The sequence below is a fragment of the Aegilops tauschii genome, chromosome 2, assembly GCF_002575655.3.
Source record: "Aegilops tauschii subsp. strangulata cultivar AL8/78 chromosome 2, Aet v6.0, whole genome shotgun sequence".
NCBI classification, from domain to species: domain Eukaryota; kingdom Viridiplantae; phylum Streptophyta; class Magnoliopsida; order Poales; family Poaceae; genus Aegilops; species Aegilops tauschii.
This window is the reverse complement of record NC_053036.3, coordinates 538,113,109-538,185,197: the sequence shown is the minus strand read 5'-3', so window position 1 is coordinate 538,185,197 and position 72,089 is coordinate 538,113,109. Positions and strand designations below refer to the sequence as shown.

Below are 72,089 nucleotides of genomic sequence, written 5' to 3'. Positions count from 1 at the left end.
ACTGCAGTTGCCTTACTAACTGCTCGTGTTTGGGTGCTCTGTGGTGGAGACGGTGTTGTGTCAACGGGAACTGGGTGTCTATCTGCTGTGGTTGGGGTTAGAAGGGGTGTAGCTTGTTCTCTGTCCAACTGGGTAGGGGTACAATCTGCATGAGTGTGGGTTATGTGTGGTGGGGCTGGTTCTTGGGCAAGTACAACCGTGGTTCTATCTGCATCGTGTTTTTACTGAAGACCGTGTTTTTACTCCCACAGATACTGCCATCACTCCCTCCAATTGAAATGGCTGATAAACAAGAAAAGTAATTGAATGTACAGACATTGTAAGATAGACAGGTGCAATGGATAGTAGGGAAGAAAACAGGGTATGAAATAATTCACATTTATGTTGTCTAAGCAAACAGAATAGCAGGACATAATTTCACATATATGATGGCTAATTAAACAGGATAGCATGACACAATTTCACATGTATGATGGCTAACTAAACAGGATAGAATGACATACTTCAAAATATGATGACTATGTAAATAGGATGACATGATATAACTATACGATGTGTCTATTAAAGTGGTTGGCATGCCATAAATCACAAACATGTCCTCGATGGAAACATGATGGCATGATATAATTCACGGATAGAATGACATAATTTAAAATATGATGACTATGTAAACAGGATGAGATGATATAACTATATTATGTCTTTAGAAAATGGGTTGGCATGCCATAATTCAGATACATGCTGTCTATGTAAACATCATGGCATGACATAATTCAAATATATGATTTATATACTAAGGAAGTGAGGAGAGGGCAATCGCATATATGATGTGTCAACTAAGGAGATGGCATTCAATATTGTGTATATGATGTAAAAACTAGGCATTGCAATACAACATATGCATTATATGAGTAATATAACCCTGCCAAGTTTGAGCATACACCTCAGGGGGATAATAGGACTGGTCATCTGCCTCTGAATCCTCCTCTGAAGAGCTATCTGTAACCAGCAAGATATCTGCTTCAGCAGGTAGCATTGTCTGCTCTGAAGACCTTGTTTTCACTCCAAATTTCTCCATCACCAATTCAAATGGCTGATGCACAGGAAGAGCAGTTGAATATACAAACATTGTCGACAAAAGCAATGAGAAATACAAAAAAAAGGACGGCATGATATAATTCACATATATGACGCTTTCCTAAACAGCACGGCATTGCATAATTCACATACATAATGCCTTGCAACAAGATAACATTGCATAATTCACATATATAATGTCTTGCAACAAGATGGCATTGCATAATTCACATATATGGTAATTAGACACTAAACAGGTGGCATTCACACAAAGCATGTCTAAACTAAGCAAATGGCATAGCAATGCAAGATACCATACGCACGATATGAGCAACATAACCCTGCCAAGTTAGGGCATGCACCTCGGGGGGGGGGGGGAATATGACTGGTCATCTGTCTCTGAATCCTCCTCTGAGGAGCTATCGGTAACCAGCAAGACATGCGCTTCGTCAGATAGCATTGTCTGCTCTGAAGACCTTGTTTCCACTCCAGATTTTTCCATGACCGTGCCGAATGGCTGATGCACAGGAAGAGTAATTGAATGTACTAAAAATATTGACAAATTTAACACGTAATAAAAAATGATGGCATTATATAATTCACATATAAGATGACTGGCTAACCAGGGTGGCATTGCAAAATTCACATATATGATGCCTGGCTAGACAAGATGGCATTGCATGATTCACATATACGATAAAGAAACTAAACAGATGGCATTGACACAAAGCATGTCTAAACTAAGCAGATGACATCTTTAATGTATACAGTTAGCAATGCAAGGCACCATATGCATGATATTACCAACATCAGCATGCCAAGTTAGAGCGAAGACCTCATGGGGTAAATAGGAGTGGTCTTCTCCTTCTGAATCCCCCTCAGAACAGTTATCTTCCTCTTGATTACGATCCGAAATGGGTGGAGGGGGGGTTGCCTTTGCGCCCACCATGGAACGACGTCTGCATGAAATTTTATTGCCACGCAAGGCTCGTCTCTTTTGCTCTACATGATCAGTTCCATTGTGTACAATAACTGGCATGCATAGGAATAAAACATAGTGAGATTATGTAAGGAGTGCATGCACAAATCCAGAGTGATGGTAGCAAACTGTGGATAGAGCCAAAACCAATGATAGCAGGCAGATAATAGCTTTAGTTAAAAATACAGATAATGGCTCCTTTAATGTTTGTTTGCACCCAACATGAAACTCATAGTAGACACCGGAGATTAACCAGATAGTAGACAGATAGTACTGATTGCTGCCCCAATATGTACCCCACAACCATTTAAAAACTCAAGTTTCAGCATTAGTTTGGACCTGACTCGGAGTCTAATAGGTGAACACGACGATAATGTAGCATGTCATCGTATTAAGCGACGCATAACGTAAGCAGACACGGAAGAGTGCGACCTCTCTTGCGGACCCGTGTAGTCCTCAAGGTCATCTGCTCAGTTGATGATGGTAATGCAGTTGCCATGGCTGCCGGCGGCGGGGAAGAAGATCTGAGGCGGCGAAAGACAGTCTGGAGAGCGGATCCCTGCTGTGGTGAACCCTTCCGCCGTTGGAGCAGCTGAGCTGGGGTGGAACACAGCGCCGCAGGAGCAGGACAAACCACACAAGGTTTTCTTTGACACATATCTGTAACAGAAGTAATTGAGTAAGGGCTTGTTTGAATTTGAGGATTCTAACAATGCAGGGATAGGAAATAGAAAGGAATAGGATAGGAATGCACGTGCAAAACAGAAAATTTAAAAACACAGGATTTCTGCCAATCTGGGTGTTTGATTCACAACAATTGGAAGATCACAGGATGCAAAAAAGCATGGTGAGATTAAGTCGAACCACAAGAAAATGTACGGTTATAATTCTATTATGCTACTATCTCTTACTCTTGTGCTTGATGAATAGGAATATGAAAAGGAGGAGAAGTGGAAATTAGAATTCCTACGGTTTTTCTTTCAAGGAGACAGTAAAGGAACAAATCCTACAGTTTTCCTTTGCTCCATTCCTTTGCACCAAATTCATGAAAAGTAGTACCATAGGAAACTTTCCAATTCCGATGTTTTTCATTCACTTTTACTTTCAAGCACTGGCGATTCTAGTAGGCAGGCTTGAGCAAGGAAAATCCTACACTAAAAAAATGTTTTTGTGCTACTTCTATTACTTTGGACCCAGGCCACTGCCATACTAGCTCAACTCCCAGGCCCATCGACAAATGCCCAGCTCAAACGTGCAGAGATAAATAATGATGGCGTTCAAGAGAGTCCATCACGGATAGCTAAGTTGCCTGGTACCTCACTGCTTGTCATATAGTAGGATAAAATAAACGTATTTCCCGTTACTACGAGTGCTCAGTGGACAATATATATAACATTTAGAGTAAAAAAGAGATGCAACAAGTGTACAACCTCTTTGGCAAAGCCATGTCGATCTCAGCGTGATTGGGTTGGCCGGTGAGGATGCTCCGGCTGACTTGGCTGTCGGAGGAGGGGAAGAAGATCTTAGGCATCTGGAGATGGAGCCCGAGGTACTGCTCCGCTGTGATGGAGGGTTTCGTCGTTGGAGCAGCTCCGGAGAGTTGTACGATGCAGAGGCTGAAGCAGGACAAGAGAGACAACGAACAACGTTAACCTGAGTGGAATTCTAATAGCATCTCCAATACATGACGTAAAATACATAACCACAAAGTGCTAGATATAAAATACATCAGCCGCTCATCTCTGAACTTAACTGTCGAAACTGAATTTAACTGTCGAAACTGAACTTAACTGTCAAAACTGAACTTAACTGTCGAAACTGAATTTTGCTGTCGAAACTGAATTTTTCTGTCGAAACTGAACGCACTAGCAAGGTGAGGCTACACGTCGGTCGACTGACTTTTTCATCTCTGGTCAGTCTATTTTGCAGCCGTTGGATACGAAATCAAGGGCCTGCGGTTCATCTTCAACCTCCACCCCCTGAGCCGCCAGCCACCACCGGCTAAATAGCAGCCCCCGCCGCCCGTGGCCGGCGGTGCGCTGCCCCGCCCGCCCCGAAAACACACCCCACCGCCGGTCCGCCGCCATCCCGGCCATCCCTCTAGGCCCCCCCCCCCCCGTGCCGAGCTTTTTCTCCGGCGATCCCCACGCCACCGCCCCGCCACCGCCGGCGACCACCGCCCCCATCCTGAACCCTAAGATAGATAGTGGGGTACCTCTCCGGCGAGCCCCCCTCCCCGCTACGGCTGGTTCTTCCTTCACCCCGGCGAGCCCCCCCCCCCTGAAAATCGACTGACCCAAAAGTCGATTCAGTCGACTGAAGTGTAGCTAAATCGGAGCAGCATCGCAAGCAAGAGCAAGAGCGAGAGCAGCAGCGCGAGCAAGAGCAGACCAGGCAGGGGACCGAGAGCAAGAGCAGAGCAGCAGCGCGAGCGAGAGCTAAAGCAGCAGCAGCTCCTACTGATGTGGACGTCGCCGCCGAGGGAGCGACGCCGTGGAGGAAGTGGCCAGCGGCGCCGCCGTGGATGGAGCCGCGCCGTGTCGGCTCGCGACCGAGCATCGGCAGCACCGTGAGATCGAATCAAGAAGAAAATGCGGCGATTAGTGTACAACCTCTTTGGTGGCGCCGATTAGGCCGCAGCTTCATCCGAGGAAACGGTGATGATGATGCTCTTTCGGTGGTGCAGGTGAAGACGGCGGTGTGGGAATGGAGGTGGCGCGAAAGACGAGGGGAACGTCGGGGTAGCTCCTTGGAGGTGGAGGACGGGGTGGCTGAACCGGCGGGACGATGAGATCGACGACGGATCCTCATCCGGTACGGTGGATGAGGGACGTCGAGGTGTTGCTGTGGACGACGTCGTCGAGGAAGAGGCTCCGGCTGGGTGGCGGACGGACCAGGGTGTGGGGTTTCGTCGCGGGTTTTCGCGGCCTCGGTGTACGAATGGGTGGGCGGATGGGATGGCAGTGGGGAACCATGGCTTAGAGACGCGCTTGTCCGAAATGTGGGGTAAGTTACGAAAGTACCCCCACCGATTTGAGGCGGTTCTTTCGGTTCACGGGTACCACGGGCATTTCGCGTGTCGGGATTTCACAGGAGGTGGGAGTTTTCGCGCGCGTTGTAATTTCGGAATAGCAAGGCGCGGGTTGAGATGGAGGGAGTTGTCGGAGCACAACGAGACAAAGATATATCTTAAATATTTCGGGCTAACAAGGCGCGGGTTGAAGAGGCGGGAGTTTCGCAGCACGATCGACAGAGACGCTAGCTTGAATTTTCGGCATAACAAGGCGCGGCTTGAAATTTTGGAAGAACAAGCTTAACGTGTACCCAAAAAAAGACAGTTTGCACCTCAACACGCACAACACACACACAAACACCATTTAGACTAGAGTAAGGTACACGTGCATTGCACGCATGAGATTTGGCAACCAAATTATGAATAAATACCACATTATAGCATGCAAGCTTTGAGTCATATATTGATGATGTAGATGTTCGTTTAATTCTTATAGTTCATTTCATTCAAAATCATCTAGTTTTTATAAGAAAGCTAATCTATTTTAAGGTTCTTGGAATTGTGCGTCGTAAGACATAAAGTAAAAACAAATAATGGCAAATCATGTAGAAAAACATTTGGGCAATTCTGATACGGAAGATTCTAGAACAAATAAGAAGTGCTTGTGTTTTGATGTTTGTGCATTATGCTTAAGTTCAACCATGGAGTCTTCTAGATTATACGTGTGGCGAAATCTGGTGGAATCTAGATGATATCCAACGGCCAGTAGTGCTCAAATTTGCCATCTTTGGACCATCGGATTCGCCTCATCCAACGACCATCTTTCAAAGTTAAAGTTACCCACACACAATATAAAAAAATATAAAATATAATATATATAGGGGTATAGATATAGATATGTGATGCGAAAGCCGCCCATCATCTCCAATTAGAATAGTGTGTCTATGCACGGATGCGACGTGAACAAATGATGTCTGCCATCGGTATCTCAAATTCAAATCAGTCTGACCTTGTTCAATGTGTATACATTACAACATGCTCGTTTCCAAACCACACCGCACAGATCTCCTTTATATTCATGCATGCATGGGTTTCAAACATCAGGATCTCTTATTCAAATATTTGAATTCAACTTTACATTGATTATGACCTCACCTGTTCTTTTACACCCACACAGTAGTCTTCTCTTTATAATTGTACCACTAACTTTCTCTCGTGCATGCATGCACACACACTACTAGTCGGCATTATCCATCGCACGCATGCAATCTTTTTCTTCAGGTCGGTCTCCCATGAAGGCACACACCCACACACATCCCCCTCTCCATCATATCGGGCATTCTTTATCTCTCACGCGTGCATGCGCAACGATCGATGTTCCTCTATGTATGTGTGTATATAGCTAGGTCTTTCATAGTTTTCCACACAAACCGATCAATCGATATATCCAGTGAGGTCTCACCCTCTTTCCCACGTCCACATCGATCAATCTATACCTCTCTATATAGGATTAACATATATAGCTAATACACCCACATTAATTATATATCCAACGTCCGCCTCTCATCATCCATTCCTTCCGCTTCATCTCTCAGACGCGTGCACAATGGCGAAGACAGGGGGCAGTAAGGGCCCTGCCCCCCTCCCCCCCTAACATCACTATATATCGAGGCTAATATGAATGTGATCATTAGACAATTGCTGCTAAAAATGGTTTAAGTTCATGAATTGACCCTCCTCGTAAAGGATTAGCAATGCTTGGCCCCCTAGCTCATTTATTTTTTATGGCTCCGCCACTGCGCGCAACAGCGCACGTGTTCGCCCCCTCTCTCTAAATATCGATCTCGCACTTGTGCATTCCTTCATAGTCTCCCTCCACTCGGCCCCTCGCACCATCTTCTAGCCCCCCACCGGATTTTGCCACATGTACAATCTAGCAGACTCCATGGTTGAACTTAAGCATAATGCACAAACCTCAAAACAACAGTGGTTCTCTTTTGTTCTAGAATCTTCCGTATCATAACTGCCCAAACTTTTTTTCTAGTTGAATTACCATTATTTGTTTTTACTTTATGCTTTACAACACACAATTCCATGAATCATAAAATAGATTAAGGGCTTCTTTTATTCAAAGGATTCTCAAAGTAATTTTGGAGGATTCTAATCATTAGGAATTTTTCCTATCTTGGTTGTTTGATTCGTAGGATTGTAAACCATAGGAATTTTTCCATATGTTTCATTTGCACTAGATTTCATAGGAAACATCCCATCCACTCAAACCTCTTTCAAAGAATTCTGCATTTTTTCTATGCACAATCAAACACTCGTACAATCCTGTAGGATTCAAGACGACATTCCACTATAATCCCATGTTTTTCCTATTCCCGCGTTCTTAGCTTTTGTATAAAAACTAATTGATTTTGAATGAGATGAACTATAAGAATTAAACGAAGGGCTACATCAGGCATATATGACTCAGAGCTTACATGCTATAGTGTGGTATTTATTCATAATTTGGTTGCAAAATCTGATGCGTGCAATGCACATGTACCTTACTAGTACTTCGAGTATGTGCAAAACACGTAAATTAGAATACCAATGGCATGCTACACAGTGTCTCTCTTACAGTTCATGAAGCCACGTGGCACATGTGGAGGCGTTGTCGCGACCTCCTTGCGTGGATTGATCACAGTGACGTGCTGCTGGTTCCAGAAGAATGTACTCGTCCTCCCTGAGCCATACTGGCGGTACATGCACGAAGCGAAGATGTGCACGCACGCCACGCACGCACTCATTCCCTCGCACGCACATGCGGGTACACGGGCGGACGCAATTTTGTACCAAGATCCACCCCATGTGATAATTTGACATGTGTAAAGTCGTTCACTTCATTGATGGTCAATTAATATAGCGCATGCAAATTGAGTGGACGTGAGGGCGGAAGAAAGACATTATTACTCCACAGCGCGCATGCGAGTAGTTAAATCGTGGGTTGCTACTAGTACTTCCATTGGTCTCCTTCGTATTTTGTGCCAATTTTTGATAGTAACATAATATTTACGCATTTGAGCAGTGTAGTACTTGAAATTTATGTTCCGCTAAACTCATCGGGAGCCGTTTCGGGCCTCGAAACCAAAACCATCAATTAATCTTTACCTTGTTCCCATCACATTCGAAAGCCTGATCACACCTACTAGTACGTACCAAACCTGAATGTGTTCCCACTATGCAGGTATTAGTACTAGTGCTAGTACTTAGGTTATAAAAAGGGGAACTACCTAACCGAAAATTACTCTACCTTTCCTCCTCATAAGTGCTTCTTCTTCATCCGTCGTTGCCATGGCCGGTGAGCAGAGCTCTAGGTCGAGAACTACTCGTAACAAGGGAGCGGCAACCAAGGCTGCGGAAAAAAAAGAGAGGGCTCGCCGCCACGCAGAGACCTCGAAAGATCTCTCACGGGCAGGCGATGGCTCCCAGGAGCGCCCTAGCCGTGGAGGCGAACATGCTGAGCCGGCGGAGCTGGAGTCGTTATTCCTCGACGGCATGCCCGATCAGCTCAATAAGCAGAAGGAGTTCATCCAAGGCTTGATGGAGTTGCTGAAGGAGAGCCTCGACGACATGCCCGCTGAGCTCAATCAGCAGGGGGAGTTGACCGCCGGCTTGGTGATGCTGCTGAAGAAGAGCATTGCCTCGGAGAAGAAGGCGACCGGCGAAATCCTGCGACTTCAGGAGGACAAGGCGAAGCTCTGCCACGAGATCGACCTGTTGAAGGAGAAGAACGCCGGCTGGAAGAAGCTGCATGAGAATAGTAGTTCCTCAATGAAGATGCTGCAGGCCCTCGTCATGGAACAGAAGGAGGAGTTGGCGAATCTCCGCATCGAGCACCCGGCTGCTGTCAAGGTACGTAATGCGGCCGTGGAACAGATGATGAAGGCTCGCGTCGAGAAATCCCGCGTCATGGACAAAATGAAGAAGATGGCGGAGGAGACGCGCAAGGAGATGGAGGTCGTGGAGGCGATGAAGAAGCAGTTACGACTCCGCGGCGAATTAGATCATTTGGGGTGATAATCTTCCTTCTTCTTTTGCTCCTGTGTTTCATCTTTTTCTTCGGGTGTTTCGCCGCACGTGTCACGTTCTCTGCGAGGCATGAATAGAACAATGGTTTTTCTTGAGGGAATGAATAGAAAAATGCTAACAATGAAATGACTAGCAAATTAGATCATTTTTTATCGCCATATGGCACTGGGCTGCCGTGTTTCGTGCTCCTCCGTCGCAGTACTACTCCAGTGGAAAACTTGAGTATACCGCACGGCTCTTTGCTCCTCCTCGATCAGGTCGTCGGCGCATTTATATGAGCAGTCAAATCACAAGGCCCCGCCTTCCAGCAGTAATGAGCCGTCAAATCACAAAGGCCCTCGCCTCTCGTGAAACCGACCAAGCTAGACTGCCCCGCCCTCTAGCCTTTTAAAAAATGTATACTTTTGTACAGCAGTAGTATCGATGGATTGCGCCATGAAGCAAAACTTGAAATTAAAAAAAGGGTGGTACATATAGAGAGCGCTCGTCGCCAAATTATGCATATAGTACTATTAAAAAGGCTAGTCACAATAATGGTGTCCAGCACAACCCACCCCTCAAATAAAACTAAGAGGGTGCTTGGATACGTTTTAGTCCCATGACTAAAAGTAGTGGGACTAAAACATGCTAGCCTCACCCATGCTTGGATCCAAATACTAAAAAGGCTAAAATCAAGTTAATGAGCATTTATTATCCTCCAAACCCTCCAATCCAACACTCGCCTATGTTAAAGGAGAGGAGTTAAATGCGTAGAGAGAGGACTAATCCACATTTTAGTAGGGGTACCCCTGACTAAAAAAATTTAGTCTCAAGACTAGTTTTAGCCCTTCTTTAGTCAGGGGTGCTTGGAACTTTAGCCTCTTAAAGAGACTATTTTTAGTTAGACTAAAATAAGTCCCTTGGATCCAAGCACCCTCTAAGCATCCTGGAATTCTTTGACAAAACTAAGCACCCTGAAATTCTTTGACAACTAAACTGCTGGCTATATGATGTTGGCCATATATATTGTATGTATATAATGTGAAGAAATGAGTGGTAGTACTATACCAACTAAAAGATGAAATGTAAGAAATACTAGTATGTACGTACAGAAGAGTTAAAGTAATGAGAAGAAACATAACGTAGTTTTGCTGGGGGCTCAGCACAACACACCCCTCAAATTAAATTAAGCACACCTGAAATTAACCTTTGCAACTATTCCGGTAGACACTGCATTAGAACCGCCATGAGCAACGACACTGCCACCTTACTCGGAGTCCTCGTCCACGTCCTCGACTTCGTCCTTGTCCCTCTTCCTCTTGGCCGATACTTCTTTGCTTGGACCGCACACTTGGCTGTTGCTCTTCATCCAACCCTTGTAGATATTGAAGCAAAGGTAGCCATCCATTACAGCGTAGTGGATGTGGTCTATATCTAGTACATTCCGCTGCCATGCATGACGATGAAACGTGTATGGAGGTTTCTCCAGTTTACCGTACGAAGGATGAACCATGGCTCCTGCCAGGGTCAGCATTGAAGGCTGACGAGAGGACACCAGCCGATTCTTCTGGAGGTCGAAGGTCTTGCCTACAATGAGGCCTATCCGACGCAGGACTTCTTTGTTGTTACCAAAGTCTACAGTAACAAATTTGACTTGGTTGCTCTCGAGGAAGTCCTTAAAATCCTGGCACTCAACGTCGGCATGGCATATGTGGTAGACCAAGCATAAGTCATGCACGCAAACCTGGATCACGACAGGCTTCTTCCTCTCTTCGTCCTTTAGATCCTTATCTCGTCCCAGGACTGTGGTGTACTCAACATCTAGCCCAGCGACCCACTCATCATCTGAGTCTTCGAACATGCGTCTGAAGCGAGAAAGGCATCCTTTCACCGTCACGGAAGAACGGGTGTAGATGACGTCGAACTCATCGCCGGTGATGGTTCTAACCTTGTACTCACCGCCGATCGTGGAGATTTGGGACGCCATGGATTTGGGAGGAGGGTTAGGATTAGTGGAACTGCCGTAATGTGAATCGACGGGACGACTAGGAGCGAACCGCCGTAGTATTGAAGGACGTGCGGGGATGAGTAGGAGCGAACTGCCAGCGTGCGAACGGCAGGGTAGTGGCTTTCCATTCTCCCATGATACGGGCTTCCGAGAGCCCTTGGATCTGAGATCGAACGGTTGCATGGCGTGATTCTAGACCTATGGGTGAATATCCTATCCTGGAGGGTTATTCTGCAAATTTTCAGCAACTTAGCATGCGACTGTTTGATCTCAGATCCAAGGGCTGCCAGCAGCCCGTATCATGGTCGCGCCTACCACGACCGTCGCGCCGCTCGCGCCGTTGGAGATTTAACACGGTTCGTTAGGCTATTTGATGTTGGCATGTCATACATAGTCATCACTTAGTCACTCATACAACAACAAGGTTGGCTATAAGTGTATTTTGTTTTCTCCTCTCTATCTCTTTCTTCGTACTCCCTCTGTCCCATAATATAAGAACGTTTTTGACACTAGTGTAGTGCCAAAAACGTTCTTATATTATGGGACACAGGGAGTACTAGTATTTATTGCATTTGCCAAGGAGTGACCTCTTCCAATGAAATGGTGTTGCTAAGTTTGCTTCATTTAATTAGCTATAGACTCAAATCGTCTTTTCACCTAGGTACACGCGCTTAGCACCGTTTCTTCCTTGGGTCACCAAAGTAGTCTCTCTCTTCTTGATTAACTTGCCACATCAGACTTTATGCCTATGTGGCAAGCTTAAGCACCTGTAGGAGCAAGTAAAAGTAAGTACAATAGTGCGCTTTACATGGCATTTTTGCATATGTGGAGGAAAGAGAGGCAAGGATAAAGTGGAGAAGTGGGCTCTCATGCAAGAGCCAACCTCTACTACATGGTGGAGCATTGGGAGAGGCACCTGTATGGAGGTGGTCAGGAATCGGGAGACTCACGCCGGTCGTAGCGCCGCAGTTAAAATGATAATGGCAAGTCAAATCACGGGGCCCCATCTGTCCAGCAGTAACTCGCTGTCAAATCACACAGCCCTACGTTTGCAGCAGCCTACTCCCTCGTCTTCTCGCGTCTCTGTCGAACCGACTAGGCGGAACTGCCCCGCCGCCTACCGCGCAGGAAAAGCCCCGCCCTCGACTTTTAAATAGTATACAGTATACTAATTTTGTATCCATGGATTGCGCCCGCGCCATGGAGCAAAGCGTCTAGAAAACGGCGGTACACATGTACGGAGTATACAACACGCCCGTCGCGTTCGCGTCGCACCCCAGACGGTCGGTCGGTCTGGCACGCTGCTCTCTGAATGGAACGCGCGTCATATTGCGTTTGCACACACATGTGGGACGGCATTGTGAACCGACCATAGGCACACTCCCCGGCCCCGCAAGTCGGGTGACTTAATAGAAGAGGGAGACGAGCGATAGTACTAGAGAAGTGTTGTACTACGTTGGTGCCTGGACGATCCCTGCAAGACACGGAAGATCAGTTCGTCCATGCATGTGACCAGACTCCAGCAGACACGCCTGGATTGACTATCGTGTACATATCGTGCAGGCTATGTTGTACATGGCTGTAGTTTTGGTGAGAAATCTAAAAAAAGGTTTCTTGTCATCTCGCAAAATTAGGTGTCATGTGCTTCGGATCACTGCGAGGGTTAAACAGCGACAACTGAGTTGGGCTAGTCATTGGGGGCACATGCACGAACAGTGACTACTCGGCTGCCATCTAGGTCAAGCCGGCTATGTTAATTAGGACACCTATCGACAGACCCCTTTTCTACGAGTTTATCTTTAATTTGAGCTTTGTTCCTCGTCTAGTTTGTCCGTCGGGATTCATGTTGTCTCCTTTGGGCAGTGAGGTTATGATTTCTTGTCATGTGGCATTTTTTCGTGTTATATGTTATAATCCGGCGCTTCAGATCAAAATGACGACAACTGCGCCTCCGGGCCACGTGCATGAAGACTTCTCGACAGTCATTGACGAGGTCAAGCCGGCTCCGGTAGACAAAAGAAAACTAGTACTACTCCACTATATAGGCAGGAGCCTCCGCGCTTGCTTTCTAGTGTTGCTCTCTTCACACTGTCTCGGCCTCTCCAGATCTAAACACGACAGCGGTGGCCACTCTCTCTCTCTCTCTGCTCACCGCTGGTCACAGATCCAGCCGGATCCTCTCCGCCGGGGAAGGTGAGAAGGTGCAACGTTCACGCGGTCGTCCTTCGCGACGGCTCTTACCCACTTCTGGGCGCGTCCTGATCAGCCTGCCTTGCCGTTCTCTCCCAAGCACCGCTGGCGAGGGAGGGCCTCCGACCCCTTCTTCCTCGCTGCCGTAGTGTGGGCAGATCCGGCCTCCTGCCGCCCACCTAGCGACATCCCGGCGACCATCAGGTATAACTTTCTTTGAAACCGGCCTTGCTCTACTTCCCGAGCTCCTGACGTCGCTGCATTTGTATCTTTTACTATTTCTCAGGCCCCCTCGTAGATAGGATCGATCGGATGTTCGAAAACCACCTAATTTTTTTACGTTTAAGAGGTAAAACTAGTTCATGCACTCGAATCTAGTACTACTTGGTTCAAACAAGGAAGAAAGGGGGTGGGGTGGGGGAGGATTTGTTACCTAAATTTAGGACTTGGTCGAAAGAGGAAATAATGGGGGCGAAAAGTAGCAGAGACTGGCTATCCAACGGGTCTCTAGGTCTAATAGGGAAATAAAGGGAAACGCAGTACAAACTCAATATAAACCCAATCTATTGGTTGAAAAAGGAAAGAAAGTGGGGACTGGGGGACAAGTCAACAGAGTAAGTCCAGCACTAGATTTGCTAGCCTCACACAGTATAAGGTGGCTATACCGAACAAAAATGGGACCAACCCAGATATCCTGTTCTGATGTTTGTTGCCCCGAGCCACTCTTATGTAATGCCACTGGTAAAATGTAGCAGTCGCACTGTTAAAAGTAAGGACACGTTAAACCAATGTTGTTTTCAATGTAATGCCTCCAGTAATATGAATCAATGGCACTTCTTTACATGTCATGCTAAAATTTCCCATTAAGATAAGTTGGTTCTTTTCGTTAGAAATGCAACTGTCCTGGTCTGCCTACTCTCCCGTGCCCAAAGTAATGTCGTATTTAATGGTTGTCATAGTTAATCCTAATGCCCACACTAATATCTAGCAATGCCAGTGCTTTAGAAATTGGTACTGTCCTTGTAGGATTGCCATTCAGATAAGGAACATGCTTCTTTTCATTTGATGCATGTTTCATCACTTGTTAGTCACCCTCCTTTCCACCTTTTTTGTGCAAACAGAGATATACATTTCACGCTCGATCTTAGTTGAACTGCACAAATGATATCCAAATTATAGTTGAGCATTCCAGGAGCTTCACAACCAAACTTGATGTTGCTCAATTTTATTGCAACTAATGAAGAAGAAGCTCCGTGGGTTTCGTTTTCTGATGGAAATGGAACCGGGGCTGGAGCCCTTTTCTTAAAAAAATGAAGAAGAAGTTGCTAGCTCACGGGACATTGCTTCATTTTAGGTGAACTGCACCAAAAGGTCCCATGAATTGAATCATCCATGTTGGTGACTGAAAGAGCCAGCTTCAGCATCCCAGTCTAAGCACCCCCGGCCTCCATCCTTGCGACGCACGGTACACCTCGTTTGCCACCTGCTCGACCCTAGTGTCACTGATAAAATGAAGTAATAATACAGTTAAAATAGAGCGAGTGTCATCTCTATCATTTCATTTCCAATGTAGATAAAGAAAGTGCTTCTCTTTGTTAATGTATGTTTCATCAACTAGTCCCATTGTTAATGTTTAAGCGTTTCTGCAAACTGGGGTGCTTAATTTTAGTTGATATGTACAAAAATAGAGATTTGAATGTCTCAAGGCGCCTCCTTGTACTACCGCTGTACACTGATGTTCATCACTGGCAGAAGGTGTATCTGGGAGACTTGGGACGATGTCCAGTATGAGGCGTACCGTATGAGGCATCGCAGGGCCCATCTCGCCCTCGCAGCATGGCATACTATGATACTATCGCAATATTTTCTTCTATTTATTTTGTCTGTTTCATCAACTAGTGCCACTATAATGTAATCACGCTTTTCCATTATCTGTGCAAACAGGGTTATTCAGCTGCATTTTGGTGGAACTGCACAAATGTATGTATGGAACCGGCATATATGCAGAGTGCGAGGTGTGCCAAGTAAAAATTACCGACACCAACCATGCTGCATGCACGCATTGGCATCCACCACCACCAGTGGGATGTGTGGCGCTCTCTGTGGACGGATCTTTCTCGGCAGCAAATCATCTAACCAAATACTAGTAGCTTATATTGGCAGTTTTCTAGGGAGTACTCTTTTCTGAAAGAAGCACCAATCTATTTTTCTTTATTTGTACACTGTGTCACAACTTTGACCCAAAGGTCCAGAGCTATTTTAGGGTGATTGGCGTAGTACTCGAAGACTGATTGTAAGCATGATTTTCATTAGCTGTCACACTGATTGTAAGCATGAGCAGGTGGAAGATTAGGTTAGTGCGAATCTTACCTTAAACCCTACCGACGCCGTTGAAACGAGGCGAGCGTCGAGGGAACCGTGGAGAACGGCGGGGAAGCGACGTCGCGCCATCTGGCCTCCTCTTGCGGTGGGAGAACGAAACTCCTGTGGCTCCGGCTGGCTCTGCACCCTCACGAATGGCACACCATACTTGATCGATTCGTTATCCTCTGGGTGCTCGACCTTCGACCTGTACGCCCACCACCTCCGCCTGACTGTCGCCTCGGGTGAATCTGTCTGCTCCATCGCCCAGAGGAGATACTCGATGAACTCGGAGGACTGCGGCATGACTGCCGCCGAGGAGTACATGTACATCGCCGCCCTCATCGCCGCCGTCTCGCTCTCTCGCATACATTGCCACATGGCCCGCACCGTCCTCGAAATCTCCCACTCATTTTCAAACCAACTAAGGATCTCCTTCAACCTGGCTAACTTTGCCTGGTTGCCGCCGGCGATCTGCCTAATTCGCTGCTGCATCCTCTCCATAGATGTCCTTCTGAGTGGTCCGGTGCTAGCTTTGGAAGATGGGAGGAGAGACGATGGTCTTGCAATAGAGAAGAGGGAGAGGCGAGACGGTGGTTTTGGAATGGAGATGATGGAGAGGAGAGGAGGTGGTTTTGCAATGGAGAAGATCAGAAGAGGGAGAGGCAAGACGGTGGTTTTGGAATGGAGATGATGGAGAGGAGAGGAGGTGTTTTTGCAATGGAGAAGATCAGAAGAGGGAGAGGTGAGATGGTGGTTTTGGAATGGAGATGATGGAGAGGAGAGGAGGTGGTTTTGCAATGGAGAAGAGGGAGAGGAGCGTGCGGCAGCGATTTAGGATTGGACGAGAGGGCCGGCGCGCTGTGACTGGATCAAAATCAAAATCAATTTACCCTTCAATTAAGAAAGCGACCCCACGTTAACTAGTCTCCCTTTTATTCTGGGTCATAATTGACCATGATTTTCGCACATAAAATATATGTTATACGTTGCAAAAATAATATAATTTGAAAGTACATTCAGATACGAACCAAACGATACAATTTTTGGTGACATGCATTCACATTTTGCTTGCAAATACAGTACGTGGTCAAACTTTGACCCAAAATACGCAAAACAACAAAAAAATACTTCCAAGACCAGCGCCGCTCTTCTCCTCTTAAACCACCGCCGCTCCTCTCCTGTTCCAATCTAAATGCAGCGCCGCTCCTCTCCTCTTCCATTTCAAAACCACCACCCCTCCTCTCCTGTTCCAGTCCAAAACCAGCGTCGCTCCTCTCCCGTTCTAATCCAGAACCAGCGCTGCTCCTCTCCTCTTCCATTCAAAAACCACCGCCGGCGAGTGAAGGTGTTGTGGAGAAGTAGATCGATGGAGGAGTACAACCGATACATGAGGATCGCAGACGGCGACCCTGTGAAGCTAGCTAGGATGTTGGAGATACAGTCTTGGTTTGACAACAAGGACCAACTAGCGGCGACGGCGACATCCATGGCCAAATATCTGCAACAGAGCGAAAAGGCGGCGATACTCCCGGAGGGAGTCGCGCCGGAGTACATAAAGCTGCTCCTCTGGGGCATGGAGCAAACAGATTCACCGAATCCGATCGTGAGGGAGCGGTGGTGGGAGTATCGATCCCAGATGGAGCATCCACCAGAGATTGAAGGATCGAGCATCTACAGGGTGCCGTTTGTGAGGGTGTCCTGCCAGAGCGAGCCGGTGGAGTCTTCGTCGACCGAACCCAACTGCAAGAGGAGAAAAGCAGTTGGCCCGACGACGCTTCCCCGCCATCGTCTCCCTTGCCGTTCACATCGTCTCACGGGGCGGCTGTCTGCCGCCGAGGAATAGGAGGGGGCTGCCCCCCCCCCAGCCCAATAGTCGGGCAGGTTGTGAATTGTCAGGAGGAGCTTAGGGTTGTCAGTATTTGCAGGTTGTGAATTGTGTTTTGTGTTGTGTATTTTGAGAGTACTTTCATATATGAATGTCTTTTGAATTTCAGATTTGCAGTATTGAGCATATGAAGTATTTTATGAATTCTAGAGATCTATTTTTAGCACTTAAAAAAATGTAGTTTCATAGGAGTATAAAAGTGCAGACAATGTGATTCTCAGAGAAGAAACTGCAAGTTTCAGTTTCAGATAAGAAACTGCAAGTTCAGCTTCAGATAGGAAACTGCAATTTTCAGAGGCAGAGCATTTATATTAACACGACCTTTTCAAATAGGGTTAACATCATGTTGGAAGTTTTATTCATCATCGAAAATGGAACTACCAGCCAGTTAACATCATGCTGATCAACATTCATGCATAGCACATCTTCATATGATGCACAGTCAAAATGCCCACACAATGTCGAGTGTGCGAAACACAGAGAAAACGAGGGACGAAGTTTTGGCAAGTGTTGGACGTGGTTTTGGGCTGCCCCGTCTAGGCTTTCATTTTTAACATGCGCAGCCCATGACCTCGGATGGGAGGTCCATAGGCCTGTTTGTATTTTCGTAGGGCCGTCATGTATCGACCGGCCTATGGACCTCCCATCCGAGGTTTTATTTTTGGCAGCCCAATTTATGTATTTTTTTGAAGAAAACGTAGAGGACTGTTCTATTTTTCTATATAAGAATAGGAACGCCATGTCCAACTTATGTTACCCTTCTAACTATATTATATATATTTAAATTATTTTATATGTTATTATATATTATTTTTATTATCATCATATATTTAACAGATACTTACATATGTAAAAAAACAATATCCCACATCTTATTAACTTATAAAAATGATTTCTTAACAAATAAAATCCTGGATTGTTTTGGCACGAAAATCCTAGTGATTGTGTACAAAAGCTTGGTAAGATTTAAGGACGAATGTAATAATATCACTTACTATTTAAATATATTTATAACAAAATGCTCAGCCCCTTTTTATTTTTTGATAACATTGCTGGCCCAACCCAACATTATAATTAGAATCAGCCCAGCAAAATCGTGTATTTCGAGAAAGTGCAAATGGCCTGTAATTTTTTAGGAAATAAAATAAATGGGCCGCATGGACGCTACATTATTTGTTCGCCCAGCCCAACTAATGGCTGTAATTCAAAAAAAGATCAAATTGACTGTAAATTCTACCGTGCAAAAAAAAAGACTGTAAATTCTGAAAAAATGGGTTGAGTACGTGCCACATTTTTGAAGGCTGAAATGTGGGCCAATAGGTCGAAGCCAACGCAAGTCGTTGTCAATTTAGTCAACAAATGATTCTGACATGTTAGCCGTTGGATTTACATCCAACGACCGGCATCCATCTTCAATCTCTCGTCTTCTTCCTCCAGCGCCGCCGGGACCACCTCCCGCCTCCTGCTGCTAGCAGCTCTGCTTAGCACGCTTCGCTATGAAGCGCTACTCCACCGTTGGCCAGGCCATCCCTCCACCCCTCCACACCTTCTGTTCTTCTCCACCGACCGCCGAACCACACCGCACTAGAACCAGTTAGCCCTCATACACCTCTCCGTCTGCGACTCTACTCCCGCGTCTTCCCATCTCTGGCTCGTTGCTGTCCGGGGCCTCGCCGTCATCCACCACCTTGGATGCGCTCGGTGCGGCGTGGTCAACGAACGACACCATCGGAAGGAGACTGTGCGTGGAGAGGCTGACAGCTGGGTCCACGGCCGCACACAAGGAAATGCCTCCTTATTACGTGCAAAATAATGATTCCTCCACCTGACATCTGGGACCCACCGGAAGGGCCTCTGTATTTCGCGAAAATAACGTGCCCCCCGCTGACATCTCGGACCCACCAGCTATCTTCGCACGCAAGGAAGTGCCTCCTTATTACGCACAAAAAAATGAATACTCCCCCTGCCAGCTGGAACCCAGCATAGTGGGAGGCTGACTTGTGGGCCTACCAAGTTGACGGGGACGGAGGGCTTTGTCAACTTAGTCAATATGAACGATTCTAGCTCCTGTTACCGTACGATGTTCATCCAACGGCCGTAGTGCTTCTTCAACCTCTGGTCTTCTTGCTCCAGCCGCCCAAACCAACGCCGGTCGTGCCGCGTGCTCCTGCCTCCCGTGGCTGGCTGTGATGCCGCGGAGGCCTCACAGCCCCATACTACTCCCACCGCTGGCCAGGCCATCCCTCTACTCACCCACACCCCCTGTTATTCTGCGGCGACAGCAGCCTCACACCGCAGCCGAACCAGTGAACCCTCGTACTCCTCTTTGCGTGGGCATCCACTGCTGCGTCTTCCCCAGCTCCGAGTCATCCCCTTCCTAGTCCTCGCCGTCGTCCACCGCCGTGGTGCTCTCGGCGCGGCGTGGTCAACGTGGTCAAGGAACGACTTCCATCGGACGTGGACTGTACGTGGAGAGGCTGACAGCTGGGTCCAAGGCCGCAGCAAGGAAGTGCCTCCTTATTATGCGCAAAATAATGATTCCTCCACCTGACAGCGGGGACTCACCGGACGGGCCACCGTATTTCATGAAAAAAATGTTTCCCCCTGACTGCTGGGACCCACCAGCTACATCTTCGCATGCAAGGAAGTGCGTCCGGGCAAAAAAAAACGATTCGCCCCCCTGACTGCTGGGACCCACCAGCTACATCTTCGCACGCAAGGAAGTGCGTCCGGGCAAAAAAAATGATTCGCCCCCTTGACTGCTGGGACCCACCAGCTACATCTTCGCACGCAAGGAAGTGCCTGACAGTCGGGACCCACTTGGTCGAAGCGTACGTAGCGTTGTCATTCTGGTCGTGAACGTGTACATACATATATACTGGTGGATGTAGAGGCGCGCACGTGTCGTAGTAGAGGCACGTACGTGTCGTAGTAGAGGCGCACACGTAGCATGTACACGTACGTACAGCGGCCAGGATGCAAGAAAGAAAATACGGCCACGTATGTGTACATACGGGCTGGGTCTCGAACGCCTACTCGCACATACGTACGGCCAGGGCTCGTGTACATGGCTGGGTCAGAACGGAGAAACAGCGTCGTCGTCGTGTTCATGGGGAGGCAACGGAATGCGTCGTGTTCATGGGGAGGCAACGGAATGCGTCGTGTTCATGGGGAGGCAACGGAATGCGTCGTGTTCATCGGGAGGCAACGGAACGCGTGGGAGCCAACCGGCTGGGTCGGAACGGAATACGCGGTCGTGTTCATCGGGAGGGCTTGGACGGAATAGGCGATGGAAACGAGGCCTGGCGTACCACAAAACGGAGGAAACGGACCTCCTACGTTCGGAACGGGGTCCTGTTGATCGGGAGGGGTGTGGCGTACCGCAAAACGAAGGAAACGGACCTCGTACGGTCGAAACGGGGGTCGTGTTGATCGGGAGGGGTGTGGCGTACCACAAAACGGACGAAACGGACCTCCTACGATCGAAACGGGGGTCCTGTTGATCGGGAGGGGTGTGGTGTACCGCAAAACGGACGAAACGGACCTCTTACGGTCGAAATGGGGGTCCTGTTCATCGGGAGGGGTGTGGCGTATCGCAAAACGGGACTCCACGGGATACTGTTCATCTCCACCGTCGACCTCCTCCAGCCTCCACGGGCTCGTGTTCATCCAGCCTCCACCGCGCGCTACTCCACCGGCTACTGTTCAACCACCCCTCCACGGGCACCCCTCCACCGTCTACTGTTCATCCAGCCCTCCACACCACGGGGTCATGTTCAACCACCCCTCCACGGGCACCCCTCCACCGTCTACTGTTCATCCAGCCCTCCACACCACGGGGTCCTGTTCATCCAGAGGCAACGCCACCGCTCACTGTTCATCCAACCCCCCCCCCCCTCGCGACGCTCACTGTTCATCCAATCGATCGGCTTCAGTTAGCAGCAGTAGCGAAGGAATCGCTCGATCGGGTTCAGTTAACAGCCATCGATCGATCGCTCGGGTTCAGTAACGCGTAGCCTGCAGTGCAATCGCTCGGGTTCCGTTAGAGCCCAACGCCTCGCTCGGGTTCATTTAGAGCCAACGCCTCGCACACACGCGCGTACGTGTACGAGAGAAACGCGCATCGCTCGGCCCCCGACCTCCCACCGTAACCGGGAACTCCTCGAAATTTTCCTCCCCCTTGCTTCTACCATGATTTTTTCCGTCATGGACGGCCCAAAGAATGTCATGCAACTGCGTCTCCGGCCCGCCCAGGACGAAAAGCCCATTTTCTGTCATGATTTTTTGTCATAGAAGTAGGACCCACCACATCTATGATGATACCGGGTTTTGTCACAATTATCGTCATAGAAGTGTCATATGTATGACAGAAAAAAAATTCGTTCGGCCCAAAATGTCACGGATGTGTCTTTTTTTGTAGTGTAGGTATATATAGGAGGAAGAAGTACGTCAGTGGAGCAACGTGGGCCCCACGAGGGTGGAGGGCGCGCCTGGGGGGGGGGGGTAGGCGTGCCCCCCTGCCTCGTGCTCTCCTCGTTGCTTTCTTGACGTGGACTCCAAGTCCTCTGGATCACGTTTGTTCCGAAAATCACGTTCCCGAAGGTTTCATTCCGTTTGGACTCCGTTTGATATTCTTTTTCTGTGAAACACTGAAATAGGCAAAAAAACAGCAATTTGGGTGGGCCTCCGGTTAATAGGTTAGCCCCAAAAATAATATAAAAGTGTATAATAAAGCCTATTAAACATCCAAAACAGAATATAATATAGCATGGAACAATCAAAAATTATAGATACGTTGGAGACGTATCACCTGTCCGAATCTTCATCTTCTGACGGTGGCGGCGAGTCCCTGGGCGGCGGAGCGTCACCGAGCCTGGCCGGCGCCTCCTGAACTATCACCATTGGGTACCAAAGGGCGTCAGGGAGTGCATCCTCCATGCGAACTGCATGCCGGTCCGGCTCCTCGACCACCAGAATGCGGCTTGGGAGAATCTGCGTTGGGTCATCGGTCCTCAGCCAGACACGAAACGCTGACATGTCGTCGCGCCGCGTCGTGCGGTCTGCCACCCTAACGACGAGGCCAAGCCCCCAGAGTAGCGTTTCCGCCGCACGTCGAGTCCAGGCATTGGGCGGGACACTCCTGAGCGCCAAAGGCACAATGAAAGGTGTGGTGATAGCCGTAGACCGAGCTTGGCGCGTCCATGGCCGCAACGAGAGCGTGAACTGGCCCGTCGAGGCGCGGCCCCCGCGCACCAACCTGTTGCGTGTGTCCACGTCTCTGCACAGAACGAGGAAGTCCTCCCGGAAGAAGGGCCTGATGGACATATCCTTGCAGCCAACATCGAACTCCGCGTGGATCGCTGCCGCCGCATCCGCAAGGTCGACGACGGACCGCGGCTCGCAGATGGTCACCACCACAGCCCTGCCAAGCTCCGCATCCAGGGCGCGTGTGTCGTCCGGGGCCTCCAGGAAGCAGCAGTCCATGGGCTCGGGGCTCCCCAGGGGAGCCGGCGAGTGCGGCTCCACTGGGACAGAGAACTGAGGGCCAGCGGCACTAAGCACTGTCCCGGCACTCGCAACCTGGGACCACGACCGGCCGAAGCGGATGGTGCCCGCAGGTGGAGGACTGAGCGGCAGGGGTGGGGTTTCTTGTGGCGGTGGAGAGACGGACGGCCCCGGCCAGCGGCGGGCCCGGGGGAGGAGGCGGCAGCACCGCGGGGGGGGGGGGGGGGGGGCACCTGGCCCCGGCGGTCCTCATGGCGTGGATCCACAGGTGGCGGCGGGCGCGTCTCGCTCCCAGCGGGGCGAAGCGCGGGCGGCGGACGAGGCGGCTGCGACACCGGCGAAGCGCTGCCGGCCGCGTGCAGCCCCGCGAGGTGTGGTTTTCTCCACCGCAGCGGACGCATCTGGTCGGGTTCGTGCACTCCACCGAGATGTGGCCCTCCCTTCCGCAGTTGTAGCAGTCGGCCTCGCCCTGGTATCCCACGCAGCTCCATTATAAATCATGCGTAATTTTAGTAGTTATTACACCTGGATTCCATTGTAAATCGTGCGTAATTTTAACATCTCATTTTTCCATAAAGCAATGTAAAGCAAAAAAAAACTGAGTCGACCCGAAATACCTATCGGGCGAACGAGGCCATTGAATATTTTTTATATGGGTCGATCTATGGCTTCTTAAATTGGCCTTGAGACCACAGGGGCCGGGTCCAAGGCCAGGTCCGGATCGGCCCGTTCCCATCCTGAGATGATTACAACTCTCTCTCTCTCAAGCGGCCGTATGGACGCACGCCATGGATCCTTCGACTGTTAAGACTTAAGAGTAGAGACGCCGTGGTCAGTAGGTGCACGTGCGAGCGGCAACCGCACTGTTGCATCTGTCCAAACCAGCTTGCACGGCTTTGTATACTCCCGCTAAGTCTCATACGTAGACGTAGAGCAAATGGAGTACCAGAAAATTAGACTTGCACACTAATGGACAATGTGCCGGCCACACGGGAGTCGGAACAAATTTCATCTTTTAAGGATCTCCCCCGTAGGACATCGAATATACTATGTTCCACCCCAAACTTCTTCTCTGTGTCATGGTCGCTGACTGGTTCAGCTGGCTGTAACTAATTTTTTTGAAAAACGGCTGCAAAGTGCAACAGAAGATGGAAGCACGTGGTGCCATATATGGAAAGGGATACGTACGCAACCCTGTCTGTCACGATATCATAAGGCCGCTATGCATGGCACTATCGATGATTTTGCTCTAGTGGTACATCTGAGAACACCCACCTGTGTCCGCCTACTCGCATGGCGACATGCACTTCAAAACACAACACAAAAGGCTTTACTGCTTGTCTGCTGCATTACTACCTATAGCACGAATGCGAATAAATAGAAGCATCAACCGCTCCTTCGTCCACTGGCCACCACTCCCTCTCTCCGGTTCTATCGAACAATCACGCCCATGATACACAAACATCTACACTACTTGTTCGGGTGAGCGATCGGCAGATCCCGGCCGGGCGTTTCCATGTCGACCACCAAAGTAGGCAGGGCCTCTTCCGTGCTCCCGGCACATGGCGGGTTCAGGCCGGCTTCCGCGTTGGGGTCAAGGTCGTCTTGCTCGCACCACCATGGCCACCAACGTAACCCTCTTCGCCGCCTCAGCCTCGCCCGCGCCACCGACGACCATGTCCCCAGGCTCCTCGATGATTCCAGCTCTAGTAAAGCGCCCCGCCTCCGGCTCTTCTATTGTAGTCGTCGTCCTCTTCCCCCCTACCGGACTCGGACAATTTCTTCCTGTTTCGGTAAGGAGCGCCCTACCTTGCTTGCCCACTTGTGTTTTCAGAGCAGTTTTGGGTAAAAACTCTTTTATGTTTGCCCATGATGCACCCATGTAAAAAAACATAGCAAAACATTTCAAAAAATTCTGAAACTTTATGGAAATGATCATCAACAAATGCTATGGGCGCTTGCAAAATTTGATGGTCAAATAACATTCAAGTAGCTCTGTACAAAAAAGACAAAATCACTGAAAATTAGTCAAAATGTAAGTGCACTGTTTGAGCAGATTTTGTAATTTTGTCTTTTTGTACAAAGCTCGTCGAATGTTATTTGACCACCAAACCTTTGTTGATGATCATTCCCATAAAGTTTTAGAATTTTTTGAAATGTTTTGCTATGTTTTCTTGCATGGGTGCACCGAAGGTGGGTGCAGCCACTACTTTCCTTTTATATAATAAAGGATGTTCATATTGACTCGTAATGAAGTATCACAAAAATACACAACGAAATAAGTCTAGGACGTCTCCAGGAGTTTGGGGCCCCGGGACGAAATGAAAATATATACAACCCCAAATTCTGAAAAAATCATATAACTAAACCGCAAAAAAACTATATAACTTCAAATGTTTTTTTATTTGGTATCATATTATAAATAAATTAAATATGATGTTAAACGACTAAATTGATATCAAAGGTATAAAAATGCCCCATATTCTACCAAAAAGCATAACTTGTCTTCTAACACTACATGAGTTCTAAGCTCAGAGAGGTAGAAAAAAATAAAAATAAAAAAGAAACCTTGAAATTTGAATCAACAACTATCTTACAATGTTTTCATGTCGAAGCAACTATCTCTAGAAATTGTTCTATCAATCTATCCGAACTATAAACCATCATCCACCAAGCATAAAGCAATTTATTGATATTATGAATCTATATGAAATACAATGGCTAATGCTACAATTTACTAACTACCAACTATGTGACTGTTGTACTACTCAACACATATTCAAACGTTCGATATAACTTAAAAGCCTAAGTTTAGAAAACATTATACACCGAGGAGTACATAAATTTGATGAAGAACAGAGGAATAGGAGATTAGACAAACATAACTTTAACAAATCTTCTTACGGGACTGGGGTAGCCGGTAGACAATACGTTCTCGCCGGTGTTCAGCAGGGTCAACGATGGTCGATCCTCGTATGAAGGCGATCGTGGATCTCGTGCGTGCTTGCGTCTAGGACTATGCTCTATCGGCGCCTAGGGCCTAGGGCAACGCAAATAGGAAGCAACGATCGGGATTCGTAGAAGGGAAAAATAAGGTAAGCTGGCGCCTAGAGATCCGATGTAGATATAGTGGCTATTTTTGTTGAGCACCTCGGTTAATTTTCCTGGCTATTAATTTGGGCCCCCAAAAACTATGTGGTGGCCCACTCCTCCCCCCCCCCCCCCCCCCCCCCCCGCGCCCACACCCACTAACGAGCATGAATAAGTCCACACTCGACATTGCATAACTAGAATGCACAAAAATCTAAAGTAAGCAAATAGCGAAGTCGTAAAAGAATGAAGTTAGGCCTAGGAGAAGCGAGAAAAGAACAGAAGCAATTAAAATCATGATCGATGATATACAACAATGACCATCAACACTAACTATCTCCTGGCAACACAAGAACTACGAGAAAAGAGTTCTCCAAAAGCAACGCCTTCAGAAAAAGAATGATATGCAAGTAGACATTGCTAAATCCAACCATTGACGGTCAGATAATGGGTTCTCACCAGGTAGATCGTGTCCGAGCACTAGGTAACAACGCAAAATGTCGCATTTGTCAGGTATAACCAACTAGAGCTAGACTAAGATTTTCACCCTAAATCTCAAGATCAGGTGCTTTAGAAGCAAAACCCCTGGCATAGGGTTCTTTGGAGTGCAATCCACTAGAAAGTGACTGCCTGAAAGATTTAGTAGTATGTTATCATTTGACCCAAAAAGCCCACAATTTCAGCCTATGAAAACATCAATCCACGGTAAAATTTATTATTTTTATTCCATCAACCAATTACCGTGCCACTATACCGACTAAGCTGAAAATCGCCATTTTTTTTCGAGCAACCGGCGGGAGCTCTGCCTTTCCATTAAGCTTATCAGTGACATGTCCTACAATTCCAACCCAATCCTATATAAGTAAAACAGACATCAACCTTCACAAAGCCTGCTCGCGTGGAGCGACTCCGACATGAAGAACGACGGCAGCTACGGCGGACGTCGTCACCGAGGACCCACAGCACGAGTACGACGACCGGTGCGGCAGCCTCGTGGATGTCGTCACCGAGGACCCACAGCACGAGTACGACGACCAATGCCGCCACAGCGGAGTCCATGCAAGGCCAGCGTCCGGTCGCGCATAAATTTGTAGGTCTTCGGCCGTGACAGCTCGTCGGCGCCTGCATCGCCCAGAGCTCCTCCACCTCCGGCAAGTGCGTTTGCGTCATCCACCGGGAGCGCAGCATGGCGCGGGGCGGAGCTCGGCGTTGGCGCACGGCAACTGTTGGACGAAATGCCTGCTAGAAGAAGGTGAAGACGAGGAGAAAGAAGAAGGTGAGGTGCCACAGCTTCCTTCGTCATCGTCGTCCCTTTCTGTTTCTTGTGGAAGTAGGGCACGGTTGCCACGCCCTCGGACGCCAGCGTCGACGCATCCACAGCGCCCACGTCCCGAAGGGTGGCATCGCGCATGCGGCGTGCCACCTCGGGCTCCAGGCACGACTGCATGGCTCGCCGGACCGTCTACCACCGTCGCAGTACCGACAATCAAGCTCTAGACTAGCCTTTGGAAACCATAGTCAGCCTTCGTGTGCGTCTTGTGTTAGCCAGTTGGCTGCTGTATACGTGTGTGAGAGTTGTGCGTTTCTGGCTGGTGGTAAATCAGCCTTCTGTCCCGGTTCGAGCCACGAACCGGGACCAATGGTTGTGGGGCAGGAGCGAGGACCATTGGTCCCGGTTCGTGCCTAGAACCGGGACAAATGGGTCCATACGAACCGGGACCAATGCCCACGAGGCCCCGGCCGCCCCCCTGGGCTCACGAATCGGGACGAATGCCCCATGGGTCCCGGTTCGTGACTGAACCGGGACTAATGGGCTTGCCATGCCCGAACGAAAGCCCTGTTTTCTACTAGTGGCTTGGCTAGCTTCGCATAGGAGGATCGATCAAGTTGCTTGCTTCTCTAAACGTGCGCGTCTCGCTGTATCAATCGGAGCTAGCTACCATCGTCCAAGATTTTCATGAGCGAAGGAAGAGGAGGAGCATGGAGGCGAGGCCACGGCTACCGGAGGCGGCGGCCGGAGCAAACGCACGGGGCAAGGTGCTCCTGTGGGCAGAGAGAGGGGGGGGGGGAGAAGACGAAGATGAGATGGTGAGTTCAACGGTCAAAACCATGTCATGTCAGCACAAAACCACCCCAAGCAATCCAAGGGATGAAAAATTTCTGGTTTCAACAATTGAGGGATTAGATTTTGCTGGTTTTAGAGTTGAGGGACCATCTGTAGACTATCGAAGAAGTTGAGGGACGGAAACTATACTTTTCTCATCTCAAGTTAGATTTGCTAAAAATCCTATTCTCCATTAGCTGCACAAGGATGAATATACACTTCAAATGTTTGTATGTCTGAGAGTAGCATCCTCTGTAGTGTTTACATGAGCATGTCCCTAGGCTGAAAAAAAAGAACATGAGTGATGTCCCAATTTCCTCAAACATTCTTTCTTTATGAGATGTGCCAATTGATTTGTGAAATACATCTCCTATCTTGATTCTTGAATCAGCAAATGTGGAGGAGGCATCTGCCGAAGAAAATGCATGTCTGCAAAACATGGTATGTAGTATGTACATCACTACCAATCATTGTTGCGGTGCGGTTTGAGGGACTTATCACATAATTCTTGTTTCCACTAAATTAGGAGCGGAAGGCTAGAATAAGGAAGCAGCTCCTGGAACCTGAGTTTTTGCCATCTTTCTACGACACCGCGTGGGTGGCTATGGTGCCCTTGCCGGGCTCTCCTCAAGTTCCATGCTTCCCAAAGTGTGTTGAGTGGATCCTACAAAACCAGCAGAGCAATGGATCTTGGGATCTAGTCCAAATGGACTCCTCCGTCGACAAGGATGTCCTATCATCCACATTGGCTTGTGTGTTGGCACTTAAGAGATGGAATGTTGGTCGTGAGCATATCAAAAGAGGTATGAACAAAGATGAATTTGCGTACCCTTTATTGTTGCTTTACTGTCTTGTATTTTTCAAGTTTTACCAAATCAATGTGGCCTGATGCGATGAAAATGGTACTAACAGGACTACGTTTCATCGGAAGAAATTTCTCCATTGTTACAAATGAGCAGAGTGCTGCTCCTATAGGCTTTAATATCACATTTTCGGGTATGCTTAGCCTTGGGACGGAGATGGGTTTGGAATTTCCGGTTGGACAAAATGATCTTGATAGGATTCTTCACCTCCGGGAGGTGGAACTGAAAAGGTTTGTCTATGACAGTTCTGGCATGAAAATTGTGTTGTATTTCACTTCTGATCCTGTTTACACTTCAGGGATAGCTGGTTTTGAAAGCTGGGTTTTTGGGACTGGCTGCTTTTTTTTTCTTGTAGAAGATGAACATTTTTCAGTACGAAGTTCTATTTTTGAATGATTTTCTAAGAACCGTGACTTGAAGGGAAAAGGGGCCACATGTCATTCACATTTGTCTTTTCCTGCATATGTATTACCTGTGATTATTATTTCAAAAATATGGATCTTATAGATATGGACTTGATTCAGATTTGTTGGGGATAAATCTGATGGGAGAAAAGCATATATGGCTTATGTTGCTGAAGGGCTAGGAAACCTATTGGACTGGGATCAAGTTATGAAGTTCCAGAGGAAGAATGGGTCATTGTTCAACTCTCCTTCCACAACTGCTGCTGCACTAATCCATAATTTTGATGACAAAGCCCTACAGTACCTAAATTTGCTTGTCAGTAAATTTGGTGGTTCAGGTGAGTCTAGCTAGCTTTCTTTGTCAGGAATTTGTAAGGTCTTAGAATGTGGCTAAATACCTAACGATACTAGACTTTTGCAGTGCCAACAGTTTATCCAACAAATATATATTCTCGGCTTTCATTGGTGGATTCTCTTGAAAACGCCGGGATATCTCAACATTTTTCTAGTGAGATAAAGAGCATCCTGGACATGGCATACAGGTGTGGGTCATGAATAAAGTTCTGATATGTATCTTCCATATCTTGTAAAATTCATTGTATCCACTTTGCAGTTTCTGGTTGATATGTATCTTCCATATCTTGTAAAATTCATTGTATCCACTTTGCAGTTTCTGGTTACAGAGAGACGAGGAAATCATGCTAGATGTAGCAGCATGCGCAATGGCATTTCGTCTTTTGCGAATGAATGGCTATGATGTTTCCTCGGGTACTTCCTTTGGAAGGGAATTTCCTGTCTTACAAATGTTATCTTTTTGTTTTTTTGGTATATTTAATTTAACTCGCTAATTTCAATTAATGCAGATGATTTGTATCATGTTGATGAATCCACTTTCCATAATTCAATTCATGGATATTTAAATGATACAAAATCTATATTGGAATTGTACAAAGCTTCAAAAGTCAGTGTATCAGAAAACGAATTTATCCTAGATAACATAGGCTACTGGTCAGGCAGGTTATTGACAGAAAAGTTGTTCTCGGATCGGGTTCAAACAACACCAATCTTTCAAGAGGTCCTTGCATGAAATTTAAATCTCAGAAAGTGGACTAATTCTAGCTTTTATTGGGTGTTTACTGTTTCTATGTTTTTTGTAATTTCAGGTCGAGTATGCTCTTAAATTTCCCTTTTATGCCACAGTGGAACGTATAGGCCACAAGAGGAACATTGAACACTTTGATGTTTGTGGTTCTCAGATGCTAAAGACAGAACATCCGTAAGAGTCTCATTTTCTTGAAAAGAATAGTCTGTAAAATCATATAAATAAAGATGTCCGACACCAATTCTAGACATTTTGCTGAATCAGGCCATGTCGTCTCAACCAAGATTTCCTGGCTTTGGCTACCGAAGATTTCAATGTTTCTCAATCTATTTACCAGGATGAACTCCTGCATCTTGAAAGGTAATGTAACATCTATGCTCTCTTGCCATATTAACTTTATTTCTTAGTTAATTTCGAAATACTTGTGGCAGCAGTTGGGCGAAAGGGAATCGGCTGGACCAATTACAGTTTGCACGACAGAAGCTGACATATTGTTATTTTGCTGCTGCTGCTACTATATTTCCTCCTGAACTGTCTGATGCTCGCATGTCGTGGGCCAAAAATGGTGTGCTCACAACTGTTGTTGATGACTTCTTCGACGTTGGGGGATCAAAAGAAGAACATGAAAACCTCATAACATTAGTTGAGAAGTAACCCCCTTGGTCCTTCATTTTGTAAGTGGAGTTGGTGTGTCACGCATTTCTAACAAGTTTTGGTCCCTGATTTTCTAATGTTTATCTTAGGTGGGATGATCACCCCAAAGATGAGTTCTGCTCTGAGCAAGTGAAAATATTGTTTTATGCTATCTATACTACAGTCAATCAGCTTGGAGCAGTAGCTTCTGCAATACAAAACCGTGATGTTCGAAAGCACTTGATAGAATTAGTGAGTTTCCATTATGTTTGCCTGTTTCTCAAAAAAAATTGTTTAGCACTGACATGTTGTGTCCATCTGCAGTGGCTACAGCTGTTGAGGTCTATGATGTCTGAGGCAGAATGGCGAATGAGAAAATATGTGCCAACAGTTGAGCAATACATGTCAAATGCAGTTGTTTCCTTCACACTGGGGCCCATTGTGCTCACATCGTTGTACTTTATTGGGCCAAAGCTCTCGGAATGCGTTGTCCAAGATCAAGAATACAACGAGTTATTTAGGCTAACGAGCACTATTGGTCGTCTCCTCAATGATATCCAAGGCCTTGAGGTATTTGGGTTCCTTTTATCCTCAACTTCTTATCTACGCACGTCACATTTGCATATGTATTCTATATTTAGTATAGCTGCATAAACATATGTTATTTTCAAGTTATATATGCTTCACACACCACAACAGGGAAATTCCTTTCATCTTAATATAAACAAATATCCTGATGGTTGCCTGAACAAACTGTAAACAGATACGTCGTAAGATAGAGACACTATAGTAATCCTCGAGGACTACAAGTTCTAACAAAAATCAAAATTTGCAGTCATTCATGATCTTGTCAACAATTTATTCTTGTAAAACACACATCAAGTGCTTGTATGGTATTCTTAGGAGTTCCAGACGACGGTAGAAGACGGACTCATGTTTACAATAATAACGAAGAGAATAGTAGTAATTACTCATCACTGTTGTCTCATGTATTTTCGACCTGCATGCTGTAATTTGGTACCCTGACATCTTTTAATCTATTTATTACAGAGAGAGAGCAGGGAGGAAAACCTGGATTATGTCTCACTACTTGTTCTCCACAGTGGTGGTTCTATGTCAATTCAAACGGCTAAAGAGACGATACAGAAGGCCATAGCCTCATGTAGAAAAGGCTTGCTAAAGCTGGTTCTTAGGGAAAACACAGTTGTTCCTAGGCCGTGCAAGGAACTGTTCTGGAAGATGTGCAAGATAGTTCACTTGTTCTACTCTCAGACCGATGGATTTAGCTCGCCAAACGAGATGGTGAGCGCGGTTAATGCAGTTATCAACGAGCCGCTAAAACTCCAAATCAACAATCGACCTTTGCGCATGCAGTCAGAAAATTAAGGGTTCCGTGTATTTTGCCTTGTTGTAATGGATCAATTAATCAGGTGCTCTCTTGAGAAAAAAACTTATGGATCAGATAACAGCCAACAGTACGGATACACTGTGTATGTGGTACACCAGAAACAACTACTCCCTCCGTTCCGAATTACTTGTCGCAGGTATGGATGTATCTAGATGTATTTTAGTTCTAGGTACATCTATTTCTGCGACGAGTAATTTGGAACGGAGGGAGTACTATACTACATTTGTTATTCAACTTCGTATCTAAATATGTCACATTTGCATATGTATTATATATTTGGTATAGCTGCATAAACATATGTTATTTTTAAGTTATATGCTTCATGTAAATTCCTCGTATTCACTGCAAAGCTCTGTATCTGTTGTGTGGTGTTGATCTTTTCTTGTGTAAATCCCGTGCCGTTCTCGGCATTGTACTCGCTGGTACACTTTTATGTTGATGCAATATGTGCTGGTCGCATGTTGTATAAAAGATAGCAGGTCGGTCTGTACGAATGTTGCTTGTCCTGTGATGTTCGCAAGCTCTGCCATATCTTGTTCTCAGCTTTTTATTACAACAAGATGGATTTCCTGATTTTTGTCCTGTCAATATGGAGCGTGCTTTTTGATACTGCAAACTGTAACGGTGCAAATGATCATGCTATGCTGAAGGTTGAAATGAAGGTCTTATAAGTTCTCCAGAGCAGGAATTGATGGTGCCATGGGGGCGGCTTGGAGCTGTTCTACCGAGGTCTTGCATTTATATCCTTCACAATTTCAATCATCATAATTTTTATTCAGCTTGATGCTCTCCTTCTCAGCTGTTGGAATTGCTGAACAAACAGGCAGCATTGCCCCCTATTTTTTTTTTGGTGGAAGCGAAGGAATTTTACTGCTGCTAATTAATTAGTGCTACTGCTTGGGGTTAGCGTGAACACCAAGTTAGGCGCATATTTGGCTTAAACTAATTTGGTCAAGAAGTAAGAGGGTCACAATTAGGCATCTGCCTGACCAAAAAGGCAAAGAAGCTAGTATAATGCACATGCCAAGGAATCACGTTTGCACGATATCAGTCTTCCCATAATCAAAATCACACAACCACGAAACATCAGATACTTACAAAACCTGCAGTATTGTGTGGCCTAGAACAAATGGAACACATTATAACACCCACATACTATCAAAAAATTGGGGCTCATCGATCCCCACTTGGAGGAGGAGGCGGTTGTATAACTGAGGCTCAGACACCGGTGCCGTGGATCAGTCACACCCATCATATATCCCAAAGAAAGAAATGGGAAAGGTCGGCGGCAGAAAGAGTACAAAGGACAGATCAATCCGCGTAGGACGATGATGATACTTGTTGCCCTTTTAGTTCCCACTCTTCCCTTCACTCAGGAAAAAAAGGTTCCCTAAGTTTAAACAAGCTCTTTGATTATTATTTTTAAAACCTAAAATCTAAAAAGCGGCCGGCCACCAACTAACAGACACGGGCGGCTGATTCCTGGCCGTTCGATCGCGCCAGCGATCGCGCCCAGATCCGCCAGGTGCCACCTGGTCTGGATTGGCCCCGCACCGCGGTCGTGGGCGGTTGTCCATATCCGGACGTGGGCAGGCCCACCTGTAAGCGGTAGAGGAGGGGAGTAGTGGGGGTCGTGGGCGGCGGTTTTCGAAATGTGTGCCTGAAATCCCTCGCCGCAGCGTGCTCTCTCCCCATTCCGTCTTCGTCTTCCTCCTCGCAATCCTCTCCACCGAACGGGGCGTCGCGGCGGAGTGCTCAGATTGGCGGCGGCTTGCGGGTGGTTCTCCTCGCGGGGGAATCGCTGGTGCTCCTCGCCGTCGGAGGTATGCTCGCCCTCCACTTCTACATGCTTCTCCTCCCTCTCTCTATCTCGCGGAGCGCGGATGGTGCCGAAATGTGAGGGGAATGCTCTCTAGGGTTCGGGAACGGCGCGAACTACCCCCGCTTATCCTCGATTTTGGTCACGTTGAGTTCCCTTCTCCTATCTCGTAGCACGCGCCCAACGGTGGTCGGGATCTACAAGGAGGCGTAGTTCACGGCACAGGGGTGGCTGGCCAGGGTCAACGTGTAGTTGGCCAGGGTACGCGGTAGTCGTTAGGTAGAAGGGATGCATGTCCACGGCGCCCGTTGCGCGATTTTAGGGCGATTTGGCTGTTTAGTTCATGTTCCGTTCAATTTTGCAGAGGTTTGAGATCTGTTCATGATTCTTAGTCATTCTGCAAGTTGTATTAGATGTGCGCAATGTTGTGTGCAATGCAGTGGCTGATTTTGTAGTTGGTGTTCAGTAATTTAAGTGGTTAGTTGCACAAAATTCTCCTCAGTTGGCTGCATCCATATAATACTTGGCTGTCCATATGCTCTGCAGTTGCAGCAGTTGTTTTGGTCAGTTGGCTCATTGTTTGTACTAGTTGGTTGTCTATACGGTGTTCAGTTGCACAAGTTGCCTGCTCAGTTGGCTGCATCACTTTTTACTAGTTGTCTGTTCATATGTTATACACTTTGTGCTAGTTGCTGTACTTAGTTGGCTTTGCTGTTTCCCCCTCTGCTGTGTGCAACTAGGGACTCTTGTTTGTGCAATTTAGCACCAATGCTTGCCAGTTTTCCAATACAGTCTACCCAATCCACCAGCCTTGTGGTGGCTGTGGTGGTTCATGTGTTTTCTCTTGCTTTGTGCAACTAGGGCCCCTTGATTGTGCAAATTAGTACCAATGCTTGCCAATTTTCCAATTTAATTTTTCTCAATGTGCAAGTCTTTGTTGTGGATGTGGTTGTTTTCATGTGTTTCCCCTCATGTGCAACTAGGGACGCTTATTTTTGCAAATTAGCACTAATGGTTGCTAATTTTTCAATATAGTATACCCAATTGTTTTGCTGGATTTTTTGCTTTGCATTTTTTGCTTGTTCCAGTTTGCACAAGTTATCTTACTGAGCTTGTTGCCTTTAGTTAACTATTTTCTGCCTAGTTATTACTTGTCACAGTTGGCAAATAATACCTAGGCAGAAAATAGTTAGTTGGCTTATATGCTGTCCAGTTTGCACAAGGTTTACTGCCCAGTTGGCTGCATCATTGTAGTAGCTGGTTGTCCACATGTTTTTTGGTTTTTTGCATTTTGTGTCCTGCTTATGTGTAGATGTCTGCAGATCAAAGCAACCTTCTATGATTTCTCTAGTTTGTTTCCGCATCTTCTAACTATGTTTTCTTTTGTTGTATTTCCTCCCGCAGGGCAAAAATGGTTATAATAGGAGGAGATGCGGATGGCAATGAAAAAGATGTATTTTTTTCACTTTTTCTGTGTTTTTGAGTTGTTTTCAACTTATTCACGTATGCTAATGTCCTTTTTTCATATTTTCTTTTTGGGTTGCTTAATCAGCGTTCTGAAAGTCAGTCGCTTCGCCGGAACTCGAAGCGTCCTGCTAATCGCCAGCCACGACCTGCGCGGAGTGTTGAGCAGGGAGAGGATGTTGAGGTAAGTGGCATGCTGATGACACAAGCCCATTTTTCGGTTTTTGTTTGGGTCATATAACACTTTTTTATTTTTTCCCATGCTCATGTTTTTTTTATTTTTTCTTAGGATGCTGATCAGTTCCGTGTTGTAAAGCGGACTAGACGTGCAGCACTTGGAAAGGGAGTTGAGTCATCTTCTAGGGTAAGTAAATTCTCGAATATAAGTGTTTCTTGCTTTTTAGACGCTGATGAAATTATGCAGCAGTTCTCACCACTATTTTTGTTTTTAGTTTGTCAATAACAACCTTTGTAGTTGACATCTCTAGTCATCTTGATCTAAATACAGTTGACATTAGTTGGCATCTTGTAGTTGACAAGTTGGCTTCTTTATAGTTGACATCACTGGTCATTTTTTTGTGCAGGCAGCAGTTGCTGGAGGAGCTGTCGCATCTTCCGCAACAGATGCTGAGGTATGTGTTTTTTTTTGTGTTTATGAGCTATTGAACAGTTCCTTGCAAACCTTTTTTTAGTTGCTGTTATCTTGTTGCAATATCATTTCTTATTGTTGCACATCCGTTAGAACTTTTTGTAGTTGCCAGGTATCGTATATTTCTTTATTTGTTTGAAGGTTGCACATTGGCAGTCTTCAGTTGTCCTCATGATCTGTTGCACAAATACATCATATTAGTTGGCATGATCCATTTTATGAATATATAGCTTTTTCCAATACTGAATCCAAATGATGATTGCTAGATTTTTTTTCATTCTTGTTTTTTCTCTTGTTTTTAATGTTTCCTTAATGTTTTTATATTCTCATCAACAGGCCAGCGGTGAAGGAGTTGAGGTGGCTGCAGGGGAAGATGTGGAGCGACCATCACAAGCGGGCAGGATAAGGGCATCACCAGCGCGGTTTGCAAATTTCAACGCCTCTCTAACCCCACTACAGAAGTCAGAGCTAGTTTCGAGGTTGTTCGGGGGGCTATTGAACTTATCAGACACACTTCCAGTGGACCTCACTAAGTTCCTGGTGCAGTCCTACCAGCCACAGACCTCTGAAATGGTTTTCCCAGGAAGGGGAAGGATCCGTGTCGATGCTGACAGTGTTCAGAGGGTATTTGATCTCCCAAACAGGGGTCAAAAAGTCAGATATTTAGTTGACAAGGATGCCACTAGGAGATTCAGACAGGCTTTCAACATAACTGGAAATTCTCATCCCCAGATCACTACATGGCTCAAGATGATTCAGGATATGGCTGGAAGAACGGATGACACATTCTTTATGGCCTGGCTTGCGGTTGCCTTCAGCACTTTTCTAGCACCAACCACGGCCTTGAAGCTCAGCCCAAAGTGCTATGGACTTGTGCTAGATCATCAAATGCTCAAGAACACAAACATCTGCCTCTTTGTAGCAGAACACATTAATGAAGCTTTCAGGAACATGGACCAGGAGAAGCAAACTGTCTGCTGCTGCTTGTATCACTTGATGGTTAGTGAAAACGACCACTTCCATCTGTTCTTGTTCTTTTTGTGCAGTTATAGTTTGCTCAAATACTCATAATAATAACTGAACTTGGCTTTTCTTTTGTTGGGTCTGGTGAAGATACTATACCTTGATGCGCTTGTCCATGACATCCCAGTAAGCAACTGCGCGATACGATCGAATGCATGGGATAGTACTCTAATTGCCAAGGTGATCAAGAAGGATACCATCTCTACTGGTGTGTTTGGCAAATTACAAGTGAGTTCTATTTTTTTTTCCAACAGGTTCTTCTTTTTATGTTCTTTTGATGTCTGGTCACTTTTTTGGAAATTGCACAAAAAACTGTCATCAGTTGGCACAACAATGCATGTAGTTGCACAGCTTGTACCTTTAAGTTTGGCATCTGCACACATGTTCATTTTAAATTGGCACACCATCTTTTTTAAGTTGCACAGTTTTACTAATCTTGTTGCACAGATGTGTGGCATCAGTTGGTAGAAACTTTTTTTAGGTGCCATGTGGGTTGCACAGTTCTTGTGTCTTTGTTCAGTTGCATATATGTATAGTCGAATTGTCTACCCCAGTATCTTGTTGTAGTTGCACAGGTTATAATGTTTGGTTTCGTTCAACACACAAATCTGTTTTGATAACCTTGTTCTTTTCTTTTTCTCTTTTTTTACATCAGCTTAAAGAGGAGTATAGAGGCACGGAGCAGACACCACTGTTTGGTGGAATTTTGCAAGCTGAAGCATTCATGGCATCCAAGTTACCAATAACCTACAATCCGCAGGTTAGTGTTTTGCATACAGAAATTTGTACCACTTACCAACATTTTCTTTTGGCTGGGATGTATGTTCAGTTGGACATGTATAACTTTTGTTGCGAGAATACAGGATTCAGTTGGCTGTGATGTATGTTCAGTTGCACATATAAGCTTCTGTAGTTGCACATGTTCTTTTGGACAGTCAAAGTGTTTGTTTACAACCATTGACATCAACTTGGCAGAATGCATGTTTTTAGTTTGTGCCACAGTGCATGTGTAGTTGGCTAGAATCATGTTTTTAGTTGGCCAGAAAGTGTGTATTAGTCGGTTTTTGCTTATCACATCATGGTCAGTTACAGACATTTTACTTTTTAATTTTTTTTGTAACTGAATCAGTACTAAATCTTTTTTTTGTTGATGCAGAAAAAGGCAAAGATTGCGAAAGTGGTCAATGACCTGTGCAAGGCTGTAACTGAACAGGTTGGCACCTTCATTGAAGCAGTTGCCAAGATCGATGACGAGGAACCGGATATTGATCCTTACGTACAGCAGCCATCAATGCAAACCGGGGCGTCACGCCGTGCTCCAAAGAGAAAGAGACAGGGGTCAACTATACAAGAAGAAGAAGAGTTTGTTGAGGATGAGTCAGAAGAAGATGAGGAAATGGAAGCAGAGATAGATGTTGACGATGATGAGGACACAGATGCGGATGAACCAGAGGAGGAGGACAAGGATGAGGATGACAATGAAGAAGATGCAGAGGAGGAGGAGGAGGAAGAGGAAGAGGAGGAGGACAAACAAGAAGAGGACAAAGGAGAGGAGGAGGACAAGGAAGAAGATAGTGAGGCAGAGGAGGAGGAAGAAGAAGGTGAGGCCAAAGAGGGGGACGGGGACAAAGGTGCATCAGTTGATGGCAGTGAGAGGGGAGAAGACAAAGGCGCAGCAGTTGATGGCGGTGAGAGGGAAGAAGACGACGATGAAGAAGACGAGGATGGTTATGGTGATGATAAAGGGGGATCCAATGGAGGTAGCGACAGCAGCGATGATGATGATGATGATGACAACGCCCCTGGTTCTGGTGGTACAGGCGGCAACACATCCAGGAGGACTAGCACTTCTGCCACCCCTGCCAGCAGCAGCAATTCATTGAGTAGCAGGAGCACACTACATATGTTAATTGACAAAACATGCTGGAAAGACAAGGATTTGCCTAAGTCAAAGAAAAATGACGAAGCAAAGTCTCAGGGCAGCATTGATATGTTCAAGCTCTGCAACTTGAAGCCAGCTTTGCCAACCACCTTTCCTGTGCTAGATTTTAGCGACCAAGATATGTGTGGGAAGATCAACTTTGCCATTGACAAGAGCCTATTCTTATCAAGTGATGCTGAAAAGAATCAAATTGACATGGAGGAAGCAGGAAAGGGTCTTGACTGGGTTCATTCAAAGGAAAAATACAAGGAATATTTGAAGCAGCTTCCAGACCTAAGCTCCGGCAAGAGCAAGGCAGCATCCATGGCAAACCCTCACGTGGTCCAGAAGCGTAAAGCAGTTTCAATGAAGAAGAATCTGCAGTTGCCTCAAACCAAGGAGAAGATGGTGAGTGCAGATGCTGAAGTAAATATGGTCAAGGAAGCTGTGCTTCAAACTGATATGCCAACTGTAGTGAGCAGAGAGCCAACCACCATCACAGGAGTTCAACAGATCAAGGGGAAGACTCCCCTTTCAACAGTCCCACCAAAACCACCTAAGCAGCAAAAGATTGTCAAGTTTGCCAGGGGCACAAAGGGGGAACAAGCCACAAAAGGTTTGGAGTTCAGAGACGAGAGAGAACTGCGAGCCGCAGCCATTGATGCAGGGGTGCCAAGTACTGCTAGGTTGCTGCCAACTCAGACTGGAAAGATGCCAACTACAGATACCAGTGTGCCAACTGATGTGTCAGTTAGCAGCGTGGTCACAGTCAAAACCACCACAGCTGCTCAGGAAGGCACCACTGCAACTGCAAGCCCCAAGGTGCCTAATCATAGAGATGCTTCAATGCCAAACACAAAAGGAGGTGCTCCTACTACCAAATTGCCGTCCCCAAGAGCCAGCACACAGCAGTCAAGCAAGCCTGCATCACCAAGAGCTGACTTTCAGCAACCATTAACACAAGAGGAGGTGTTCAACATTATAAGTAGGTGCAAGCCTCCAAGGCCGCCAACTACAACACTATTGCGAACCAAGTCAGTGAACGATGCACCCGTGTTTGTGCCGCAAGGAGATGCCCTGGTCCTTGAACCCATACGAAGATCAAAGTCTTATCATGGTGACGGGTTCTGCGATGCACCATCTTTTGACCTCGGCATAGATGGTGATGCTCCAGCACCTGCTCCAGCAGCAGAAACAGCGGAAGCCGGTGTGATTTGTATTGATGAGTGTGAGTTGGACCCAGCAGCTGTGAATGAAGGATGCGTTGCTGCTGATGCTGGCAAGGCAATAGCTCAAGAGCTAGATGTTGGATCACCAGAGAATTGCCACACCCCGATATGCGCAGAACCAGAAGCTGGCACGAGCAGTTCTTTGTGACCACCTATTGCACAAAGACAGAGGAGGGTAATAAGGCCCGCAGCATCTCAAAGGTCTCCATTCATTGACTACAACAAGAAGAAGACTTTCAGCTCCAATGAGGCAGTGAACAAGCTTTACGATGCCCTCTTGTATTGGGCCAGGCATCACGAAGGAGCAAATGATGAAGCTACCAGGTAAACTAACTCCCCACAGCCTACATACATATCTTTTTCAGTTGCACAGGACCAGCCATTTAGTTGCACAGAAAGCATAGCTGTGACCCTTCGAGCTAACTTGTCTTTTTATTGCTTTCAAAAAAATTCAGCCCTGAGATAATCAGGTATGGTGCTTTCTACATTTCTTTAAAGGAGTTAGTTGATTCGATGAAGCCGGTTCAATGGCTGTCAAAAATTGTTATTGAGACTGGAATCTTACACATCATGGATAACTTACCAGATGGGTCAAAGAAGGTTGTTATGCCACTGAGGTTTTCTGTAAGTTTTTCCAAAACCTTCTTTACCCTCATCTTTGTTCTGTAGCACTTTTTTTGTTGGCCAATTGAGGTAGGCCTTTCATCTACTAAGGAGTTTGAGCCATGCTTTATAATCTCTGCAGATGAATTTACAGCAAGGGATCCACAACGTGAATGAGATAAACAAGAAGTTTGATTACAAGAACCGTCTCGACAAGAAAGACTTGGTGAGTGCTGTGCCCACATGGTCCATCTCTTTTAGTTGGCACCCACAGCATGTTCAGTTGCACATGACACATCTGTTAGTTGGCACATAATTGTTGCAACCTGTTTTTAACTTGACCAAGTCTTTTACTGTTTTTCTTAGCTACAGCCTGTATCTGTGTCTGAAATCGTTCACGCTTGCAGGTCATGCTGCCAGTGCTCGAGTGCGCTGATGTAACCGATAAGGAGGGAGGGAGGCATTATTGGGTCTTCAATGGCAACTTGAGGGACGGACGCTTCGAAGTTCTTGACTCAAACAGGACGCTGGACAACATTGACCTGATGACCACCGCCTCTACCATCGCGGGGGCAGTACGCCAGCTATGGAGGAAGCATTACCCAAAGTTCAGCATCGAGCACTTCCAGATTATTGACATTGACGTACCGAAGCAGCTTGGCAAGTAAGACAATAAGCATGGCATTCTTCTCAATTTCTTACCATCATTTTGTAGTTTTTAAATTTTTCTACATGTGCAATCTTTAGTTTTTTAAGACACAGTACTAGTATGCAATCTGTTTATCATTTTTATGAGTTTCTAATGGATTATCTAGCCAGTTGCAGAGTGGCACATAAGTAGTTGTACACTGGCACATAAGCAGTTGCACAGTGGCACATAAGCAGTTGCACAGTAGAACATAAACAGTTGCACAGTAGAACATAAGCAGTTGCACAGAGTGCATTATCTTTATTGGTTATAATTTTATGTGACAAATTTTCTTTCTTGTCCATCGCAGTAATGAGTGTGGGCTGTTCGCACTGCTTAACGCCACCGAGTGGAATGGTAGCCAACTGCCCAACTACGAACCCAAGGAAGTACTCAACATCAGGAAGAAGCTGGCATATGATTGGGTCACCAGCATGCACAACACCGCCCCATGGAGGAAGTTGCTGAGATACGACAAGGACTAGGTCAGTACTCTTTTTCTTTCTCTGCTCCATGGAGGAAGTTGCTGGTTTGCACAATTTTTAAGCAGATTTTGTAGTTGCACACTAGTAGTAATTCCGTTTGCAACTCAATATCATCACTTTTGTTGATACATTAGGAGCACTGGACATGCAATTGTTCAACAACTAAATATTTAACCAGTTGCCAACAAAGGCACAAATAGCAACCTTTTTTACATAGTGCATGAACTAATTTAAGGAGCATAATTAGATAAAGAGAAATCATAGATGCAGAATGTGTCCACTTGGTCCCAACATTGCTAAAAAAACATCATTCTTTTCCTTTTTGTCTCAAAGTTACAAACGATGAAACAGAATCACAGTAGCCTGAGTGGACACACACCAGCAGTGTGCTCTGTAGATTGGCACTGGCTGCATTTGTTTTTCTTCTTTGGGTGTAGCTCCAGCGCCGATTTGTACCGTCGACTCTTTGCCCTACCCTTTGTAGTAGACCTTGGAGGATCCCTGGGCACAAAATCATCAGAAGCTTGTGCAGGGGATGCAGCCTCCAACGGGGCAGTAGGACCATCACGATCACCTGTGTAATAATCATATAAAAAAATTAGTATTTTTTTTGTTGTGCAACCAGCACTGATGTTCTCTGCAACCACACAGCCCATGCTGTGCAACTAACTGGTTGCTGTGTGCAAGTTAAGTTGGAAAAAAACACCTGTAGTAGCACGGCCCGTCATGGTACTTGGATTGTAATCGCCTATGGGCAGAACAGGAAAAACAAGTTAGATTTTTAGCTTGATCCTCAAACTAACACAGCGCACGCAACTAGGCAGCATGTTCTGTGCAACTGGGCACTATGATATGTGCAACTGAAGTCACACACCCTAGTTTTGTTGGGAGTTGGGGAAGGTATTTTGCCTGGGTGATGAGCCCCCTGAGTCCTGCCGGTAGGTCCATTGGGAGTAGCACGCAGGGCACTGCTAGTTGGGCCAGGCGGGGGAGGAGGTCTTTGAGGGTTGGCATCACCTATAGCCAGAACAGGACAAACAAGTTAGTTGTGTTATCTTTGATGCTCGAACTAACACAGCGTGTGCAACTAGGTAGCCTGTTTTTGTGCAACTGAGCACCATGATGTGTGCAACTGGAGTTATAGACCTAGTTTGATGGGGAGTTGGGGCAGGTAATTACCTGGATGATGAGCCTCCTGAGTGCTGCATGTAGGGCCATTGGGAGGAGCACGCGGGGGAGGAGGTGGCACAGGATGCCGTGTACAGCCATGAGGTGGAGGAGGTCCTTGAGGGTTGACATCACCTATATCCAGAACACGAAAAACAAGTTAGTTGTGTTATCTTGATGCTTGAACTAACACAGCATCGCAACTAGGCAGCCTGTTCTGTGCAACTAGCCACCATGATGTGTGCAACTGGGCACAATGATGTGTGCAACTGAAGTTACACACCTAGTTAGATCTGGAGTTGGGGCAGGTAATTACCTGGATAATGAGCCCCCTGATTGCTGCCTGGAGGTGGAGGAGGTCCTCGAGGGTTGCCATCATCTGATGGCCCCGTGGCAGCAGTTGGTTTTTTCTTTTTCTTGGACTTGTTCAGGTGGCCGATCTCGGTACGTGCTGCGCGCATATGCTTGTATACAATAGCTTGTGCTGGATCAGAACCACTCGCAAACTTTGCTAGTTTCCGAAAATCGTATATCATGTTCCTCTCCCTTATCTGCTTCTTTGATTGAGGAGGCATTTCATCCGGTTGCTCATAACCAGTCCCTGGCGCACTAGGTACAGCAGTAGGTGTCCACCGTCTTAGCAGGTACCTTTCCGGTATGACATCAACTCCAATATGGGTGAACACCTTGAGGATGTGGCAACAGAGGATGCCGTCCTTGTCCATTTTACAGCACTCACACAAATAGGAACCCTCCTCCACCCTTGCCTGCACCAAGTAGTTTCGAGAACCATATTTGGCAACAAATTCCTGGTTCGGTCTGAGCTCAAATATATCAGCACCAACTTGGAATGCATTATAACGTCCAATCAGCTCAAACTCTTCTCTGAACTTGCGGTAAAGGTCCCTAGTATAGGTTTTCTAAGCTTGCTTCTCTATTAGGAAGTTGGACCACAGCTCAATCTCAAGGTGTTCTGTCCTGTAATCATTGCAGCCTTCCTTGGCAAGGATGTGGTTCTGGATTTTTTTCATATTGCTTGACGAAGTTCAGCATTGAGTTGTGTGGGTTCACATATCTTTTCAGGACGGCGTTGAACCCCTCACTACGCTGTGTAGACTGTAGGAACGGGAAGAACCTGTGTTTGAAGTAGCACGGCACCCAAGTTGACCTGTATTCGTACAACTTCTCAAAGTGCGTGTGTGTCATAGCCTCGTACTTCATCAATAACCTAGCCCAATTCTGCTCAAACTCGTCTATAGTGAAGCTGAAGTCAACACACTTGTTGAAATCATCAGAGAGTCCTGGATTCCGGCACAGCAGCCAACCAACTTTTCCTAAGCCTTTTTCATGATGTGCCATCGACAACAGCGGTGCACGGTGGTTGGAAAGATGCTCTGTATTGACTGCCTCATTGCACCATCCTGATCGGTGATGAAGTTGTCAGGAGATTTGCCATCCATAGCCTCTAGGAATGCTCCAAAGACCCAATCAAAGCTCGATGCCAACTCCTGCCTCACAAACGCGCAACCCAGCATGAAAGATTGGCCATGTCGGTTTATTCCTATGAAGGGCGCGAACGGCATATTGTACATGTTGGTCATGTAGGTGGTGTCAAACGATATGCAATCGTGGTACGCCTCCGCATAAGCTTTTCGAGCTAAGCCATCCACCCAAAATATGTTGACAACTCTGTCCTCTTCATCATATTTCACCTTATAGAAGAAGTCTGGATCGGTTTTTTGTATATCCTTGAAGTGCACAATTGTCTCAATCAGATCACCCTCCTTTGTGTCATCTCTACGGAAACTTGTACAAAGATTTGTTATTGCCTTTGGTCCGAATGGCACCATCATCTCAGATCCATAGAACTCTGCCATTACATGCATCATACGTCCTGCATAATACAAAAACAAACAGTATATCCTTTTTTTAGTTGCACGAATGCGCACATCCAGCTGCACAGTAATAGGACATGTGTTGGCACAGAAGATAATCGCAGGAAATGGACACCTAGCTGCACCTTTTTAAAAACACTTTTGCACTTTTTGCATACAGGACATTGTGTAGTTGCACAGTAAAGACAATCTAGTTGCACAACAAGCACCAAAAGTGATATACAAACAGCATGGGAAGTTGGACACCAGTTGCACAGTAGTACCATAACAGTTGCACACTGGACTGCCTAGAGGAAAACTTAATTCTTTAAGGGATATAGAAAAACACCACACCTGTAGTCAAGTTGCAGTTATACAAGATGCGTAGAAACTCCTTTTCATCAGGTGAGATGCCTTGGTGGGATCTCAAGTATTTGGACAATGAAGGTTTGTTCACGAGCGGATGATTGTGGTCACGAACAAAGTGCGTCACCTCCCATCGCCCATCTATCAGCTTCACCAACATTTTCGCTTTGCACTGAGTCTGCTTTATTGTCTCGCGTTTGCGCTTCTTCTTCTTCTTACTAGTACCAGCCTCCTCTTCAGCAAATATTGGAGGTTCTTCTTCCATCTCCTCATCACTGTAAACAGATTTTGGATCTAGAATAGGGTCCAGGATAGGAGGAGCCTCAGCTCCTCCATCATCAGCTTTGGGCTTCTTGAACTTGTTGCAGCAAAACTGTTGTTTTATCAATTCATTGGTGCGGGGTGTCCGTCTAGATGTGTTCATCTTGATAGAGAAACCCATCCGTAGTGTGTAGCTGTTGTAGTGATCCTTAGCAATTTGAAGGCTGTCAAACCTCATGCCAACATAGGGTTCCATAGGTTGAGAACCAGCCTCATCCTCTCCTTCTTCTCCTTGCACAGCTCCGTCAATAGCCCCAGCTCCTAGCTCAGTCTTGGTTGGACCAGGAACATTTGCCTCGGTTCCCGTGTCATCTAGAGTATGGCTCTCTGACTGCAAAGACACCACTACAGGAGCACCACGGTCTGATGACTGGCCTGCCACATTGTCATGGCCCATAGGGTTACCATCATGACTTGCCTGCGTGTAGCAAACAGATCGACCATTTTCTGTCCATTTTCCTTGTTGTATGTTGGGTTGCTACTGATCCGTATCATGAGGAAGCTCATTGAGATCAGGAGGCAACTCATTGAGATCAAGCATTTTTTTTCCTTTTTTTGGATGCTGCCACACACTCCCTGCACATATTAAAAAGTAGAAATTGATGTCATCTGTTAGTAACCACAGAAAAGAGTGTTTCAAACAACCTAAAAACTTAGTAAATAGGCAGTTGCACACCATTTTGTGACAATCTTAGTTCCAAAAGCAACATGACTGTAGCATAATCTTTATTATAATAGTTATGAATTTTTTTGTTTGCACAGAGTTGTTATGTTAGTTGCACAGTTTGCAGTAAATAGCTGGCAAGAGCATGACTTCTTTTTACTACAGAGTTTTCTGACTTTTTCCCTTTGTTTTGTTGCAATGATCTATAGGTTTTCTGTGTTGGCAAGGAGCTGTTTCAGATTTTTCTGCACATAATTTGATGTTACATTTGAGACGGAAAATCCAGGTGAAAGAAGAAAGAAGAATTGGAGGACAGATTGTAGTTATATATTTTCATCGCCGTTATGTTTTTAGTTCCGGTATATTGAACATATTTTTACACTATAGCTTTGCAATAGGTGTGGGACCAGAATATATGTGTGGGACAAGATTATATGCGTGAATATGTTAATATGGTTTGTGGCTTCATTAGCCATGGACAAAAGTTCTTGTGTTTTTGCTGTCACACTACAGATTTCTGGTTTCGCTAGAATAGACGTCTCAATTGCCAGGATGCATTTTTCCACTTGGCCAACATACATATTCAGTTGGACATTCAATGTTTTTAGTTGGCTAGAATAGATGTCTCAGTTGGCCAGGTTGCATTTATTTCAGTTTTTGGCCAACATGCATGTTCAGTTGGACAGTTAATGTATTCAGTTGGCTAGAATAGATGTCTCAGTTGGCCAGGATACATTTTCTCAGTTTTGGCCAACATGCATGTTTAGTTGGCCAGAAAACATGTTTTTATTTGCACATATACTACAGTTTTGGCTAGCATGCATGCCGAGTACACGTGGGGTACAATGCATGTTTTAGTTTTGGCTAGCATGCATGCCGAGTTGCCAAAATATAGGTTCAGTTGGCTGGGATGCATGTTCAGTTGCACATTTATGAATTTTTCATTGCACATATCTATTGGACAGTCAATTTGTTCATTTGCAAACAATAACTACAAGTTGGTAGAATGCATGTTTAGTTTTTGGCTACGATGCTTGTTGAGTTGGCTTTAATCATGTTTTAATTGGCCAGAGAACTGGTTTTTAGTTGGCTTGTTTAACACATCCAGATGGGAGAAACTTGTTTGGCATGCATCAAGTAGTTTTTGGCTTGTTTAACACATCCAACAGTAACATCAAGTAGGCTGGTATGATGTGCCAGATTCACCTCTTTTTTGAAGCAGCTTCTCCATGGATTTGTCCTAGATCCATGGAGAAGGGGGTTTACATATGCCTACATATATGCAGTAGAAGAAAGGGGGAAGTTGAGAGGGGCAGAGGGCTTACCTACTTGATGTTACTGCCTGGTATGGCTCTGACCACCCTGCCCTTAGATCTTCTTTTTTGAAGCAGCTCCTTCTCTACTTTGGGGCTCCCATGGCGGCTGTGTAGGAGGAGGAAGAAGGGTTGGGGGCGATTCTGTTGGATCTCCTTCTGGCGTGCAGAAGAAGAAGAAGGCAGCGCGGGAGGGGCTGAGGCGTGGGGGGCGAGCGGGCGTGGGTGCGAGCTGGGAACAGCTGGCCACGTGGGGCGGTTTGCGATTCTGTTGGTGGCCGCTCGATCGGTCTGTTTTGGTGGTCGGTCGATCGGCCGGGTTGGTGGCCCTTCCTTTTCTATTTCGCGGGGAACATGGGGTTTCCTTTTTCAGCCGGCCGCTCGGTTGCACTAGTGGGCAGCCGGCCGCCCACTAGACGCGTCCTTTTTAAAAAGAGGGATTCCTGGATTTAAATAAGTTGGTGCCGCTGAACTGGAGGCTCTCCGTGGGCCAGCGAGTTTTACTCACGGCGCATCGTTGGTGGATGTGACTATATGAGGAAGAAGATTTTAGCACCTTGAGGCCTCATTTGGTAGCAAGGGATCCTGGGGGGATCCCCGCCGTTTCCCTGAAACCACGATTGAATTGTGCCCCAGTTTTTCTGGAGGGCGATTTGGTGCCATCGGGCAGGGAATGTTTCATCCCCGATCCACTTCCTTTCCCTGGGCAGGAAATCACAGCCACTTGACCTCGGGAGAATTCACCTCGTCCCCGTTGCATCGGCTGCTCCACCTCGCCCCCTGCTCCCCCGCCTTCTTTCTGCACCAAACGACAACAGAAATTTCCCCTGTGCGTTGGAAGGGATCCCACTTGCCATGGAAATTTTCTCCGATGGGGCTTTGCTACCCTGGGTATGGTGCCTATGCAACCAAACGAGCCCTGAAAGATGGTGGGGTGGGGTGAGATGGGATGGGCAAATACGAATGAATCCTCCAAGTGTCCGAAGCTAACTTGGCTTAGAGCATCTCCAACAGCCGCCGAACGCGTCGCACGCTAAAAACTACTTTGTCGCGCGCCCATCGCCTGGTTTGGCGCGGCGGGCAGCGCTGGCTCCAGCAGCGGCGCTAAAATGCAGCGCGCGCGACTCTCGCACAAACAACATATGCATTCCAAACACAAGCAAAAAGATCAAACACAAACAAAATAAATCAACAATAAATAGTTCAATTTTGTTATTACAACTCAAACAAACAGTTTATCGTTCAATACAACAAATAGTGCAATAACACAACAAATAGTTCAACAATACAACATCGAACGCACAAATCATGATGCTCTTTGTCGTCCATTCCATGCCCACAACTCCTCAATGAGATCCTTCTGAAGGTCATCATGTGCTGCGGGACGTCGAATGGCATGATAGGAGGCAACAAAACGGGCCACCCTTTCAGCCCTTCATCGCACTCGCACGGGATGTCCCAAGAGATCATACTGAGAGTAGTCTACATCTTGGCCACGCTCATTCTCGATGATCATGTTGTGCATGATCACACAAGCGTGCATGATGTACCAAAGCATTTTTTGATCCCAAAATCTAGCCAGTCCTCTCACAATAGCAAATTGGGCTTGCAAAATCCCAAAAGCTCTCTCCACATCTTTTCTATCCGCCACTTGACCATTGTGGAAATCAAGATTTTTCTTACCTTTCGATTTTTTCAACGGCTTCACAAATGTTTGCCACTTTGGGTAGATGCCATCCGCAAGATAATAGCCATAGTTGTATGTACGGTCATTTGCTACAAACTGCACCGATGGCAAATCACCATTTGCAATCTTATTCATCAGTGGTGACCGGTTGACAACATTGATGTCATTCAAAGATCCAAGCATTCCAAAGAATGCATGCCAAATCCAAGTCTCTTGATTGGCCACCGCTTCAAGGATTATAGTGGAACCCTTTTTTGGCCATGGAATTGCCCATGTCATGCCTTTGGACAATCCTTCCAACTCCAGTGCATGCAATCTATTGAGCCAAGCATACCTGGGAAGCTGCAAGCTTTGTTCATCTCCAATAGCCTTGCGGCGTCTTCAGCATTGGGAGATCTCAAATACTGCTGGCCAAACACTTGGACAATTCTGACTGCGAAGCGCTTGACACACATGATGGCTTGGCTCTCACCCATAGCCAAGTGATCATCAACTAGATCAGCTGGGATACCGTATGCCAACATATGCAAAGCGGCTGTTACCTTCTGAAAGGTGCTATGCCCGAGCTCTCTGGCGGCATTCCTCCTTTGCTGAAAAACCGGTCATGGCTCACTAGTTTCTCTGCAATGCGCCTGAACAACTCGGTGCTCATTCTAAACCGGTGACGAAAGTATGACTCCGGGTATGTGGGATTCTCCACGAAATAGTGCCTCATCAATCTGTTATGGGCATCGATCCTATCCCTCCAAATTTTCTGCCGACCCATAACCGAACCACCGTGCTTGGTTTTTTATTGATGTGCATAGCTAGGATCATTGCAAGATCCTCTTCCTCTTCCATATCAAATTCTTCTTCGAAAGAATCATACGACGAACTCATCTACAATGTTGAATACTAGGCTATAAAAACTACAATCAACATGCACCAAATTCATGAAGTTTGAGCAATACATACCTTGCGCGCATTTTGTCGAACACCTTGCGGGCACCGAGCGGCAGCGAGCGGCCGCGCGCTGTTCGCCGGCGGACCGCCGCACGCGAGGGGCGGCGGGACTAGAGGGAGGCGGAGGAAGCCGCCGCGGCGTGGGGATAGGCCGGGGAAGCGCCGGAACGGTCGCCGGGCGGCGACGGCGCCGCAGATGGATGGGGTGGGTGGAGTTGCGAGCGAGCGCTCGAGAGTCCAGCGCGCGGGAGCGGTGATACGTCTCCAACGTATCTATAATTCTTTATTGTTCCATGCTATTATATTATCTGTTTTGGATGTTTAATGGGCTTTACTATGCACTTTTATATTATTTTTGGGACTAACCTATTAACTGATGGCCCAGTGCAAATTGCTGTTTTTTTTGCCTATTTCAGTGTTTCGCAGGAAAGGAATATCAAACGGAATCCAAACGGAATGAAACCTTCGAGAGAGTTATTTTTGGAACAAACGCAATCCAGGAGACTTGGAGTGGACGTCAAGGAAGCAATGAGGAAGCCCCGAGGCAGGGAGGCACGCCCCTCACCCTCGTGGGTCCCTCGTGGCTCCATCGACCTACTTCTTTCGCCTATATATACTCATATACCCTGAAAACATCCGAGAGCACCAGGAAACCCTATTTCCACCGCTGCAACCTTCTGTACCCATGAGATCCCATCTTGGGGCCTTTTCCGGTGCTCCACCGGAGGGGGAATCGATCACGGAGGGCTTCTACATCAACACCATAGCCTCTCCGATGATGTGTGAGTAGTTTACCACAGACCTTCGGGTCCATAGTTATTAGCTAGATGGCTTCTTCTCTCTCTTTGGATCTCAATACAAAGTTCTCCTCAATCTTTTTGGAGATCTATTCGATGTAATTCTTTTTGCGGTGTGTTTGTCAAGATCTGATGAATTGTGGGTTTATGATCAAGATTATCTATGAACAATATTTGGTTCTTCTCTGAATTCTTATATGTATGATTTAAATATCTTTGCAACTCTCTTCGAATTATCAGTTTGGTTTGGCCTACTAGATTGATCTTTCTTGCAATGGGAGAAGTGCTTAGCTTTGGGTTCAATCTTGCGGTGTCCTTTCCCAGTGACAGCAGGGGCAGAAAGGCATGTATTGTATTGTTGCCATCAAGGATAAAAAGATGGGGTTTATAACATATTGCTTGAGTTTATCCCTCTACATCATGTCATCTTGCCTAATGCGTTACTCTGTTCTTATGAACTTAATACTCTAGATGCATGCTGGATAGGGGTCGATGTGTGGAGTAATAGTAGTAGATGCACAATCGTTTCGGTCTACTTGTCAAGGACGTGATGCCTATATACATGATCATGCCTAGATATTCTCATAACTATGCACTTCTCTATCAATTGCTCGACAGTAATTTGTTCATCCACCGTAGATCATGCTATCTTGAGAGAAGCCACTAGTGAAACCTATGGCCCCCGGGTCTATCTTCCATCATATTATTTTCCTATAAATTTACTATTTCTTCCGTCTTTTATTTTGCAATCTTTACTTTCCAATCTATATCAGAAAAATACCAAAAATATTTATCTTATTATCTCTATCAGATCTCACTTTTGCAAGTGGCCGTGAAGGGATTGACGACCCCTTTATCGCGTTGGTTGCAAGGTTCTCATTTGTTTGTGTAGGTACGAGGCGACTTGCGTGTAACCTCCTACTGGATTGATACCTTGGTTCTCAAAAACTGAGGGAAATACTTACGCTACTTTGTTGCATCACCCTTTCATCTTCAAGGGAAAACCAATGCATGCTCAAGAGGTAGCAAGAAGGATTTCTGGCGCCGTTGCCGGGGAGGCTTACGCCAAGTCAAGTCAAGTCAAGACATACCAAGTACCCATCACAAACTCTTATCGCTCGCATTACATTATTTGCCATTTTCCTCTCCCCCACTTCACTCTTGTCGTTTTATTCGCCTTCTTTTTTCGTTCGTCTCTTTTCGCTTGCTTCTTGTGTGCTTGTGTGTTGGATTGTTTGTCACGATGGCTCAAGACAATACTAAATTGTGTGACTTTTCCAATACCAACAACAACGATTTTCTTAGCACTCCGGTTGCTCCTCTTACCGATGCTGAATCTTGTGAAATTAATGCTGCTTTGTTGAATCTTGTCATGAAAGATCAATTCTCTGGCCTTCCTAGTGAAGATGCCGCTACACATCTAAACAACTTTGTTGATTTGTGTGATACGCAAAAGAAGAAAGACGTGGATAATGATATTGTTAAATTGAAGCTATTTCCGTTTTCACTTAGAGATCGTGCTAAAACTTGGTTTTCGTCTTTGCCTAAAAATAGTATTGATTCATGGAATAAGTGCAAAGATGCTTTTATCTCTAAGTATTTTCCTCCCGCTAAGATCATCTCTCTTAGAAACAATATTATGAATTTTAAGCAACTTGATCATGAGCATGTTGCACAAGCTTGGGAGAGGATGAAATTAATGATACGTAATTGCCCTACTCATGGTTTGAATTTATGGATGATCATACAAATTTTTTATGCTGGATTGAATTTTGCTTCTAGAAATCTTTTAGATTCGGCTGCGGGAGGCACTTTTATGGAAATCACTTTAGGAGAAGCTACTAAACTCCTAGATAATATTATGGTTAATTATTCTCAATGGCACACCGAAAGATCTACTAGTAAAAAGGTTCATGCGATAGAAGAGATTAATATTTTGAGTGGAAAGATGGATGAACTTATGAAATTGTTTGCTAATAAGAGTGCTCCTATTGATCCTAATTATATGCCTTTGTCTACTTTGATTGAGAATAATAATGAATCTATGGATGTTAATTTTGTTGGTAGGAACAATTTTGGTAACAACGCGTATAGAGGTAATTTTAATCCTAGGTCGTTTCCTAGTAATTCCTCTAATAATTATGGTAATTCCTACAACAACTCTTATGGAAATTATAATAAGATGCCCTCTGATTTTGAGACTAGTGTTAAAGAATTTATTAGTTCGCAAAAGAATTTCAATGCTTTGCTTGAAGAAAAATTGCGTAAGAGTTGATGAGTTGGCTAGGAACATGGATAGAATTTCTCTTGATGTTGATTCTTTGAAACTTAGATCTATTCCACCTAAGCATGATATCAATGAGTCTCTCAAAGCTATGAGAATTTCCATTGATGAGTGCAAAGAAAGAACCGCTAGGATGCGTGCTAAAAAAGATTGCTTTATGAAAGCGTGTTCTTCTAGTTTTCATGATAATAATGATGAAGATATAAAAGTTATTTATGTGTCTCCTATTAAATCTTTGTTTTGCAATATGAATCTTGATAAAGATGGGACTGGAGATGAGTCAACTTTAGTTAAGAGGCGTCCCAATGATTCGGAGTTTTTAGATCTCGATGCAAAAATTGGTAAAAGTGGGATTGAAGAGGTCAAAACTTTAGGTAGCAATGAACCCACTATTTTGGATTTCAAGGAATTTAATTATGATAATTGTTCTTTAATAGATTGTATTTCCTTGTTGCAATCCGTGTTAAATTCTCCTCATGCTTATAGTCAAAATAAAGCTTTTACCAAACATATTGTTGATGCTCTAATGCAATCCTATGGAGAAAAGCTTGAATTGGAAGTTTCTATCCCTAGAAAACTTTATGATGAGTGGGAACCTACTATTAAAATTAAGATTAAAGATCATGAATGCTATGCTTTGTGTGATTTGGGTGCTAGTGTTTCAACGATTCCAAAAACTTTGTGTGATGTGTTAGGTTTCCGTGAATTTGATGATTGTTCTTTAAATTTGCATATTGTGGATTCCACCATTAAGAAACCTCTGGGAAGGATTAATGATATTCTTATTGTTGCAAATAGGAATTATGTGCCCGTAGATTTCATTGTTCTTGATATAGATTGTAATCCTACATGTCCTATTATTCTTGGTAGACCTTTCCTTAGAATGATTGGTGCAATTATTGATATGAAAGAAGGAAATATTAGATTCCAATTTCCGTTAAGGAAAGGCATGAAACACTTTCCTAGAAAGAAAATTAAATTACCTTATGAATCTATTATGAGAGCCACTTATGGATTGCATACCAAAGATGGTAATACTTAGATCTATTCTTGCCTTTATGCCTAGCTAGGGGCGTCAAACGATAACGCTTGTTGGGAGGCAACCCAATTTTATTTTATTTTTCTTGCTTTTTGTTTCTGTTTAGTAAAAAATAATTCATCTAGCTTCTATTTAGATGTGTTTTTATGTTTTAATTAGTGTTTGTGCCAAGTAGAACCAATAGGATCTTCTTGGGTGATAGTTGTTTGATCTTGCTGAAAAAGACAGAAACTTTGCGATCACAAAAATAATTGTTAAAGTTCACCAGAACGTGATAAATTGCCAATTCTTTTTGCAGTAGATCAACATACAAATTTTCCAGGTTGTCCTAGTTTTTCCGAATTTTTGGAGTTCCAGAAGTATTCGAACAAATCATATTGCTACAGACTATTCTGTTTTTGATAGATTCTGTTTTTCGTGTGTTGTTTGCTTATTTTAATGAATCTATGGCTAGTATCGGGGGGTATGAACCATAGAGAAGTTGGAATACAGTAGGTTTAACACCAATATAAATAAATAATGAGTTCATTACAGTACCTTATTGTGGTGGTTTGTTTTATTTCTCTAACGGAGCTAATGAGATTTTCTGTTGAGTTTTGTGTTGTGAAGTTTTCAAGTTTTTGGGTAAAGATTTGATGGATTATGGAATAAGGAGTGGCAAGAGCCTAAGCTTGGGGATGCCCAAGGCACCCCAAGGTAAAATTCAAGGACAACCAAAAGCCTAAGCTTGGGGATGCCCCGGAAGGCATCCCCTCTTTCGTCTTCGTCCATCGGTAACTTTACTTGAGGCTATATTTTTATTCACCACATGATATGTGTTTTGCTTGGAGCGTCTTGTATGATTTGAGTCTTTACTTTTTAGTTTACCACAATCATCCTTGTTGTACACACCTTTTGAGAGAGACACACATGGATTGGAATTTATTAGAATCACTACTGGAATCAGCAGATTTGCCGTCTGCCGACTCTTTGCCGTCAGCCAGCGGATGGCAAAGGAAGGCTTTGCCATCAGCCACCAGAAAGCGGACGGCAAAGAGGCAGCGGATGGGAAATATAGGGTTTGCCATCAGCCATATCTTTGCCGTCTGCTAGCGGACGGCAAAGAAGCTTTGCCGTCTGCTAGCTGACGGCAAAGAGGGTGGGTGGCGGGCTTACGAGGACAACCTAATGGCCAGTTTCTTTGCCGTCTGCTGGTGGACGGCAAAAATTCTTTGCCGTCCGCCAGCGGACGGCAAAGAGAAAGCACACCACGCGGATCGATCACACGGATCGATGACATGGCATGATCTGCTCCACACATGCATCTCCACAACCCACGCCCCCACCACCCACTCTCTCTCTCTCCCTTATCCTCCTGAGAGCCACCCCCACCACGAACTGTCTCCCTTCTCTCTCGTACGCCTCTGCTCCCCGCCTCTCGTCGCTCCAGCCGGCCGCCGTCCCCGGCTCCCGTTGCCCCCTTCCGGCCACCACCTTGCCCGCCGGCACGGCCCCTTCTCTCTTCTCCCCCGACGCCGCCATGCCCGGCCCCGTCCCCGTTTGCCCCCGCCGGCCCCGGCCCCCATCGCCCCCTTCCGGCCACCACCTCGCCCGCCGGCGCAGGCCCCTTCTCTCTTCGCCCCCGACGCCGCCGTGCCCGGCCCCGTCCCCTTTTGCCCCCGCCGGCCCCGGGCCCCATTGCTCCTTCCGGCCACCACCTCGCCCGCCGGCGCTGGCCCCTTCTCTCTTCGCCCTCGACGCCGCCGTGCCTGGCCCGGTCCCCGTTTGCCCCTGCCGGCCCGATACCTCGACGCTGCACCACCTCCCACCTCGAGCAGCGGCGGCCTGCGGCAGCTCTACCCGCAACCAAGGGTGCTGGGTGCTGGCCCTCATCGAAGGGAGGGGTCGCAATCGGATCCAGCGCCCGGATGAATATGGTGAGCTCCGGCGCAGCCGCGGGCGGATTGGGCACCGGACACGCCAAACGCAGGACGCTGGACAGGCTGCTTACCGAACGTTTTTTTTAATATTTACTAAATTCTTTGCCGTCCATGATTTTACGAGGCTGACGGCAAAGATTGCATTTGAAAGACGGCAAAGGGAGGGCATCTTTGCCGTCCGCCGCTGATGACAAAGGCCCCTTTGCCGTCCGCTTCAAAAAGCAGACGGCAAAGAAGCTCTTTGTCGATGCCTACTTTCCGGAGCCTTTTGCCGTCCGCAGCAGACGGCAAAGGCCTTTGCCGTCCGCCATCCTTGCCTTTGCCGTCTGCCGTGGCAGATGGCAAAGTAGCAAATTCCTGTAGTGAATACTCTATGTGCTTCACTTATATCTTTTGAGCTAGATAATTTTGCTCTAGTGCTTCACTTATATCTTTTAGAGCACGGTGGTGGTTTTATTTTATAGAAATTATTGATCTCTCATGCTTCACTTATATTATTTTGAGAGTTCTTTAGAACAACATGGTAATTTGCTTTGGTTATAAAATTAGTCCTAATATGATAGGCATCCAAGATGGGTATAATAAAAACTTTCATAAAAAGTGCATTGAATACTATGAGAAGTTTGATACTTGATGATTGTTTTGAGATATGAAGATGGTAATATTAGAGTCATGCTAGTTGAGTAGTTGTGAATTTTAAAAATACTTGTGTTGAAGTTTGCAAGTCCCGTAGCATGCACATATGGTAACCGTTGTGTGACAAATTTGAAACATGAGGTGTTCTTTGATTGTCAACCTTATGAGTGGCGGTCGGGGATGGGCGATGGTCTTTTCCTACCAATCTATCCCTGATACGTCTCCGTCGTATCTACTTTTCCAAACACTTTTGCCCTTGTTTTGGACTCTAACTTGCATGATTTGAATGGAACTAACCCGGACTGACGCTGTTTTCAGCAAACTTTCCATGGTGTTATTTATGTGCAGAAACAAAAGTTCTCGGAATGACCTAAAACTCCACGGAACATCTTTTTGGAATATATTAAAAATACTGGAAGAAAAATCCATGTCAGGGGGCTCACACCCTGTCCACGAGGGTGGGGGCGCGCCTGCCCCCCTGGGCGCGCCCCCTGCCTCGTGGGCCCCCTAACGCTCCACCGACCTCAACTCCAACTCCATATATTCACTTCCGGGGAGAAAAAAAATCAGAGAGAAGGATTCATCGCGTTTTACGATACGGAGCCACCGCCAAGCCCTAAAACCTCTCGGGAGGGCTGATCTGGAGTCCGTTCGGGGCTCCGGAGAGGGGGATTCGTCGTCGTCATCATCAACCATCCTCCATCACCAATTTCATGATGCTCACCGCCGTGCGTGAGTAATTCCATCGTAGGCTTGTTGGACGGTGATGGGTTGGATGAGATCTATCATGTAATTGAGTTAGTTTTGTTAGGGTTTGATCCCTAGTATCCACTATGTTCTGAGATTGATGTTGCTATGACTTTGCTATGCTTAATGCTTGTCACTAGGGCCCGAGTGCCATGATTTCAGATCTGAACCTATTATGTTTTCATGAATATATGTGAGTTCTTGATCCTATCTTGCAAGTCTATAGTCACCTACTATGTGTTATGATCCGGCAACCCCGAAGTGACAATAATCGGGACCACTCCCGGTGATGAACATAGTTTGAGGAGTTCATGTATTCACTATGTGTTAATGCTTTGGTCCGGTACTCTATTAAAAGGAGGCCTTAATATCCCTTAGTTTCCATTAGGACCCCGCTGCCACGGGAGGGTAGGACAAAAGATGTCATGCAACTTCTTTTCCATAAGCATGTATGACTATATTCGGAATACATGCCTACATTACATTGATGAATTGGAGCTAGTTCCGTGTCACCCTATGTTATGACTGCTACATGATGAACCACATCCGGAATAATTCTCCATCACCGATCCAATGCCTACGAGCTTTTCATATACTGTTCTCCGCTTATTTACTTTTCCGTTGCTACTGTTACAATCACTACAAAACCCAAAAATATTACTTTTGTTACCGTTACCGTTACTATCATACTACTTTGCTACTAAACACTTTGCTGCAGATACTAAGTTATCCAGGTGTGGTTGAATTGACAACTCAACTGCTAATACTTGAGAATATTCTTTGGCTCCCCTTGTGTCGAATCAATAAATTTGATTGAATACTCTACCCTCGAAAACTGTTGCGATCCCCTATACTTGTGGGTTATCAAGACTATTTTCTGGCGCCGTTGCCGGGGAGCATAGCTCTATTCTTTGAGTCACTTGGGATTTATATATGCTGGTCACTATGAAGAACTTGAAAGACGCTAAGACAACAATTTATCCCTCAACTACGAGGGGGGGTAAGGAACTGCCATCTAGCTCTGCACTTGATTCACCTTCTGTTTTGAGTAAGCTTGCGACACCCAAACCTGCTTCTGCTACTCGTTCTGATATGTCGCATGTTATTGATGATGCCACTTTTGCTATGCATGATACTTATGATGAAACTACTACTATGCTTGATACTACTGTGCCACTTGGTGAATTTCTTGATGAACAACTTGGTAGGGTTAGAGAGAATGAAATTATTGAAACTGATAATATTGATGAAAGTGATGATGAAGACTCTCCCCCTAATAAATATGAATTGCCTGTTGTTCCTGAGGGTTATGTTCTGGAAAAAGAAGCTGCTAGAGTTATTTTAGCTTGCAACGATAGATACGAGCTCAAGAGGTTATTAGCTAAATGGAAGCAGCAATCTCTTAATGCTAGAATGAAACCTGACCCTACTTTTACTACTTCACCTATCTGTGTTACTGATAAGGATTATGAATTTTCTGTTGATCCTGATATAATTACTTTGGTTGAATCTGATCCTTTTCATGGCTATGAATCTAAAACTGTTGTGGCTCATCTTACTAAATTAAATGATATAGCCACCCTGTTCACTAATGATGATAAATCTCGCCACCTTTATATCCTTAAAATATTTCCGTTCTCATTAAAGGGTGATACTAAGATATGGTTTAATTCTCTTGATCCTGGTTGTGTGCGTAGTCCCCAGGATATGATTTATTACTTCTCTGCTAAATATTTCCCTGCTCATAAGAAACAAGCTGCTTTAAGGGAAATATATAATTTTGTGCAAATTGAAAAAGAGAGTCTCCCACAAGCTTGGGGGAGGCTTCTCCAATTACTTAATGCTTTGCCTGATCATCCTCTTAAGAAAAATGAAATACTTGATATCTTTTATAATGGACTAACCGATGCTTCCAGAGATTACCTGGATAGTTGTGCTGGTTCTGTTTTCAGGGAAAGAACACCGGATGAAGCTGAAATTCTATTGAATAATATGTCACTACTGGAATCAGCTAATTTGCCATCTGCCAGCTCTTTGCCGTCTGCTAGCTGATGGCAAAGAGCTTCTTTGCCGTCAGCTACCCAAAAGCAGACGGCAAAGAAAAGGCGGACGGCAAAGAAGCTCTTTGCCATCTGCGAGCTCTTTGCCATCAGCCAGCAGACGGCAAAGAATCTTTGCCGTCCGCTGGCGGACGGCAAAGAGTGAGGTGGCCCCCACCCCCTACCCGTTTGGAAAAAACTTAACGGCCCACCTCTTTGCCGTCTGCCAGCAGACGGCAAAGAGGCAAAAGGGCGGACGGCAAAGAGAGGCAGACGGCAAAGAGCTCACTACCTAACGGCCCGTACCCCCCGCCCGTTACTCACTTCTTCTCTCCCTCGCCGTTTCTCTCTTCCCACCCCGCCGCCGCCGCCGCCCGCCGCGCGCCGCCGCCGCCCCGTCGCCCCCGCCGCCCCGGGGCCCCGTCGCCCCCACCGCCCCGTCGCCCCCCCCCCCCCCCCGCCCCGGCCTCCCGCCGCCACGCGCCCCGCCGCCCGGGCCCGGCCCCCCGCCGCCCCGTCGCCTCCGCCGCCCCGGGGCCCCGTCGCCCCCACCGCCCCGCCGCCCCGCGCCCCACCGCCAGGGCCCGGCCCCCCGCCGCCCCAGGCACGGCCGCCCGCCGCCCCAGGCCGCCTCCTCCACCGCCCCGCCCCCTCCTCCACCGGCCTCCTCCACCCCCAGGTGAGCCCCCCTTTTTCTGTTTTTTTTGTTTTTTTCCTTTTTAGTTTTAGTTTTAGTTTAGATTTAGTTTTAGTTGTAGTTTTAGGTTTAGTTTTAGGTTTAGTTTAGTTTGAGGAAAGAAGAAGAAGAAGAAAAAAGAGGAGAGGAGGAGAAGAAGAAGAGGAAAAAGGAAAGGAAGAAGAAGAAGAGGAGGAGGAGAAGAAAAAAGAAGAAGAGGAAGAAGAAGAAGAAGAAGAAGAAGAAGAAGAAGAAGAAGAAGAAGAAGAAGAAAGAGGAGAGGAGGAGAAGAAGAAGAGGAAAAAGGAAAGGAAGAAGAAGAAGAGGAGGAGGAGAAGAAAAAAGAAGAAGTGGAAGAAGAAGAAGAAAAAAGAGGAGAGGGGGAGAAGAAGAAGAGGAAAAAGGAAAGGAAGAAGAAGAGGAGGAGGAGGAGAAGAAAAAAGAAGAAGAGGAAGAAAAGGAAGAATAGGAAGAAGAAGAAAAGGAAAAAAGAGGAAAAAAACCCGACCCGACACGGCACCCCGACCCCGACCCGGCACCCCGACACGACACCCCGACCCCTAGACCCCGACCCCGACACCCCGACCCCAACCCCGACCCTGACACCCCGACCCCGAGCCTGACCCGACACCCCGACCCCGACACCGACACGGCACCCCGACCCCGACCCGGCACCCCGACCCCGACCCCGACCCCGACCCCGACACCCCAACCCCGAGCCTGACCCGACACCCCGACCCCGACACCGACACGGCACCCCGACCCCGACCCGGCACCCCGACCCGACACCCCGACCCCGAGACCCCGACACCGACACGACACCCCGACACCGACACCCTGACACCACACCCACCCTTACCCCGACACCGACACGGCACCCCGACCCCGACCCGACACCCCGACCCCGAGACGTGTCATTGCTTGACCGATTACGGATGACCTGTCATTGCTTGACCGATTACGTCAAGGTGGCCTTCCACATGTTGATGCCACTGAACCCTATGAGCCCGTCATTGATTATAGTGATGATGATGATTATGCATTTATTGATGATACTGATCGAGATTATTAGTAGTGTCAGGTATTAAATTTTTTAATGTTGTACTTGATGATGATACACTTAAGTGATACACATATTATTATTCATGTCGGTCTTTTTTTTATGTTGTACTAATTTCGTTTACTGTTTGTCATGGCAGGTGTTGAAAGATGGTGGGCGCTGGTCGGGAGCGCGCCAAGGCCCCTTCTTCGTCGGCGCGTGGTCTGAGGTCTTCGATTCCAGACGCACCTCTCCGCCGAGCGTTGCTGGACAGTATGTCCACACCGCCGGGCCCTTCTTCGTCGACCGCGGTGCCCAGCAGGGGACGAGGTAGGAAGAGAGGAGGTGGGGCACGTGGTCGCGGGAGAGGAGGTAGGGTGACTGCTACGGCACCTTCCTCGCCGCCACCCCCAGTTGTTTCACCCGAGCACGTGACTGCTAGGGTGGACTCGTCCGAGGAGGAGGCTACACGGACTCCGGTCCACGAGCCTCCGGTCCACGGGTCTTGGGCCCACAAGCCTCGGGTCGACTGGCCTTCGGCCCACGAGAGTTCGGCCCACGAGACCCCGGAGGAGCACACGTCCGGATGGGGTACCTGGCCGGATCAGCCCGAGGAGCCGAGTGGCCATGCTGATGATGGCGGGGAGCCGACTGATCTTGAGGAGGAGGGTGGCACCGTCTACCAGCGTGGTGCTACACGGCTCCCGTCCGTGCCGGCGACCCGCGAGCAGAGGTGGTTGATTTTCCCTGATGGGGAGAGGTACGTAAGTGCATTTAATATTTTTGTACCTTCTGCATTCACGTTTCTTCAAATAACTAATGCGTTGGCCTTGTCATGCTGCAGGGGTTGGGACCACCATCATAGTGTCCGCCGGCCCAACTCCGTCCTTGGAGTTCTTTGCCGGCAAAACTTCCCGGGGTTTGTCACGTTGCCTGGTGAGGGTCGGCTTCCAGAGCTTGGGTTGAGCTGGGAGCACTACGTGGCTGCCCCGGCCCCGCCGGATGTCATTATCGACGGTGTCGTGTGCGACACGAGGGCAGACATGGTGATCAGGACGTTCTGGGTAATTTCTCCTTTACACATTTCAAAATCTTCAACTAGCTAGTTATTCATTGTACTAATCAATATTGTCTCATTTGATTGCAGACATTCTACAGGTGTGAGGAGGGATACGAGGAGGACGCGGCAAATGTTATCCAGAACGTCTGCAAGCGCCTACTCCAGAACTTACGGCACGAGGCTCGGGTGCAGGCTGTTCGAGACTACTACGCCTTGCGTGGTATCAAGAAGACCAAGCCGGCGTGCCGCGATAAGTTCCTGAGTAAGGAGCAGTACATGAAGGTAATTCTTAAGGCCTTCTACTTAAGTTCCTTCATTTAGTAATTCTTAGCCGTAGCGCTCAAGTTTCTATTTGCTAACTTAGGCGCCTCCGAGATGGTGTGCGGATCGGATGGATTGTTGGGAGGTGTTGGGAGGTGTTGGTCGATGAGTGGTGCTCAAAAGAATGGCTAGCCCTCCACAACGAGGCCAAGGACAAACGTGCCCAAATGGAAGGTGTGCCACACCATCAAGGCAGCTCCAACTTATATCAGTTCGGGCACAACTGGGTATGTGGTTTGCTTCATGATTCATGCAATTCATTCATCATGCTAGCTTGAGCCCTTTAATTACTAATTTTCATTGTTTCTCTCTTTCAGGCACGCTACAATAAGGCGGATAAGGTGCCAGAGGTGTACGACCTGTATGCCATGGCCCACACTGCCTCTTTCAAGAAAGTCAAGGCTTTCTCTCAGTCTGACCTCGATGATGCAAACAACTTCACCAACATCTCCTCCCACAACAAGCTCGTGAGATATAGAGATGAGGGGAAGGCGAGGAAAGGGGAGGACTTTAACCCGAGCCAGGGTCCCATTGATCCAGAGCTGGTGATGATATCTGGTGGCGGGAGGTCCCATGGCTCCATAGCCATTGGAGATGGACTTATCCGTTGTCCTAGAACTCTCCCGGAGATCAAGGCGCGCCAGTCGAGCTCCGCTCCTGAGATAAGGCCTCGTGAACGGCCAGTGCAACTCGCCATCAAGGTTAGTGATACGTACTCAGTTATCTTTCTCCATTACATTGTGTGCGCTTCCATCAATGATTACAAATGGTCATGTGAGTGGTGTTGCAGGCTGCTATACAGACTGAGAGAGATAGAACGGAGAAACTTCTGGCGGAGGCGGCGGAGAGGCAGCGGGAGATGGAGGAGAGGACGAGAAAGATGATGGAGGAGGAGAGGGCACGGAATGACATGCAGGCAAGGGCCATGTACGAGCTCCTTGTGGTAAGTTTCTTCTGCAGATTACTTGCTAGTCTTAACATTTGAGTCTCATTACTAACTAGTATGACTCTGTTGTGAAAACCAAATGTGCAGTCTGTGTGCGAGAAGTCCGGTCAGCCCGCTCCGCCGATGCCAGTGATTGCTCCTGGGAGCACGGTGAGTTTAATTTGAATGGACATTACTTGCTAGTCTTAACATTTGAGTGTCATAGTGCTAACGAGACATTGGAAATGATCTTTGGTGCAGCTTAACTCCAGAAACGCATCGCACGATCCTTCTCCAGGTAGCGGCACTAGCCACCCCGCTCCTACACCTCCCTGATCACGGTAAGCTTCTCTAGTGTTTTGCTTAACAAATGCATAAAGACCTAGACTAATTAGCTTTATTTCCTCCAATATGCTTACCATAATGACCTAGAGTTAGCTTCTTTTCCTCCAAAATGACTTAATAAGCTTACTGACCTCATAAACCATCCATTTTACCTAAGTTAGCTCTAAAACGATATGTACTTAGCTAACTTATGTCAAAAATTGCATAATTAGCTCATAAACGACCCAATTCACCTAGGTTAACTCATAAACGACCCATTTCACCTAGGTTAACTCATAAACGACCCATTTCACCTAGGTTAGCTCATAAACGACCCATTTCACCTAGGTTAGCTCATAAACGACCTATTTCACCTAGGTTAGCTCATAAACGACCCATTTCACCTAGGTTAGCTCATAAACGATCCATTTCACCTAGGTTAGCTCATAAAAGATCCATTTCACCTAACTTAGCTCATAAACGATCCATTTCACCTAAGATAGCTCATAAACGATCCATTTCACCTAGGTTAGCTAATAAACGATCCATTTCACCTAAGTTAGCTCATAAACGATCCATTTCAACTAATTTAGCTCATAAATGATCCAGTTCACCTAAGTTAGCTAATAAATGGCATATACTTCTTCTTCTAGTCTTCTTCTTCTTCTTCTATTCTTTTTCTTCTAGTCTAATTCTTCTTCTAATCTTCTTTTTCTAACTTTCTTATTTGTCATTTTGCAGGTTTCGTTCACTTCACGGAAGCCAGCTTTCTATGATGGATTGCTTGTTTTTTCCTTTGATACACTTCTTGTATTCTGCTCGCTTGCTATGATGAAACTAGATTGCTATGATGAAACTTTGCATATTGTAATATGTATGGATCGATGGAACTATGTGCAACCTACTATGTATGTATGGATATATATGTGCTGCATATTTATTATGTTGGATATATATGTGCTGGCTCCTGTGATATATTTGCTGTGATATATTTCCTGTGATAATTGTTGGATATAAGAAAAACAGAATAAAAAGAGGCAGTGCAGGCTCTTTGCCGTCCGCCGCGGACGGCAAAGACACCTTTGCCATCGGTGGCAGACGGCAAAGGGGGCACGTGGCGCCCACCTGTGCTTCCTGAGAGATGGGCCATTTGGCAAATTTGCCTACGGTGGCGGACGGCAAAGCTAAGCTGATGGCAAAGACTTTGCCTTTGCCGTCCGCCGTGGCGGACGGCAAAAAACAGCGGGCGCTGACGCATTGCTGACGTCAACTGGCGGACGGCAAAGAGGCGCTCAAATTTGCCATCCGCTGGCGGACGGCAAAGGCCGCCGTTAGCCGCATAACGGACTAACGCTGGCGGACGTCCAGTATTTTTGCCGTCCCTCCTCTTTGCCGTCCGCCGCTGTAGGCAAAGGAATCTTTGCCGTCCGCCATAAAAAGCAGACGGCAAAGGACATGTTTACCGTAGCCTACTTTGCCGGAGCCTTTTGCCGTCCGCGGCTGACGGCAAAGGTCTTTGCCGTCCGCCGTTCGAGCCTTTGCCGTCCGCCGTGGCAGACGGCAAAATAGCTGTTTCCTGTAGTGTGTTAACAAATGAAAATAATTGCAAACTTCCTGAGCCAGCTCCTGAGCCAATTCCTGAGACTATTCCTAAACCAACTCCGAAGAAGAGAGGTGTTCTATTTCTCAGTCCTGAAGATATGCAAGAGGCAAAGAAATCTATGAAAGAAAAAGGTATTAAAGCTGAAGGTGTTAAGAATTTACCTCCTATTGAAGAAATAGATGGTCTTAATTTACCGCCTGTTGAAGAAACACATGGTCTTGATAACCCGACACAGGTAGTAAAGGTAAATTCTCTCTATAGATTTGATGAAGGTGATATTCCTCACTATAAGTCTGCTAGACAATGCTTAGAAGAGTTTGATAATTTTATTGTCAAACAAGAAAACTTCAATGCTTATTTTGGTAGACAATTGAAATACAATTCTGATACGCTTGAATATTTGGGTGATTATATGTCTAGAGTTAAAGGTGAACTTAAACTCATTACTAAACATGCTTCTATGGTTACCACTCAAGTAGAACAAGTACTTAAGGCTCAAAATGATTTGATCAATGAATTAAACAGTAAGAATAATGATTATGCTGTTAGAGTGGCTACTAGAACCGGTAAAATGACTCAGGAACCTTTGTATCCTGAAGGCCACCCTAAGAGAATTGAACAAGATTCTCAGAGAAACAATATTGATGCACCTAGTCCTTCTAAAAGGAAGAAAAAGAAAAATGATAGGACTTTGCATGCTTCTAGTGAACCTATTGCTGAACCACCTGAGAATCCAAATGATATCTCTATTTCTGATGCTGAAACACAATCTGGTAATGAACATGAACCTAATGAAAATGCTAATGATGATGTTCATGATGATGCTCAACCTAGCAACGATAATGATGTGGAAATTGAACCTGCTGTTGATCTTGATAACCCACAATCAAAGAATCAACATTATGAGAAGAGAGTCTTTGTTGCTAGGAAACATGGTAAAGAAAGAGAACCTTGGGTTCAGAAACCCATGCCTTTTCCTCCTAAACCATCCAAGAAAAAGGATGATGAGGATTTTGAGCATTTTGCTGAAATGATTAGACCTATCTTTTTGCATATGCGATTAACTGATATGCTCAAAATGAATCCTTATGCTAAGTATATGAAAGAAATTGTCACAAATAAAAGAAAGATACCGGAAGCTGAAATTTCCACCATGCTTGCTAATTATACTTTTAAGGGTGGAATACCTAAGAAACTTGGAGATCCAGGAGTACCAACTATACCATGCTCCATTAAAAGAAACTATGTTAAAACTGCTTTATGTGACCTTGGAGCCGGTGTTAGTGTTATGCCTCTCTCTTTATATCGTAGACTTGATTTGAATAAGTTGACACCTACTGAAATATCTTTGCAAATGGCTGATAAATCAACTGATATCCCTGTCGGTATTTGTGAGGATGTGCCTGTTGTGGTTGCAAATGTTACTATTTTAACGGACTTTGTTATTCTTGATATTCCCGAGGACGATAGTATGTCTATTATTCTTGGAAGACCTTTTTTGAATACTGCAGGGGCTGTTATTGATTGCAACAAAGGCAATGTCACTTTTCATGTTAATGGTAATGAGCATATGGTACACTTTCCGAGGAAACAACCTCAAGTCCACGGTATCAATTCTATTGGAAAAATTCCATCGATTATTTTTGGAGGTTTTGAATTTCCTCTTCCTACTGTCAAGAAGAAATATGATATTCTTATTGTTGGGGATGTGCATATCCCCGTTGAGGTAACATAGTGTTATTCGAAATTTCTCCGGTTCCATGTTATTCGGAATGAGTTTGTTAACAAGACTTGATCAACCTTGTTAGTGGATTCCTTTTGATGAGCATGAGATGGATGAAACTAGAAGGCACAACCTTCTGTACCCTCCTTTTACTTTCTGTTATTTAGTTGAAATAAAGTAAAAATAGTATTTTTTCTGTCTGTTTTCTGATTTATCCGTGCAATATAAAAATACCCTGAAAATAAAAGTTCTCCAAATGCCCTGAAAATGGAATATGATTTTTTCTGGAATATTTGAGAATATCTGGCACTGAGAACACAACAGGGGGAGCAAGCACCTGGCCACGAGGGTCCAGGGCGCGCCCCCTACCTTGTGGGCCCACGGTGGCTCCCCTCCAGTTATTCCTGCACCCACACACTTCTTCTTCCTCCCAAAAAATATCACCATCCAGCTCAAGCACGAGTTCTAGCTCATTTTGCTGCGATTTTCGATCTCCTTGCTCAAAGCACCTCTCACAAAACTGCTTGGGGAGATTGTTCATTGGTATGTGACTCCTCCATTGGTCCAATTAGTTTTTGTTCTAGTGCTTTATTCATTGCAAATTTGTGCTGCCTAGGTGAGCATGTTCTTGAGCTTGCATGTCAAATTTATATGGTTCCAAGTAGTTCTAATGCATGATATAGTCTCTAGGCACTTGTAGGAGTAGTTGCTATCAATTTTATTGAGCTTGGTTCACTTTTGTTTGAAGTTACTAAAAAATTCAGAATTTTTCAGAAAATAATGAAGAGATTTTTGAGGGGCTCATCGAGCCGAAGCTCGAAGGAAAAGCAAAGTGAAGAAGCACAGAGGCCCAAATATAATCTGCCTCCAACCACGGAGGTTCGGCCGTGTGAATGGCCTTCCGATGATTTCTTGAGAGAAGCCGAGATTTATGATGATTTTTATGAATTGGCTGAGAATGCAGGCCTCACCGACTTCCTCCGCGACCAACGCAAACATTATGTATCTCATTCCGCTGGCAGCCATTCACGCCTACCGGAACCCTACATCAGTCACGGAGCCGGAACCACAATTTGAACCTCCATGACAGTCTAACTACCAGTGGGATCCGGAGATGATTGCCAACCAGTGGCAGTCAGAGTCTTCTTCATCTCAGTACGACCCCGGCTACAACTATGGATATCCGCCAGGCCACCCATGGCAATAAACCAACTTAGGCCAAAATCCTAAGCTTGGGGGAGTACGTATTTCTCACCGACATTACATTCGTGCTCATACTTTTTCACTGTAATATCCATGCTAGTTTATTTTCTTTTTCTTGCTTTCTTCTTGTGTGTTTGATAAACCTTAAGAAAAACCAAAAAATTAGTGTAGCCTTTATCTAGTTTGCTTTTCTCGCTGTAGTAGTAATAATTAAAAAGAAACCCAAAAATATTTCCCGTCCTTCTTTTGCTTGTTGGGAGCTTTCCCGTGTAAATAGTTTTATTTCTTTTGTTTTCTTTGGGGATCGATAGGAGAAGACCATAATTAAATTGTTGAAGTGGCTCTCATATGCATTATTGTTGATTTAACCAAGAGCCCATATTGCCTTGTCTTCTCCGGTTTATTGAATGCTCGCAGATTCTAGCTTAGTCCAATGCACGTGCACTCTTATTATTTTCACATCGTTCGGTCGTGCAAGTGAAAGGCAATTATGACGATGTATGATGGACTGATTGAGATGAGAAAAGCTTGTATGAACTCGACCTCTCTTGTTTTTGTAAATATGATTAGTTCATCGTTCCTGATTCAGCCTGTCATGAATAAACATGTTTGCAATGACAATTAAAGATCATAGTTGCTTATGCCATGCTTGATTAGCTATGAGTTATAATGGTTTACCTTGTGTGCCAACATGCTATTAAAATGGTTGTGATGTGGTATACTGGGGTGGTATCCTCCTTTGAATGATTTAAGTGACTCGACTTGGCACATGTTCACACATGTAGTTGAAACAAATCAACATAGCCTTCACGATATTTATGTTCATGGTGGATTATATCCTACTCATGCTTGCACTCAATGTTTATTAATTTTAATGCATGTTTATGAATGTTGTTGCTCTCTAGTTGGTCGCTTCCCAGTCTTTTGCTAGCCTTCACTTGTACTAAGCGGGAATACTGCTTGTGCATCCAATCCCTTGAACCCCAAAGTTATTCCATATGAGTCCACTATACCTTCCTATATGCGGTATCTACCTGCCGTTCCAAGTAAATTTGTATGTGCCAAACTATAAACCTTCAAATGAAATTCTGTTTTGTATGCTCGAATAGCTCATGTATCAACTAGGGATGTCCGTATCTTCCATGCTAGGGGGGTTATTCTCAAGAGGACATACTATCTACCATGGTGGATTATAATCTTTGCTGAAAACTTGAATGCTGGCTTTACATATTTACAACAACAAGAGCAAACAGAGTTTGTAAAAGTTTTTCTTTATCACTTTCAGTTTATCAACTGAATTGCTTGAGGACAAGCAAAGGTTTAAGCTTGGGGGAGTTGATACGTCTCCGTCGTATCTACTTTTCCAAACACTTTTTCCCTTGTTTTGGACTCTAACTTGCATGATTTGAATGGAACTAACCCGGACTGACGCTGTTTTCAGCAGACTTTCCATGGTGTTATTTATGTGCAGAAACAAAAGTTCTCGGAATGACCTGAAACTCCACGGAACATATTTTTGGAAAATATTAAAAATACTAGAAGAAAAATCCATGTCAGGGGGCCCACACCCTGTCCACGAGGGTGGGGGCGCGCCCCTGCCTCGTGGGCCCCCAGACGCTCCACCGACCTCAACTCCAACTCCATATATTCACTTTCGGGGAGAAAAAAATCAAAGAGAAGGATTCATCGCGTTTTACGATACGGAGCCGCCGCCAAGCCCTAAAACCTCTCGGGAGGGCTGATCTGGAGTTCGTTCAGGGCTCCGGAGAGGGGGATTCGTTGCTGTCATTATCATCAACCATCCTCCATCACCAATTTCATGATGCTCAGCGCCGTGCGTGAGTAATTCCATCGTAGGCTTGTTGGACGGTGATGGGTTGGATGAGATCTATCATGTAATCGAGTTAGTTTGTTAGGGTTTGATCCCTAGTATCCACTATGTTCTGAGATTGATGTTGCTATGACTTTGCTATGCTTAATGCTTGTCACTAGGGCCTGAGTGCCATGATTTTAGATCTGAACCTATTATGTTTTCATGAATATATGTGAGTTCTTGATCCTATCTTGCAAGTCTATAGTCACCTACTATGTGTTATGATCCGGCAACCCCGAAGTGACAATAATCGGGACCACTCCCAGTGATGACCATAGTTTGAGGAGTTCATGTATTCACTATGTGTTAATGCTTTGGTCCGGTACTCTATTAAAAGGAGGCCTTAATATCCCTTAGTTTCCATTAGGACCCCGCTGCCACGGGAGGGTAGGACAAAAGATGTCATGCAAGTTCTTTTCCATAAGCACGTATGACTATATTCGGAATACATGCCTACATTACATTGATGAATTGGAGCTAGTTCTGTGTCACCCTATGTTATGACTGTTACATGATGAACTACATCCGGCATAATTCTCCATCACCGACCAATGCCTACGAGCTTTTCATATACTGTTCTCCGCTTATTTACTTTTTCGTTGCTACTGTTACAATCACTACAAAACCCAAAAATATTACTTTTGTTACCGTTACCGTTACCGTTACTATCATACTACTTTGCTACTAAACACTTTGCTGCAGATACTAAGTTATCCAGGTGTGGTTGAATTGACAACTCAACTGCTAATACTTGAGAATATTCTTTGGCTCCCCTTGTGTCGAATCAATAAATTTGGGTTGAATACTCTACCCTCGAAAACTGTTGCGATCCCCTATACTTGTGGGTTATCAATCCCCCTAGGAGCATGCGCATAATGCTTGGTTTTTGATGACTTGTAGATTTTTGCAATAAGTATGTGAGTTATTTATGACTAATGTTGAGTCCATGGATTATACGCACTTTCACCTTTCCATCATTGTTAGC

General features: G+C 45.9%; 1 protein-coding gene and 1 pseudogene across 1 annotated transcript; one reads left to right on the top strand and one right to left on the bottom strand.

Annotated features, from left to right (window-relative positions):
• Positions 1-27,612: 27,612 nt before the first annotated feature.
• Positions 27,613-32,659, top strand: LOC109780577 (ent-kaur-16-ene synthase, chloroplastic-like). Its single transcript, XM_020339156.1, has 14 exons — positions 27,613-27,643; positions 28,663-28,712; positions 28,798-29,074; positions 29,184-29,364; positions 29,659-29,876; positions 29,960-30,080; positions 30,209-30,306; positions 30,402-30,613; positions 30,702-30,814; positions 30,905-31,000; positions 31,075-31,290; positions 31,384-31,525; positions 31,598-31,843; positions 32,324-32,659. The coding sequence occupies exons 1-14, from the start codon at positions 27,613-27,615 to the stop codon at positions 32,657-32,659; spliced, it is 2,337 nt and encodes a 778-aa protein (XP_020194745.1).
• Positions 32,660-42,702: 10,043 nt separating this feature from the next.
• On the bottom strand, positions 42,703-56,888 carry LOC109780575 (uncharacterized; annotated as a pseudogene).
• Between the last annotated feature and the right edge of the window lie 15,201 nt (positions 56,889-72,089).

Bases quoted from the DNA above. Each gene is read 5' to 3' on its own strand.
- LOC109780577 (XM_020339156.1), top strand. From the start codon at position 27,613: ATGGCTCGCCGGACCGTCTACCACCGTCGCA. The intron at 29,365-29,658 runs GTTTGTCTATGA...GACTTGATTCAG, and splicing joins CGGGAGGTGGAACTGAAAAG to ATTTGTTGGGGATAAATCTG. The intron at 31,844-32,323 runs GTATTTGGGTTC...TATTTATTACAG, and splicing joins ATGATATCCAAGGCCTTGAG to AGAGAGAGCAGGGAGGAAAA.